Here is a 69,436-nt window from a genome sequence, read left to right as displayed (position 1 = left end):
GCCACACCTGGCTAATTCTTAAGTTTATGTTTGTTTGTTTTGAGACTGATTTTCGCTCTGTCGCCCAGGCTGGAGTGCAGTGGTGCGATCTCGACTCACTGCAGGCTCCGCCTCCCGGGTTCACGCCATTCTCCTGCCTCAGCCTCCCGAGTAGCTGAGACTACAGGCGCCCGCCACCACGCCCGGCTAATTTTTTGTATTTTTAGTAGAGACGGAGTTTCACCGTGTTAGCCAGGATGGTCTCGATCTCCTGACCTCATGATCCGCCCGCCTCAGCCTCCCAAAGTGCCAGGATTACAGGCGTGAGCCACCGCACCCGGCCTAAAAGTAGCTGCTTTGAACACTCTGACTAAAGCAGTGGGCAAGTGTGGTCAGCAAATTCCCAGATATAAAATCCAGGACCCATCCACAGCGTCACCCAGCTACCCTGGAGAAACAGCGTCACCCAGCTACTCAATCCAGCTACTCTGGAGAAACCACGTCACCCAGCTACTCTGGAGAAACAGCGTCACCCAGCTACTCAACTCAGCTACCCTGGAGAAACCACGTCACCCACCTACTCGGGAGAAACCGTGTCTCCTGGCTACTTGGGGAGCTGAGGAGGGAAGATCCCGTGAGCCTGACAGTCCAAGTCTACAGGAGCGAGACCCTGTCTCTAAAAAAAAAAAAAAAAAAATACAAATATAAATAAAGCAATAAAATAGACTGTGGTGATGGTGGCACAAGTCTCTGCATACAGAAAGCCACGGGTTGGAAGAGTTTAAGTGGATACCTTGTCGGCTGTGTAAATTATCTCTCAACACAGCTCTTTTCTGGAAAACCCGTGAATGTGACGCACTGTATTCACGGCTAAGGGGCCAAACTCACATGATCACTTCCAGAAATGCAGCAAAAGCATTTGAGCAAAGGCAGTGCCTTCTCATGATAAAAATTCAATCAACCCAGAAGTGGACAGAGAGTTCCCTCAAGCCGCTTAAGATCCAGAAGACAGCCCCGGCCGGTGGCCGCGGTGAAGGTCACTGTGGGTACCGTCGGGTAAAGCGTGAGACGCACTCCGTGTCAGAATACGGTCCAGGAAGGAAGGACTTCTCCCAGGCGTCAAAAGTCATGCATTGCCCCTGCCTGGGTTAGGAACCATCAGTCTTCTCATCCCAGAGAGTCCCAGTACTCAGAGAATAAATGAGACATTGGAACAGGCTGCAATCCCCCCATGGCAGACGGCACTGTTTGATTTCTCTTCCATCTACATGATGCATGTCACATAAAAAGGTAACTGTGTGGCCGGGCGCGGTGGCTCACACCTGTCATCCCAGCACTTTGGGAGGCTGATGGGGGCGGATCACTTGAGGTCGGGAGTTCGAGACCAGCCTGGCCAATGTGGTGAAACCGCGTCTCCACTAAAAATACAGACATTAGCCAGGCATGGTGGCGGGTGCCTGTAATCCCAGCACTTTGGGAGACCAAGGCAGGTAGATCACCTGAGGTCAGGAGTTCAAGACCAGCCTGGCCAATGTGGTGAAACCACGTCTCCACTAAAAATACAAAAATTAGCCGGGCGTGGTGGCGTGTGCCTGTAATCCCAGCTACTCGGGAGGCTGAGGCAGGAGAATGGCTTGAACCCGGGAGGCGGAGGTTGCAGTGAGCCGAGATGGCGCCATTGCACTCCAGCCTGAGCGACAGAGCAAGAGTATGTCTCAAAAAAAAAAAAGAAAAAAAAAAGTAACTTTGTGACCCTGAATAAATTAAAATGTCTAAAAAATATGAGCCAGGCGTGGTGGTACATGCAGCTGTGTTCCCAGCTACTGGGGAGGCTGAGGCAGGAGGATTGCTTGAACCCGGGAGGTGGAGTCTGCAGTGGGCTATGATCACACAGGTGCACTCCAAGCTGGGCAACAGAAGGAGACCCTGTCTCTAAAATAAAATACAATGAAATAAAATAAAAATAAATAATAAATTTAAATAAATAATATCTAAATAAATATATAATGAATAAATAAATAAATTTAAATTTAAATTTATTTATTTATTCTCTATTATATTTATTATATATTATTATTTATTAAATTAAATAAATTTAAATCTTTTAAAATTAAATTATAATTTCCCTCATGACATTTAAATTATATATAAATGAAAATGTCACGAGGGAAATTATAACTATATTTCATTTAAAATACGTAACAAAGCAAATGTTATCACAGAGTATTTACAACAAAGCACTTTTGGTGACTTTAAAAGCAGATTACACAAACAATATCACAGTGTTTTAGATCAAATGGGGACTACAAATGTCCGTTAAGGGTTTTGTGGGGTTTTTTTTTTTTTTCTGGTACGACATTAAAACAGATTTTGTCAAGAATTATTACCTCCTCGAACAAAAAGCATATTGTTGTCTCAGGAAAAAAAAAGAAAAAAAACACAATTACGCTATTCAGTTTGTGGCTACAAAGATGTACTGTCATATAAAGTAATAAAAACGGGGAGAACGACATAAAATAAGAGTTAGACAGATTAAATGACCTCATAGGAACCTGCGAAAAAGGAAGCAAGATCCTTTTACTGAGAGCGCTTTTAGGGACGCATAATCAATACTAAAGCTTATACATCCTGTCTCAGCACTTGATTTAAAAATTCTTCTATTTATTAAATAAGTTGACGTTGTTTTGAGATGTAATGAAATGGCCGCAGCAGGTGTGGAGGCTGTTTTTTGGGGGGGAGCACAGCTGACATTGTGCAGCCCTCTGCTGACTGTGCATGATCTCTACTGCAAATGCTGATTGTCAAGACACGGATGATTCCAGTTTATCTCAAAGACGACTTATTTAATAATTCCACCATCGTGTCCTTTCCTTGAAAGAAAGGACATACACAAGTGCAGAGGTGGCCGGGTGCAGTGGCTCATGCCTGTCATCCCAGCACTTTGGGAGGCCAAGGCGGGTGGATCACCTGAGGTCAGGAGTTCGAGACCAGCCTGGCCAACAAGGTGAAACCCTGTCTCTACTAAAAATACAGAAATTAGCCAGGCATGACGGTGCACGCCTGTAATCCCAGCTACTCGGGAGGCTGAGGCAGGAGAATCGCTTGAACTGGGAGGCGGAGGTTGCAGTGAGCCGAGGTCATGACACTGCACTCCAGCCTGGGCAACAGTGCAAGACTCCATCTCAAAAAAAAAAAAAAGAAAGAAAAGAAAAGAAAAAAAGAAAAAAGAAGTTCAGAGTTTGCAGACGTGAACCCTTCATTACCCAAACGTCCTTTCCGGAGAGAAATTGCGTGGCTATGATTTAGGACGATTTCTACTTTCAACCTTTAGGAAAATGACAAAGAGGAGGTTCAGTGTCCACGCTGGGGACCCCCCCCGAGCCTGTCCAGGTTGCACCGTAATTCCCCAGAGAACGCTCAGATTGCATTTTACAATGTGGTCCCAGGCGCTGACCTATTATTCCTTTGCAGGTGAGGGTAGAAGCATGAAGCTGTTCACTTTGCACACAGCACCTGCCGGCCCTGGGGTTTTACGCCGGCAATGACTGTGGTGCGGTTCCCACCTTCCTGGGTTCTGGAAGGACCTGCCGGCCTTTATGCTTTGCCGCCCCAGCACGCAGGTGGCAACTGTTGCAGAGAAGGGAAAATGGGAGTTCAGGAGGACTCATAAGGAGAGCAGCGATCCCACTGTGGGTCCCAGGGCGGGCTTTGAATTTCAGTCCCACCTTCTCCGAGGGGCTTCCTCACCTGGGAAGTGGGAAGGAGGGTGTCCCCCTAAACGAGGTATATTCTTCACTCCAGCATCAGGTTCCAAGTCAGGAGGCCAAGCTTCTGCACGGCCTGGGTGGGTGCTCACCTGTGCGGGCCCTCACCTGTGCGGGCCCTCTCCTGAGTGGGGGGAAAGCTGCTTCCCCCAGTTCTTCCCTGGGCAACGCCTTCCTGCCAGCTGCAAGGACACACACACACACACAGAATCACAATCTACCCACCTCCACTTCCCAAAGTGCTGAGACGACAGGCTGGAGCCCCCATGCCCAGCCTGATTCATTTATCGATGGAAAAAACACGTATTAGGAAGCTACCGTGAAGACGGTTCCATGGTGTAATGGTGAACATTCTGGACTCTGAATCGGGAAGGCTGCTGTGGGCCAGGTGCCCTTCCATTTCCTGGGGTCCCTGTAGTGAGACAAACAGAGCAAAGAAAAAGGTCCCTCTCCTCGGCAGCTTACGTTCTGATGGGGGGCTGCATGGTGCTATGATGGGTGGGTTAAACCCAGACAGCCAGCAGGCACACAATTTGCTGTCATAATGTCAACATTCTTCTCATAAAGCCTTTCTTCTGGCCGGGCGTGGGGGCTCACGCCTGTCATCCCAGCACTTTGGGAGGCCGAGGCGGGCAGATCACGAGGTCAAGAGATTGAGACCATCCTGGCTAACTCGGTGAAACCCTATCTCTACTAAAAATACAAAAAAATTAGCCGGGCGTGGTGGCAGGTGCCTGTAGTCCCAGCTACTCGGGAGGCTGAGGCAGGAGAATGGCGTGAACCCGGGAGGCGGAGCTTGCAGTGAGCCGAGATCGCGCCACTGCACTCCAGCCTGGGTGACAGAGGGAGACTCCGTCTCAAAAAAATAAATAAATAAATAAAATAAAATAACGAAACAAAATAAAGTGGGTCAGAAATTTGCCTTCTCATCCGCGGACGGGCACGACCTCTTCGTCACCACCAACACCCACCCTATCCCATCTACCATAGTGCTCTGAAACCACAGAGACCCGCGTCTGCCTGGACCCGGAAAAACAGTGCAGAAAATAGCGCGTTTCTGGCCAGGTGCGGTGGCTGACGCCTGTCGTCCAGGCATTTTGAGAGGCCGAGGCGGGCGGATCACTTCAGGTCAGGAGTTCGAGACCAGCCTGGCCAACGTTACAGGTGTGAGCCACCGCCCCCGGCCTGGGACCTTATTTGGAAATAGCATAGAGATGGTGAAACCCCATCTCTACAAAGAATACAAAAAATTAGCCGTGTGTGGTTGAAGGCGCCTGTAGTCCCAGCTACTCGGGAGGCTGAGTCTGGAGAACTGCTTGAACCCGGGAGGTGGAGCTTGCAGTGAGCAGAGATAACACCACTGCCCTCCAGCCTGGGTGACAGAGCGAGACTCCATCTCAAAAAAAAAGATAAGAAAAAAAAAGGGTTTTTGTCACGGAAACGCCTGACAGTGCCTTGAAGCTGGGGATTAAGAGTGAATTGCATACTTGGGATTCTGCAGCCAGAAAGTCATCGCAGAGCTAATGCACTGCCTGGACCAGGCTTCCTGAAAGCTGCTGGTCCCTCATCTCTGGGGCACGAACAAGACATCTGAAAATAACTCGGGTTCCGAGCTGCCAAAACGGCACCCGGACGTCAGCTGTTCTCCCCGCAGGCATTCCTTCCACACAGAGGCTCCTTCGGAGGACAAAGGGAGCAGATGGTGCCGGCCGAGCTGACGGCCTCTTCGATCCTGGAGGGTGTGGGGGGCAGGAGGAGAGGGCTGTGGTGTCTGGGGCAGCCTCCTCCGGCCACTTCTCAGCAAGACGTCCCTCTGTGCTGTTGAACAATGATGTCTGGACTTTTTTTTTCTGAGACAGAGTCTCACTCTGTCGCCCAGGCTGGCGATCTCAGCTCAGTGCAAGCTCAGCCTCCCGGGTTCACGCCATTCTCCCGTCTCAGCCTCCCTAGTAGCTGAGACTACAGGCGCCCGCCACCGCGCCTGGCTATTTTTTTTATTTTTTTATTTTTAGTAGAAATGGGGTTTCACCGTGGTCTCGATCTCCTGACCTCATGACCTGCCCGCCTCGGCCTGTCAAAGTGCTGGGATGACAAGCGTCAGCCGCTGCGCCCGGCCGACGTCCAGACTTTCTGCTCACACAGAGCACACGGGCAGAGACAGGTCCACGTCACCAGTGCATCCGCATTGATCCTTTCCTTGTCCTGGACACTGAGAATGAGATTAGGGTGTCTCAGGGACGGGCTCCTTCTGGAGGCTCTAGGGGAGAGTCTTCCTGCCTCTCCCAGCTCCTGGGGGCTCCAGGCGTCCCTGGGCTTATGGCTGCATCACTGCAGTCTCCGCCTCCATCTCCACGTGGCCTTCTCTGCATCTGCGTCTCCTCTTCTCTCTCTCAGAAGGACGCCTGTCATTGGATTCAGGACCCACCCTACTCCAGGACAATCTCATCTCAAGATCCTTTAGTTAATCATTTCTGCAAAGACCCTATTTGCAAATAAGATCCCAGGCCGTGGGCAGTAACTCACACCTGTCATCCCAGCACTTTGAGAGGCCGAGGCGGACAGATTGCTTGAGGTTAGGAGTTTGAGACCAGCCTGGCCAACATGGTGAAACTCCATCTCTACTAAAAATACAAAAATTAGGCTGGACACAGTGGCTCGCGCCTGTCATCCTAGCACTTTGAGAGGCCGAGGCAGGCGGATCACTTGAGGTCAGGAGTTCGAGACCACCCTGGGCAACATGGTGAAACCCCGTCTCTACTAAAAATACAAAAATTAGCCAGGTGTGGTGGTGGGCGCCTGTAATCCCAGCTACTCAGGAGGCTGAGGCAGGAGAATCATTTGAACCCGAGAGGCAGAGGTTGCAGTGAGCCAAGATCACACCATTGCACTCCAGCCTGGGTGACAGAGCAAGACTCCATTTCAAAAAAAAAAAAAAAAAAAGCAAACTGCTTCAGGACTGGGTCAAGACATTCAGAGGTTTTCGAGCATGTGTGTGCACACACACCCCCAGAGCTGAGGGATCCCCCACAGTGGCTGAAGTACTCACATTTCAGTAAAGGTCACTGTCCACACTCCTGAATAATTCAGCAACATTCACCCGTGCCATATTAACAGGATCCTGCCTCACGACTGATGCTACCAGTTTTGGGGAGATCTGGGGATCCCCAGTGCCATAACGCCAGCTTCAGGAGCCCCGTGACCCTCACCTCTGAGCCCAGCCCATGCCTATGCACCATTCTCCTGGGCATGTCCACAGCCGTGTTCAGGGCACGGTCTCTCCCCAGGCCGACGGCCACCTCCGTACCAATCTTTTCTTTTTTTTATTTGAGACAGAGTCTCGCTCTTGTGCCCCCGCCTGGAGTGCAATGGTGCGATCTCAGCTCACTGCAATCTCCCACTCCCAGGTTCAAGCGATTCTCCTGCCTCAGCCTCCCGAGTAGCTGGGACTACAGGTGCATGCCATCATACGGGGCTAATTTTTTTGGGGGGGCGGGGGGTAGAGATGGTGTCTCACTACGTTGCCCAGACTGGTTTCAAACTCCTGGGATCAAGCAATCCGCCCGCCTCAGCCTCCCGAGTAGCTGGGACTACAGCATGCACCACCACGGCCAGCTAATTTTGCTTTTTGGTAGAGATGGGGTCTTGGTATGTTACCCAGGCTCATCTCAAACTCCTAGGCTCCAGTGATGCTCTCACCTCAGCCTCCCAAAGTGCTGGGATTGCAGGCATGAGCCACCTGGCCCTGCTGTTTTTGTTTTTTTTTTTTTTTTCAGATGGCATCTCGCTCTGTCGTCCAGGCTGGAGTGCAGTGGTGCAACCTCTCAGCTCATTGCAACCTCCGCCTCCTGGGTTCAAGCGATTCTCCTGCCTCAGCCTCCTGAGTAGCTGGGATTACAGGTGCCCGCCACCATGCCCGGCTATTTTTACATTTTTAGTAGAGACGGGGTTTCACCATGTTGGTCAGGCTGGTCTTGAAGTCCTGACCTCGTGATCCGCCCACCTCGGCCTCCCAGAGTCCAGCCCTGATTTTTGAATACGCTCTCTCTACTTCCCAAGTTTTCTCCAATCAGCAACTATTCCTCTTACAAAAGAAAAAAAAAAAACAGTTTTTTGTACTACAGTGCTGTAAATCACTACCCCTGGCTATCAGAAATATGTCCTTCTGGCCGGGTGTGGTGGCCCACACCTGTAATCCCAGCAGTCTGGGAGGCCGAGGCAGGCGGATCCCAAGGTCAGGAGATCGAGACCATCCTGGCTAACACAGTGAAACTCCGTCTCTATTAAAAATATAAAACAATTAGCTGGGAGTGGTGGCGGGTGCCTGTAGTCCCAGCTACTCGGGAGGCTGAGGCAGAAGAATGGCGTGAACCCAGGAGGCGGAGCTTGCAGTGAGCTGAGATCGCGCCACTGCACTCCAGCCTGGGTGACAGAGCCAGACTCTGTCCCCAAAAAAAAAAAAAAAAAAAAAATCAGCCAGTGTGGTGGCTCACGCCTGTAGTCCCAGCTACTTGGGAGGCTGAGACGGGAGGATCACCTGAGCCTGTGGAGGTGGAGGCTGCAGTGAGCTGTGATTGCACCACTGCACTCCAGCCTGGGTGATGGAGCAAGACCTTGCCTTAAAAACAAAACAAAAAAAGGGCCTGGCATGGTGGCTCATGCCTGGAATCCCAGCACTTTGGGAGGCCGAAGTGGGTGGATCACATGAGGTCAAGCATTTAAGGTCAGCCTGACCAACATGGTGAAACCCTGTCTCTACTAAAAATACAAAAATTAGCCAGGCATGATGGCGCATGCCTGTAATCCCAGCACTTTGGCAGGCCACGGCAGGTGGATCACCTGAGGTCAGGAGTTCGAGACCAGCCTGGCCAACATGGTGAAACCCCATCTCTACTAAAAATACAAAAATTAGCCGGGCGTGGTGGCAGGTGACTGTAATCCCAGCTACTCAGGAGGCTGAGGCAGGAGAGTCGCTTGAACCTGGGAGGCAGAGCTTGCAGTGAGCCGAGATTGCTCTACCGTACTCTAGCACAGGCGAGAAAGCGAGACTCTGTCTCAAAAAATATATAAATAAAATAAAAGTGAACTGTTTCACAGCAGCTCGATTTTGTAACAGCCCAAAAGCTGAGACCACTCAAGGGTCCACCAGTGGATGGGTGGATGAGCACAATGTGGTCCACCCACATGGTGGAATAGTATGCAGCCATGAAAAGGAATGAGGTTCTGACACAGACTGCAATAAGGATGAGCCTTGAGGACATGACACTCAGTGAGAGAAGCCAGACACAAAATACCACATAGAGTAAGCAGAAACCACTCAAGGGTCCACCAGCGGATGGGTGGATGAGCACAATGTGGTCCACCCAGATGGTGGAATACTACGCAGCCATGAAAAGGAATGAGGCTCTGATACAGGCTGCAATGTGGATGAGCCTTGAGGATATCGCACTCTGAGAGAGAAGCCAGACACAAAAGGCCACAGAGAGTAAGCAGAAACCACCCAGGTGTCCACCAGTGGAAGGGTGGATGAGCACAATATGGTCCACCCACATGGTGGAATAGTACGCAGCCATGAAAAGGAATGAGGCTGTGACACAGGCTGCAGTGTGGATGAGTCTTGCGGACGTCACACTCAGTGAGAGAAGCCAGACACAAAAGGCCACAGAGAGTAAGATTCCATTTCTAGGAAAGGCCCAGAACGGGCAAATCCACAGAGGCAGAAAGTGGATGGGTGGTTGCCAGGGGCTGGGGAGGGGGACCAATGACTGTTAATGGGGACAGGGTTTCCCCTTGGGGTGAAGAAAATGTTCCAGAACTTTTGTTGTTGTTGTTGGTTTGTTTGTTTTTGAGACCGGGTGGGCTCTGTGGCCCAGCCTGGAGCGCAGTGGCACAATCTCAGCTCACTGCAACCTCCGCCTCCCAGGCTCAAGTGATTCTCCTGCCTCAGCCTCTCGAGTATCTGGGATTACAGGCACGGGCCACCAAACTCGGCTAACTTTCGTATTTTTAGTAGAGACAGGGTTTCGCCATGCTGGCGAGGCTGGTCTTGAACTGCTGACCTCAGGTGACCCACCTGCCTCGGCCTCCCAAAGTGCTGGGATGACAGGCGTGAGCCACCGCGCCCGGCCCAAGTGTTCCGGAACTAGACAGAGGTGGTGATGCGACACTGTAGATGTGTTAAATGCCCCTGTTCACTTTAAAACGGTTCCCTTTATGTTATGTGAAATGTATCTCAATCACAAAGTTAAAGACAGAGGCCCAGGACAGTGACTCATGCTGGTCATCTCAGCACTTTGGGAGGCCGAGACCAGTAGATCGCTTGAGCTCAGGAGTTCGAGACCAGCCTGGACAACATGTCGCAACCCCGCCTCTACAAAAAAAATTAGCCAGGTGTGGTGGCACGTGCCTGTGGTCCCAGCTAATTGGGAGGCTGAGGTGGGAGGATCGCTTGAGCCCGGTAGGCGGAGGTTGCAGTGAGCTGAGATTGCACCACTGCACTCCAACCTGGTGACACAGTGAGATCCTATCTCAAAAAAAAAAATATCGGCCGGGCGCGGTGGCTCATGCCTGTAATCCCAGCACTTTGGGAGGCTGAGGCGGGTGGATCACGAGGTCAGGAGATCGAGACCATCCTGGCTAACATGGTGAAACTCTGTCTCTACTAAAAATACAAAAAATTAGCCGGGGGTGGTGGCGGGCGCCTGTAGTCCCAGCCACTCGGGAGGCTGAGGCAGGAGAATGGCGTAAACCTGGGAGGCGGAGGTTGCAGTGAGCTGAGATGCTGCCACCGCCCTCCAGCCTGGGCAACAAGGGCAAAAATGTCTCAAAAAAAAAAAAGAGAGAGAGAGAGAGAAAAGTAAATGCCATCTGCATGCCCTTTGCAAACATTTCCTCCCGAAAGTCTCCTAGAATGATAAAAGCAACCACGCAGCCTGGCCACCTAGAATCTGGGTCCGCTTGTTCCAGGCTCAGAATCCTTTTGCTTTCAGCCACCAATTCCCACCCCAGGTTCTGAGTTCTGCCCGCGCCCTCGAAGTCAGAAGCCTCATCTTCCGGGCTGTCAACAACCCGTGCAGGGCCGCAGGATTTATCGGTAATGATGTGCTTCTAATTCTCCATTACCTCCAAAGATTTCATCTTCTGCTTTTCTAAATCCTTCTTAGGAGATACTTGTCAGGTTCATCTGGCCCAGCAGTTTCTGACAAGGGGACCTCGCTCGTCCCCGTAATCTCTGTGACTTCGTGTAAATAGCGACACGTGGCGGCCGTCTTTGGCCCTCGGCCCCGAATCCACTGCACAGTCTCACTTCCATTAATCCTTAATTTGTGATCACGCTTCCTTTTTTTTTCTGCTTTTAAATGGAGATGTGATTAGTAAGGTAATAGCAGAAAGCTGGGGCCCTCACGACACAATGTGCATTTCTGTGCTTTATAGAATATTGAATAGGGTTCATTATTTCTTCCAGTAGCAGAGTGCACTCCGACATCTGATTGCTTGAACCGTGATATTTCCATACGCCATCCATCACCCCGGCCACGGCGGCACGCTGCATATTCAGATTAAATTGGAACTTTTTCCCTATGAATAAGGGATTTCATTCTATCCTATAAGATACACTGTCTCCGGGGAGAGGAAATTGAGTTGAAGGTTGCTGAAAATCGTATTATCCAAATACAGAGTTCTTTTCCTTCTCATCAAAACCTGAAACATAGCCATGGGGAACCGAGAGGTCAGGAGAGAATTCAATTAGAGATGAAAATGGAAAAGGGAGCATTTTTCCACTTACGTTTTATTTCGCCAAGCAAGTGGTGGCGGGCACTGCTCAGGACAAAAGGGGCGGCCTCGAGGACTTATGAAGAGGCAGGAAAACCTCCACAACAAACGTTCCATCCTCTCCTTTGCCGTTTTTGGAGGAGGTATCCGTGAGAGTTCCCGGCCCCTTCCTGCCACAGCTACGGCTGTGGAGGGAGTTTCGCTCTGTCGCCCAGGCTGGAGTACAGAGGCGCGATCTCAGCTCACTGCAACCTCCGCCCCCACCGGGTTCAAGCCATTCTCCTGCCTCGGCTTCCTGAGTAGCTGGGATGACAGGTGCCTGCCACCACATCCAGATAATTTTTGGATTTTTAGTACAGGCGGCGTTTCACCATATTGACCAGGATGTCTCGAACTGCTGACCTTGTGATCCACCCGCCTCGGCCTCCCAAAGTGCTGGGATTATAGGCGTGAGCCACCGCGTCCAGCCCACAGTTACGGCCTTAACCATGCATGCTGCCTGGAGTCCCCACCTCTCCTCACCTGAAATATGCACTCGGAAATGTGTTTCCAAAACCTGCAGAATGCAGACCCACACTACTTTTCTATTTATTTATTTTGAGATGGAGTCCCGCTCTGTCACCCAGGCTGGAGTGCAATGGCGCGAGCTCTGCTCACTGCAATCTCCACCTCCCGGGTTCAAGCGATTCTCCTGCCTCAGCCTCCCGAGTTGCTGGGATTACAGGTGCGCGCCACCACGCCCGGCTAATATTTGTATTTTCAGTAGAGACGGGGGTTTCACCACGTTGGCCAGGCTGGTCTCGATCTCTTGACCTCGGGATCCACCCGCGTCGGCCTCACAAAGTGCTGGGATGACAGGCGTGAACCACCGCGCCCAGCTGGGGTTTTTTGTTTTGTTTTGATTTTAAAGTCATCATGCAGAATGCAAGCGGCAGATATAAACTTGATCCCTCCTTGACCTCTCACTGCACGCACCCAGCTGGGAGCTTTAGGTCGGCGCAGGACCAGGGAGACCCTACTTGCCAGGTGCTTCCTCTGAGGCATCTCCAGGTCTGGAGCTTTAGTGTTCGATCAACCACCCAGGTGCGAAGGCCGACTGAGATCCAGAGCATGTCATGCCGTGAGTGAGTTCGCTTTTCTGAGCAGCTACAGGGGGGGCAGAGGCTGCAGGTGTGTGAAACTCACAAAGTAGGGCCCTGTGGGCTGCAGACGCTGTGGCCACACAGGAGACCTGGGCTCAGGTGGGTGAAGGTAGGAACTGCTCTCCCTCTATGACCATCGTGGCTCCCTCCTTCTTCACCTCCCCGGGAAGTGCTGACCCAGCTGTTTGTTCCTGGACCTACATCCCACAGAGGAGCAGAGTCTTCCGGAATCTTCCTCTCTACTCTTCCCTCCCCATTCTCGCTTTTTATTTTTATTTATTTTTTTTTTGAGAGGGAGTCTCGCTCCGCTGCCCAGGCTGGAGTGCAATGGTGCGATCTTGGCTCACTGCAACGTCTGCCTCCCGGGTTCAAGCGATTCTCCTGCCTCAGTCTCCCGAGTAGCTGGGATTACAGGTGCCTGCCATCAATGCCCAGCTAATTTTTGTATTTTTGTAGAGACGGGGTTTCACCATGTTGGCCGGGCTGGTCTCGAACTCCTGACCTCAGGTGATCCACCCACCTCAGCTTCCCAAAGTGCTGGGATGACAGGTGTGAGCCACCATGTCTGGCTGCTTTTTAAAATTTAATGCTTTTAGGGACAGAGTCTTTCATTCCTGCCTAGGCTGGAGTGAGGTGGTCAGATCTTGGCTCACTGAAGCCTCAACCTCCCACCTCAGCCTCCCGAGTAGCTGGGACCACAGGCACACACCACGATGCCCAGCTAATTTTTAAAATATTCTCTAGAGATGGGGTCTCGCCATGTTGCCCAGGCTGGTCTTGAACTCCTGGGCTAAAACAATCCTCCTGCCTCGGCCTCCCAAAGTGCTGGGATGACAGGTGTGAGCCACCATGTCTGACTAATTTTTGTATTTTTAGTAGAGACGGGGTTTCACCATGTTGGCCAGGCTGGTCTTGAACTCCTGACCTCAGGTGATCCACCGCCTCGGCCTCCCAAAGTGCTGGGATGACAGGCATGAGCCACTGCACCCGGCCTGCCCTCACCTTTCTCTCCCCAGGACAATTCTGGTGGCCACCCACCACCCCTGCAAGACAGACAGACCCGAACGGGCAGGGCGACCATCCGGGTGTGGAGCAGCTTGGATAATTGCAGCTGGCCACATCCCAGCAAGCTCTGTACATCTCAGGCCCTGCCAGCCTTGGGGACCCAACAGCACCTCTTTGTTCTCCCACAGCAGAGCCTGCACCAAGTGAGCCCCCAGGCCCCAGTGCAGACTGAAGGCCATTCTGTTTCTGCCCTGAGTTGATTTCTGTCCTGCTGGCCCCAGGCCTCACCACCGCGCCCCAGTACCCTGGCAGAGAAAGCCCTCTTGTGCACGCATTCAAAGGAAGCCCTTTCCCCTCAAAACCACAGCGATGCCCCAAACAGTGACTCGCAGCTCATCGAAACACCCAGAATGAAAAGCACGTTTGTTCCTTGAAAAGACGTCTGTGTCCGATACACACTCGAACAGAGAACTGTATTAATATATTCACTTCCCTCCAGAAATCACAGCATCGCACACACACACAAACGTTTGCTTCCCAATTATGAAAAATAACTTCACAGAATTCCTGCGTGATGGCACTCTTGTGACCAAGTACGCTCGGATTTTTATATCCAATCATAAAACACAAACTGAAATTGAACTCATTATGTACACAACACAAAACTATCGTTTATGAGCTATTTAAACCGGGCGTGGTGGCTCACGCCTGTAATCCCAACACTTTGGGAGGCAGAGACAGAGGCAAAGGCAGGAAGATTGCTTGAGGTCAGGAGTGTCAGACCAGCTTGGGCAACACAGCAAGACCTCGTCTCTACAAACAATAAAATTAAAAATTAGCCAGGCATTTTTAATTTTATTTAATTTAATTTAACAGGTGGCGTGTGCCTGTTGTGCCAGCTGCTTGGAAGGCTGAGGTGGGAGGATCGCTTGAGCCAGGAGATCAAGGCTGCATTAAGCTAAGATCGCAGCCTGGCTGACGGAGCAAAACCCTGTCTCAAACGAACAAAAAGAGTTATTTAGGCCGGGCGTGGTAGCTCACGCCTCTAATCCCAGCACTTTGGGAGGCCGAGGCGGGTGGATCACTTGAGGTCAGCAGTTCGAGACCATCCTGGCTAACATGGTGAAACCCCATCTCTACCAAAAATACAAAAATTAGCCAGGCGTGGTGGCGGGCACCTGTAATCCCAGCTACTCCGGAGGCTGAGGCAGGAGGATCCCTTGAACCCGGGAGGCGGAGGTTGCAGTGAGCTAAGATCTTGCCATTGCACTCCAGCCTGGGCAACAGAGCAAGACTACAACTCAAAAAAAAAATAAAACTAAAAAAAGAGTTACTTTTTTTTCTTGTTTTTGAGACAGAGTCTGGCTCTGTCGCCCAGGCTGGAGTGCAGTGGTGTGATCTCGGCTCACTGCAACCTCCACCTCCCGGGTTCAAGCAATTCTCCCGCCTCAGCATCCCGAGTAGCTGGGAATACAGGCACACGCCACCATGCCCGGCTAATTTTTGTATTTTTAGTAGAGATGGGGGTTTCACTATGCTGGCCAGGCTGGTCTCAAACTCCTGACCTCGTGATCTGCCCGCCTCAGCCTCCCAAAGTTCTGGGACTACAGACGTGAGCCACCGCACCCAGCCAAGAATTACTTATTGAGTCTAGATCGATTTATGCAGCTCAGAAGTAGGAGAACCTGGCTCATAAAAGACCTTGAAACTACTGTCTTAACAGGGTGCAACATCAGGTGAAACCCTATTTTGATAAAAAATGAATAAAAAGCGGGGCAAGCTGTAAAGGAAACAGGTGCATGTGTGCCAGATGATAATGCAGTGTTTTTACGTATCCTATTAAAAGCAGAAACAAAAACAACCATTGGATAAAGTTATTTAACTAATGTCACCTCCCTGGACGTGGATGATCTTTGCAATTTTCAAAGCACTTCACGCTCATCCCAGAACACCAACGTTTAAAGGGGTCCAACTCCTCCAACCTGTCTTTACTGTTTGATAAGCAAAGCTAACGTAAACGGGGCCCTTTTGAGTCCCAGGTAGCCCCATTGTTACTGAAAAGTTTGATCTTTTCCTCGCGCGCTCCCGCAGGACGCACGCTCGCTCCCGAGCTCGGCGGGCGCGCACCCCGCATGCTCGCTCGTTCCCGGTGCCTCCCACTGCGCAGGCGCACTCCCGTCCCCCAGCCCCACCCGCTCACACACCTCCCAGCCGCTGGCTAGCGCCCCACGGGCAGGCACTGCGCATGCTCACCCGACCGGCCTCCCGAACTCCGCTGCTCCACCGGTACGCAGGGCGCATGCTCCATGCGGAGGTTCCCCCCCTCCCCTCGCTCTAGCAGGCACGCACTGCGCATGCTCCCGTCTCCGCAGCTCTAAGGCCGCCTAGCCGCCATGGGCCGCGCCTCTAAAAATCCGAAACGCAGAAAGAGCTCGGGCGGGAGGGCCGCTACAGCCTCTCCCCCGTCCTCACCGCCGCCGCTTGGCCCCACCAAAGCCTCCTGCAAAGGCTCCGAGGGCCGCGGGGCGCGCGTGGCCGGCGGCGGCGTCGCCTCGTGATGACATCGTCGGATGACGCGGCGCAGTGACGTGAACGCGGGCGCCCTTGTTTGGGAGCGCGGCCGGCGCGCCCGTTTTGAAGCTTCCCTGAGCAGCGCGGGCCGGACCGCGCCCCCTCCTCGGTCCCCGCGCCCCGCCGGTCCGCGCAGTTCCCGAGGCGCGCGGGCCCTGTTCCCTGCGCCGCGCCCCCTCAGCTGGCAGTGCTCGCATCCCCGAGGTCGATCCGGGCCGGACCGAAGCCCCCGGGGTGGGGCGGGGCGCGGGCGTCCGGGGGCGCCCCGGGCCCAGCCCCCGCCATGCCGCCCGGCAAGGTCCTGCAGCCGGTCCTGAAGATGAAGGTGGACGAGCTGTTCCTGTACTGGCTCAGCGAGGCCAGCACGCAGCGGATGCTGCAGGACTGCCTGCGCCAGATCAAGGCGCCCGGGCGGGACCAGCCGGCCGCGGGGGAGGGGGAGCTGCCCGGGGTCTGGCCTGCAGCCACGCTCGCCGCCCCCAGGCCCAGCGGCCTCGACCCCCCGGGAACCACCGGGCCGGGCCCTGCGCTGCCCCTGGGCGCCGCCTCCAGCCCCAGGAACGCGCCCCACGCTCGAGGCACCCGTAGATCCGCAGGGACGAGAGTAGTAAGTTACTCTTCCTTCTGCTAACACCTGCGCAGGTGGCTCTGGTCGCATAGCGGACGTGTGGCTGCGCGGTGGAGGCTGGTGGGAGAGCGTCAGACCCCAAAACGGTTTCATATTGAGTCTGTTCCCCGCCCCGACCCCCAGACACACACACACACACACACACACACGAAAGTCCCACGTACTGAACATTCTGTCATTGACAGTAGTTAACCTAAAAATCACACAATTTATAAACGTAGAAAGGCTTTCTTCCTATTTTATTTTTTATTTTATTTTATTGTGAGACGGAGTTTTGCTCTGTTGCCCAGGCTGGAGTGCAATGGCGCGATCTTGGCTCACTGCAACCTCTGCCTCCCAGGTTCAAGCGATTCTCCTGCCTCAGCCTCCCGAGGAGCTGGGACTTACAGGCATGTGCCACCACGCCCGGCTAATTTGATATTTTTAGTAGAGACTGGGTTTCCCCACGTTGGCCAGGCTGGTCTTAAACTCCTGAAATTAAGTGATCTGCCCGCCTCGGCCTCCCAAAGTGCTGGGATTACAGACGCAAGTCACTGCCCCTGGCCCCTTTTTTATTTAAATTTTTTGGAGACAGGGTCTTGCTCTGTCTCCTAGACTGGAGTGCAGTGGCGCAAACACAGCTGGACTTCCTGCATCAGCCTCCCCAGTAGCCGGGATTACAGGCGTGCACCATCAAACCAGGCTAATTTTTGTTTGTTTGTTCGTTTTGCAGAGATGAGGTCTTGCTGTGTTACCCAGAGTGCTCTGGAATTCCTGGGTCCAAGCAATCCTCCCATCTCGGACTCGCAAAATCCCACTGTATTTATTAGAAGAAACGCCATTTATTTCATAGAAGGTGATTATTCACTGCAGGTGAGAAGCGCAGCCTCTGGCTAATGTACCTGTAATCTCAGCTACCCGGGAGGCTGAGGCAGGAGAATCACTGGAACCCAGGAGGCAGAGGCTGCATTCCAGCCTGGGCACCAGAGCAAGACTCCGTCTCAAAAAAAAAAAAAAAAAAAAAAAAAAAAAACTAAAGCACTTGGAGGGAAAAAAAGATGAGACGAATTTATGCTGAGTGGGTTGGCCAAGCGTATATATTCAAGAAGTTATAGGAATAGCTATGGATATTCACCAAGCGTGTCCTGACCCATGGGTATTGAACAAACATGCATGTTACCTACTCCCAAGTTCACTTTGGAACGGAGACTTAACATTTAAATGCATTATGGTTAGGCCCCCTACGTCAAAAGGTGAGGCAACTTTGCAGCCTCTGTCAACCGGGCAGAACCAGTCCGTGGTGAGTAGTTATCAGGATAAAGTGATTGCAATCAGTCTTTTTTTTTTTGAGACAGATTCTCACTCTGTCACCCAGGCTGGAGAGCAGTGGTGCAATCTAAGCTCACTGCAATCTCCGCCTCCCGGGTTCAAGCGATTCTCCTGCTTCAGCCTCCCGAGTAGCTGGGATTACAGGCACCTGCTACCACGCCCGGCTAATTTTTGTGTATTTAGTAGAGGCAGGCTTTCACCATGTTGGCTAGACTGGTCTCAACCTCCTGACCTCAGGTGATCCACCCGCCTCAGCCTCTCAAAGTGCTGGGATGATAGGTGTGAGCCACCACACCTGGCCTGGAATCAGTCTTTTTCCAGTCAAAGCTGTAGTTACAGCTGGTGGAACAGAGGGGTCTGTTCATCAGGATCTGACAGGAAGCTGCAGATGTTTTAATATTGTTTATATTGGTCAGGCATGGTGGCTCACGCCTGTGATCCCAGCACTTTGGGAGTTGGAGGGAGGCAGATCACTTGAGTTCAGGAGTTCGAGACCAGCCTGGGCAACGTGGCGAAACCCCGTCTCTGCTAAAAATACACAAATTAGCCAGGCGTGGTGTGCACCTGCAGCCTCAGCTACTCAGGAGGCTGAGGCAGGAGAAATGCTTGAAGCTGGGACGCGGAGATTGTTGTGAGCTAAGATTGCACCACTACACTCCAGCCTGAGCAACAGAGGAAGACCCTGTCTCAAAAAAAAAAAAAAATTATATATATATATATATAGAGAGAGAGAGAGAGAGAGAGTCTTTTTGCCTGCGTGAGCTTGAGGCCAAGATAAGCAATAGAGAAAAAGAAAAACATCCTTTATTCTTGAAACTCAAAAATGAGTTTCTGCAGAGGTCTCTGCAAAGAGACCTTTGTCTTTAGTGAATAACCTAAAAGGACATTTAGCTGCTGGAGAAAAACGCTTTGGCAGTTGGAACTGTAGTTTATTCTTTAAGTGTAGGCAGTGTGTGACTTAACCCTCACCTCAGGTGGCCCTTGGTCTTGTTTGTCACAGAATCTGTTCCGTCAGTCTTACGATGTCAATTTTAACCTTTTTGCTGGTCAGTTGTGTTTAAACTGCCAAAGCAAGAGGGGTATAATGAGGTGTGTCCAAACTCCCATCTAGTTATGGCTGGGAACTTAGTTGTTTTTTGTTTTTTGTTGTTTTTTTGTTTTGTTTTGTTTGAGACCGACTTTCACTCTTGTTGCCCAGGCTGGAGTGCAGTGGTGCGATCTCGGCTCACTGCAACCTCCACTTCCCAGGTTCAAGCGATTCTCCTGCCTCAGCCTCCTGAGTAGTTGAGATTACAGGCACCCACCACCACGCCTTGGTAATTTTGTATTTTTTTAGTAGAGACGGGGTTTCTCCATGTTGCCAGGCTGGTCTCGAACTCCCGACCTCAGGTGATACGCCTGCCTCAGCCTCCCAAAAAAATAAGATTACAGGTGTGAGCCACCGTGCCAGCCTGAACTTAGTTTTTAAAGGTTTCTCTTTGGGCCGGGCCCAGTAGCTGACACCTGTAATCCCAGCACTTTGGGAGGCCGAAGCGGGCAGATCACTTGAGGTTACGAGTTCAAGACCAGCCTGGCCAACATGGTGAAACCCCATTTCTACTAAAAATACAAAAACTAGCTGGGCGTGGTGGCAGGTGCCTGTAATCCCAGCTACTCGGGAAGCTGAGGTACAAGAACTGCTTGAACCAGGGAGGCGGAGGTTGCAGTGAGCCGACATCTCGCCACTGCACTCCAGCCGGGGCGATAGAGTGAGACTCTGTCTCAAAAAAAAAAAATAAATAAGGTTTCTCTTGGCCAGCAATGGGGGGTCTGTTCAGTGGGTTGTGGGGCTTCGGATTTTACTTTTAATTTACAGTTATAGTCCTGAGTTGGTCTCACTGTTAGAGTTTGTTTCGAGTTCTCTAGGTTGGTTTCTGCTACCCACTTCTCAGCAATGTCTTCTGCTCGGCTTAGTTAATGAGCCTAACGGTTTTATTGTTGCTTTATCTGGTAGTAAATCTCCAGTAATTACAAATAGACAGCAGTGTATTTTTTTTTTTTTTTTTTTTTTTTTGAGACTGGAGTGCAGTGGCACGATCTCGGCTCACTACAAGCTCCGCCTCCCGGGTTCACGCCATTCTCCTGCCTCAGCCTCCCGAGTAGCTGGGACTACAGGTGCCTGCCACCACGCCCCGCTAATTTTTTTGTATTTTTAGTGGAGACGGGGTTTCACTGTGTTAACCAGGATGGTCTCAACCTTCTGACCTCGTGATCCGCCCACCTCGGCCTCCCAAAGTGCTGGGATTACAGGCGTGAGCCACCGTGCCCGCCGACAGCAGTGTATTTTTAAAAATGCTTTCTGTCGTTTTATACGATGCAGTTTAAAGCGATAAAACATTGCTTCCAGATGTTATAGAAACACGTATGGCTGCTGCGTCCGGTGTCTGAGAATACTACAGAAGCCTGAAATATTCAGAATGTTCCATTGGAACTTGTTTATATCATTTGAAATTTTTCAGCTGAACACCAGCCTTCTATCAGCCGCACTAATAAGCATGTCACGAGGTGATATTTATGTAGCACCACAGTTTTCCAGCCAAAATGGACCAGCCTCTCTACTTGCTGGGTGAGAGGTGGGTGGCAAGCTGAGGTGAGCTCCTTGTGTTCTAAATTACCAGTGGTTGTCCGACGTGTTCTGATGGATCTAGAACGTTTTCCAAAAGTATGTGTCGATGAAATTGTGAACTAGAGCTGGAGGCAGCTTGGAGACCGTCTGGCTCAGGCCCTCCAGATCCTGATCCAGGAGGGGACTCAGGGCCCCAGGACGCATTCCTTGAGCTCTGGCCCAGTGCACTTTACCGGTGAGCTGCAAAAGCTGAAGCACCTTAGGCAGTCTTGCCCAAATCCCTCATTTGCTGAGGAGGTTGTACGTGAGAGGGGGGCCAGGACTCAAGAAGTGTGCGCTAGTAACGATGGTTCCCCTCCATGGCTTCCTTTCTCAGTGGGATTGCTAATGACCTGCCATTTTGTCCTTAAACATGTTGAATGACAGAAAGCCAGACACTAAGGTAGATGCTTGAATTTTGTGACTTTGCATGAATTCTCCTAGGGCTGGGAATATTGACAGAAGGTCAGGCCTGTGCAAACAAGGCCATTTGGGTGCATGTGAGAGGATGATGTGGTCTGTAAATCAGGCAATAAGCTCTAACAAGTGGAAATTAAGTTCCAAAGGTGTTCAAAGCAGGGAGACGTCATTTCTCTCCTGGAGAAAGTTTTGAGGAGGAAGTGAGTGGTGGAACTTGGGAAATGCACTGAGTTTATTGGGTATGGGGGGCGGGACCAAGGGAGGCTATTCCGGGAGGGATGCCGGGCAGAGTGTGAAAATGAGACCTGGCTCAGTTGCTCATGCCTGTAATCCTAGCACTTTGGGAGGCTGAGGCGGACGGATCACCTGAGGTCAGGAGTTGAAGATCAACCTGGCCAACATGGTAAAACCCCGTCTCTGCTAAAAATACAAAAATTAGCTGGGTGTGGTGGTACGCGCCTGTAATCCCAGCTACTTGGGAGGCTGAGGCAGGAGAATCACTTGAACCCGGGAGGCGGAGATTGCACTGAGCCGAAATCGTGCCACTGCACTCCAGCCTGGGTGACAGAGTGAGAGACTGTCTCAAAAAAAAAAAAAAAAAAAAAAAAAAGATGAGATGTTCAGGTCACATTGAGCGACTGGAGTGGTCTGATGGGAGAAGCAGAAGGAAGGATGCGTGTGGACCGTGGCGTGGCGGCCGGGGTGTGCAGGGTGCAGGATTCTGCACTTAGGAGATGCCGAGAGTTTTCAAAAAGCAGTGACTGAGCTTGTTTGGGACTAAAAGTTTGCCTTAAACGTCTACGTGTTTGGAACCTATGGCTTACTTCAGCTGAATCTCAAGAAGTGAATAACTTAGAAGGATGTGTGTGTTCATTGGGACAAAAAAGATGAGCTTGGGCCGGGCGCGGTGGCTCACACCTGTCATCCCAGCACTTTGGGAGGCTGAGGCAGGCAGATCACAAGGTCAGGAGATCGAGACCATCCTGGCTAACACAGTGAAACCCCGTCTCTACTAAAGATACAAAAAATTAGCCGGGTGTGGTGGCGGGCGCCTGTAGTCCCAGCTACTCGGGACGCTGAGACAGGAGAATGGCGTGAACCTGGGAGGTGGACCTTGCAGTGAGCCGAGATTGCGCCACCACACTCCAGCCTGGGCAACAGAGCGAGACTCCATCTCAGAAAAAAAAAAAAAAAGATGAGCTTGTTCCTGTCCATCCCGTATACAGAATGTGCGAGGCCACGTTAACAGTGAAGGATGCAGTTCCACGCTACAAACTCTGGCCAGGGAGGGGCGATGCTGGGGTCAGAGGAAGAGATTTTCATAAATAAAACAGCTTTTTCTCACCCACACATATACAGGATTGAGTATGAGCTGTCAGGAGGGTTCACGCTAGGTCCACTGAACTCCCCAGCCAAGGGTGAAAGGAACGGCATGCCCATGTGAAAACGACGTGGTGCATCCAAAGCAGACATAACCAGCGCTGCCATGGCTGTTTTACGTTACCCTATGCCTTCATCGTTACTGAGCAGAGAGATTGCATTCTGTGTTTGAAAGGGGTGCTTGCAGTGGCTCCTTCCCGTCTGGGGAAGAGAAACTGGTACAAATTAGAAAATGTGAGCATTGGCAGGGTGCAGTGGCTCAATCCCAGCACTTTGGGAGGCCGAGGAGGGAGGATCACTTGAGGCCAGGAGTTTGAGCCCAGCCCGGGCAACATAGTGAGACTCCCCCATCTCTACAAAATAGTAAAATCAGCCAGGGGTAGCGCTTCATACCTGAAGTCCCAGCTGCTTGTGAGGCTGAGGGAGGAGGATCCCAGGAGTTCGAGGCTGCAGTGAGCTATGCTTGTGCTACTGCGCTCCCGCCGGGGCAACAAACTGAGACCCTGTCTCCAAAAAAAAGAAAGAAAGAAAATGCCAGTATCGATGGGCTGATGCTGCAAGCCAGGGTGCTTCTGCTAGGGGGTACCCTAAATGCATCTTTAAAGTAAGTTCTTATAAGGGGAAGTAAGAACCTCACGTGGATGAGCTGCTTTTTTTTTTTTTTTTTTTTTTGAGATGGAGTTTCGTTCTTGTCACCCAGGCTGCAGTGCCGTGGCGCGCGATCTCGGCTCACTATAACCTCCACCTCCTGCAGTTCAAGCGATTCTCCTGCCTCAGCCTCCCGAGTAGCTGGGATTACAGGTGCCCGCCACCACGCCCAGCTAATTTTGTATTTTTAGTAGACATGGGGTTTCACTATGTTGGTCAGGCTGGTTTTGAACTCCTGACCTCAGGTGATCCACCCGCCTCGGCCTCCCAGAGTGCTGGGATTACAGGTGAGGGCAACCACACCCGGCCAGTACTGCATGGTTTTGATCGCATTTCCCTGCGGCCTGGTGGCGCTGAGCGATTTTCACGTGCTTATTATCCATTCATGTGGTTTCCACTGTGAAACATCTGTTCAGATCGTGTGTTTGCTTTTTCAATTGGGTTATGTTTTCACTGAGTTGCGAGAGCTCTTTATGTACAACTGTAGGCAAGTCCTTGGTAAGACGATGTGTGCGCGTATTTCTCTCGATTCTGGCTTGCTTTTTGTTTTCTTCATGGTCTTTGAAAGAGCAAAAAGTGTTTAGTTTTTCAACTTTTTTCTTTTATGACTCATTTTTTTTGTCTTATTACAAAATGTTTGCATAGCTCAAGGTGTCAAAGATTTTCTCCTATTTATCTAGAGAAAGCTTTGTGGTTTTAGGATTGCGTTTCAGCCTGTGATCCAGTTCAGGTCACTTTTTCTGCGTGGTATGAGGTGAGGTATCTGGATGACCCCAGCATTATATATTGAAGAGTCTTTTCTCCCCCATGGAATTGTGTTGTTGAAAGTCAGTTGAGTACGTTCGTCTGGTTTATTAATATTTCCATCCCATTGCTGTATGTGCATCCCCTCACCTTCATGGCACTTTCCAGATTGGTGTAACTTTCTAGCAGATTTTGAAAGCAGATACTGTGAGTCCAAGCCTGTTCTTTAAAAATTGCTTTCCAGCAAGAAAAGCCTGTTGGCATTTTGATTGGGATTGCTTTGAATCTGTGGATCCATTTAGGGTAATTGATACCTTAACGGTATTTTCCAATCCACAAACAAAGGACTTTCCGTTCATTTAGGTTTTGTTCAGCAACGTTGTGTACTTCCCCGGGTACACGTCTTGCACCTCCTTGATTAAATTTCTATCCATTTCTTTAGTTATTCTCAATTTCTGGAAGCTACTCAGTAGTTCCGGTATCCACCTAACCTGTGACTTTTATCAGACCGGGTGCCAGCATTCTAGAACATTAGAACGGGGTATTTGGAGGTAAACACGTGTGTGCGTGTGCATCACACACACAGGTGCATACACACACATACACAGGTGCACACACACACAGGTGCATACACACAGGTGCATACACACACATACACAGGTGCACACACACACAGGTGCACACACACACAGGTGCATACACACAGGTGCACACACAGGTGCATACACACAAACATACATTGGTGCATACACACAGGTGCATACACAGTTGCATACACACGCATACAGACACGCACACATAGGTGCATACACACACACAGGTCCATACACAGGTGCATACACACATACATAGGTGCATATACACACAGGTGTGCTTATCTTAACGTGTCATTAGAAGCTCTTAGCAAACATGTTGTAAGACAGAAAAGCACCCAGAACCCTCAGGGCAGGAGCTCAGGGTTTCTGAAGGTTTCGTGCGGGAGCCGTGAGCTTTTGTATCAGGTGTATGCCTGTCTGCGTTCAGTTCTCACTGCCTTCGTAACAACAACCTATTCACGTTTTCGTAGTGGGCACCGATGAGAGTCTCGTTGTGAGGAGGAAGGAAGGTGTCCAGGACCCTTCTTGGAACCTCCGAGAATCTGCAACCATGGAAACTGTAAAGAGCCTCATCCCTCCCTCCCCTTCTGTTGACAGAGAGAACCGTGCCGTTTCCTGAGATGAGGTGGACGGGTTTTGAATCCGCTGGAGCCTGTCCTCTCAGGGCCTTTGAAATAGGGAGGAAGCCATGCTCTGCAGATGGCGCCTGCAGCGTGAGGACAGCATTCTGGGCCATCTTCATGTCTCATGGGTTTGCCTGTTACTAGCTATGCTTTTAGCTTTGGATGTTCAGAAAAACATTTTCTCACAAAGGATGGGTCGCCTTCGTAAGCCTTTCAAATCTAGGATTTCAGAAAAGCCATTATGTTTGCTCATCGAAGGCACATTTTTATCCTAAAATAAGCCGTCTGAACAAAAGTATGTTTAGTGAGAATGAAAAGTGAAGAGATTTTTATGAAAATTTTGCGTAAAGGTCTTCTGGGCATTTTAGGAGCTTTAGAGGTTGATGGTACAATTGTGCCCGGACGGGAGAAGAACAGTGGAGATTTGGGTGCCGTGAGGGGCTTCATCGGCCCAGACGGCAATGTCGTCTCATCAGAGTAGGAATTTGGGGGAAACAGGCTGAAAACAGGCCTCGCAGATTCCGTGCTACCCTGTGGTGCAAAAACAATGCTATGACGGCCCCGTCCCTGTACACAGTAGTGGATAGACAGCCCCATGGGGGCCCCGTCGAGTGTGGACGGCCCTGTCCCTCCCCCATCCCGTGTAGACAGCCCTGTGGCTGCACTGGGGGCGGGCGGTGCGGGTTCTGCATCGGGACAGGACGTAGGGGCTCCAGGGAGGCAGTGGGGCTGCATCCAGAGGTGGTTTGAGGGCTCCAGGTCAGAGTCTTTAAATCTCTGTGTATGTGTGCACTTCAGGATTTTGAGGCTGTGTTCCAAAAGTCTTTTTTTTTTCCCTTTTTTTTTTCTTTCTTTTTGAGACGAAGTCTCACTCTTGTTCCCCAGGGTGGAGTGCAATGGTGCGATCTCGGCTCACTGCAACCTCTGCCTCCCGAGTTGAAGCAATTCTCCTGCCTCAGCCTCCGAAGTAGCTGGGATTACAGGCGCCTGCCACGACGCCCAGCTAATTTTGTATTTTTAGTAGAGACAGGGTTTCACCATGTTGGCCAGGCTGGTCTCAAACTCCTGACCTCATGATCTGCCCACCTTGGCCTCCCAAAGTGCTGGGATTACATGTGGGTGACTGGACGGCACCTCTGCCCTGTGAGTTTGCGCGCCGCATCGTGGGTGACTGGGTGCACTTGTTTAAATCGTCTCCTGGTGGTTTGAGCACATTCCCTCTGGTGCTGTCTTTAAGCTTCCGTTTGGAGACTTAGAGGGGGTCAGAGGCTGACTTCTGAATCCTGAAGGACAGTGAGGAAGTGAGAACGATGGAGGGATCCGGGGATGGCTGGAGAAGAGAAGGGAGTGGAGGGGGCGAACCCCTAAGAAGAGCTGGAAGGGGCACTGGGGGCAGTGTGGAAGGTTGCAGGAGAAGAAAGGGTCAGTCTGAGATGGCTGCAGACTGCTGGTTCCAAGTCTAGGACACTCGGAAAAAGGAAAACGATGGAGACAGGAAACAGATCGGGGGTTACTGGGGTTAGGAGGGAGCGAGGGGTGCGTCGGTGCCACACAGACGTTTTTCAGGGCAGGGAATCTCCTCTGCGTGACCGCACAGTGGTAGATCCGTGTCATCTTGCGTTTTTCCAGACTCAACAGAGCGTGCGGCAGCGGGAGAGCCCAGTGCACGCTGTTGACTCGGGGTGATAGTGACCGGTCCAAGGAGGTTCATTGACTGTAACAGACACAGGCGGTCACGCAGGACCTTCCTGATCGGGGACCCGGGAGGCTTTCTGCTGACAGCGTCCAGCCTGGCAGGGATGTGACCAGTTTCTGTCCCTCAGCCCGAAGGTAACCCGTCTCTTTCCCGGTGGGATGAAGGTGCAGGCCCCCGGAATGTCAGCTCATCCTCATTTAAAGTTGCCCGTCCCCCTTTTCCGCCGCCCCTCTTTTCTTGTTCTAAATACGATTGCAAACAAGCAGTTATCACAGTGAGCAGTGGCAGAGAAGACGAGATCCTGGATGCCCACTGCAGCTTAGCTGTATTCTAGAAACTCCTGAAGTTTGGGGAGGGGCGGAGATGCCGGCGCGCTTTGATGCCCGGATGCCGGGATGCCGGGGCTGCGGTGCGTGTGTTTGTGGAGGCGCAGCTGCCCCTGGCGTGCCCTGGGCTCTGGAGGGGCGAGCCGGAGCCGGCACCGAGCCTGCAGCCAGCTCTGGTGTTGTCGTGCGGGGGGACCTCACTTCTCGCGGGGAGCGCCTTCGCCTGGGTCCCCGAAGCCGTCCCCAGGCTCTCCTCTTGGGGACCTGTTGATGCGCGCTCCGCCCAGGCTCTCCTCTCGGGGACCTGTTGATGCGCGCTCCAGGGCGAGCCACGTGACGGCCGCAGCGGTGCAGAAAGCGCCCTTGCCCGGCCGGACGGCCCAGCCCGGAGCGAACGGGGAGAGGAGAGAAGAGGACCGGAGGGAGCGGAGGGCAGTGCGGGGAGCGGAGGAGAGGAGAGCAGCGCCGGGAGCAGCCGGGTCTGCACAGTCGCGGGTCGGGAGGGGCGGCCGCCCCCACCCCCGGCGCCATGCGCCCTCCTCAGCCTGAGGAATGCGCGCGGCGCGGGCCCCGGCCCCAGAGCGCCTGGCGGGCGACGCGTGGAGCGCGCTGAGCCCGGGCCACGCCTGCAGCGCCCCACTGGCCCCGGCCCGGCCCTGCCCCGAGACCGCGGCGCCCGGCCTGGCCCGCGAGAGCCCTGCGCGCCGACGGCATGCGGCTCCGCGAGCGCTCGCTGCGCCAGGACCCCGACCTGCGCCAGGAGCTGGCCTCGCTGGCCCGCGGCTGCGACTTCGTGCTGCCCTCTCGGTTCAAGAAGCGGCTGAAGGCCTTCCAGCAGGTCAGCCCCGCGCGCCCCGCGGCTGCCCGACACCGGGCGAGGCCTCCCGGCCCGGCGAGTCCTACCCTCCCGGCCCCGCGCGGGCCTCCGCTCGCCGCTGCCGGCCGTGCACCCGTTGTCGCGTGGCGGGGCCCAAACGCCAGATTTTCGGGGCCAGTTGTGGGCGCAGGGGACCCGCTCGGGCCGCAGGCCGCCGAAAACCGGGTGCTGCTCTGTGAGAAGCGGTGCCAAGCTTGTTAGGAAAACCGGGCTTTGAAAAGAGCACCCGCTCCTTTCCCGGGAGTTTTGGCTGTGAGTGCGCGCCTTGCTGTGATCAACCAAGGGGGGTGAGAGCCGTCAGCGCCTGGGAGGGTTCGCTGCAGACAGATTTTTAATTTAAATAATACCTTGCATTGCTGGTAATAAACATCGGGAAACTCCTTCACCCTTCGTAAAGGCGTTGGGTGGGTGAAACTTTCCCGGCGTTATTGCAATACCCAGCATTCCTTCCCATTGGCTAACCTGTTTAAGAGTCGGTTGAGATATCACTCACATACCGGACTATTTATGCAGCGTGGTTTTATTCAGTAACTCACTGGCTTTGAAATTTATTTATTTTCATTTATATTTATTTATTTGAGACGGAGTCTCTCCGTTGCCCAGGCTGGAGTGCAGCGGCGCTATCTTGGCTCACTGCAACCTCCACCTCCTGGGTTCAAGTGATTCTCCTGCCTCAGCCTCCCGAATAGCTGGGATTACAGGCGTGCACCACCACGCCCAGCTAATTTTTGCATTTTTAGTAGAGACGGGGTTTCACCATGTTGACCAGGCTGGTCTTGAACTCCTGACCTCCGGCGATCGCCCACCTGGGCCTCCCAAAGTGCTGGGAGTACAGGCGTGAGCCTCCGCCCCAGCTGGCTTTGAAATTTAATCTATGTTCTCATAAGTGCTCAGGGAAGTAAAATTTGTGTCTGTACCCCGTGTATATTGTATGAGTTAGTTTTACGAGTACCACGTGATTTAAACGTGTAAGCGTGTTCCTGTGACAATCCCGGTATAATTTGAGAATTTAGGGCTTGGCTGCGGCCGAATCTCATCCAGGCAGGGTGTGCGTGGCTGGCGGGCGCCTCACACCCACGTGGCACATCAGACGTCCTTTTCAAACTCAATGCCAGGAGTCTGGAACTAATGGCCTAAACATCAAGCTGAACCAAGGCATCCTGCTTGAAGGGGGAGGAAGACCCACTTCTTTCTGTTGTTATTTTAATTGAAACAACTTCTCTCAGATCACAACTTTTGCACTCCTTCGGGGTTTTTGACCTCTGTCTTCCAGGTTTTGACATTTTGCCTGTAAGTGGGTAAAGGCGAGGCTGGTTTCTTCAAAATCCTCTTAACCTGCAGACCGTAAGAGTGAGATCAGCCTCGTGCGGGATTTGCTCTAGACGGTGGGAGGTGCTGGGAGGTGCGTGCTCGCTGGTTGCAGCCCATTAGGTGATTAGCTCGCACGTGGCTGGATGAGGAAGCCCTGCAGCGGGGCCCTGGCTCTTCCGTCGGAGGCTGTGGTGACGATGCACCTGTGTGTGCACCTCCGGGAGGCAGAGCCCATTCACCAAAGTCTGCATTGTTTTAACAGGACTGTTTATTTTTAAAAAGTCAGTTTCTGGGAAATCACGAATTCCGTTTACAGAAGTTTGCTTCATTTTACAGAAAATGGGTTTCCACGTTTTTAGGGAGGACAGATGTGTGAAATGCGTGTTGTCTGAGGGGTGGTGGAGGAATCACAGGGGTATTTTGGGGCATTTGTGGGGTGGCGTTGGGGGAGAAGGGGACTTTTTCTGGCTGCTTTCACTCCATGCATGAGCATGGGCTCTGTCTGTTGGGTCCACCCCACTTGGACACACCCTCAGGAGGGTTGTCAGGGAGCACCTGTGTGGGAGCCACTGGACGTGTCGGGGTGCCTCTCCTCTGCCCTCGGATGCTCCAGACCAGGCAGCACGGTCCTGTTTTCAGGGGTCCTCTGACGGGCACAGCCTTCCGCGACTGACGTTGGCCGCACCCACGAGCCCCTGGCGGGTGCTCCTGAGGTTGGTCTTCTGACTGTGCGACGTCCCACCTGGGCTTCTGTTCCCACTAACCCCCTGGCAGGTGCTGCCTGCCCAGGGGGTGAACCCAAGCTCCTCCTCCTCCCTGCCACTGCCCACTTCCCAGCCACCGGCATCCTTGACAAACCAAACTCGGGGTGGGGGGGGGGGGTTCAGCTGCGCCGGCCTTGGGAACAGAACAGCATGTGTTCACGCCGTGGGTCCTGGGAGGCTCCTGTGTGACAGTAGCGTGTTACACGTACTCTCGCCGTGGGTCCGGGGAGGCTCCCGTGTGACGATGGCATGTTACACGGCACGTGCTCTCACTGTAGGACCCAGCATGTACCTGGAGTGGGGCCGTGCAGCTGCTTGGCCGAGCTCTTCCTGCTGGAGCCACTGCCTGCGCCTCCTGCGCAGGGATCCTCAGGCCTTCTGTCCCCAGGCAACAGCAGGACAGCTCAGACCTTGTTCCCAGCCCAGGACAGCTGTGCCCACGTGGGAACGTCCACACAGAAGACCAAGGTCAGGAGCATCCGCCAGGGGCTTGTGGACGCAGGGAGGGTGCCGGATCCTCCCCTCGCTGTGTTGCCCAGCATCCATCGTCACCCCTTGGCTGGTGGACAGAATGATCCCCACATCCCTCAGCCCAGCCTTCCGAGCTCTGTGGAGACTCACACCTCGCTGCAGTCGTGGGTGCAGGCGCCAGCCGTGGGTCCAGGGCCCAGCCGACGTCTCTCAGCATCTGTCGTGGCCCCACTGCCCGGCTGCAGTCGTGTCTCTGGGTGAATGTTAGCCCACGTGAGCTCTGGCCACCTCAGACACCTGGACCTGCTGCGTTTCCGTGTTGACCCCTCCACACCAGTTCTCCCTCTTTGCTAGAGAGGGGATTTTTAAACCCACACGCGGGGCCTCTGATCTCCATGTTCGGCTCCTCTGTGTAAACACCGACCTTTTTGACTCCTGGGTTTAGCCGTCCAGCGTGCGGTTTGCAGGTGTAGCTGGCAGCCCTCTACCAGCCCTCGCGGAGGGTCCCTGGGAGTCGAGTGCTGGGCCGAGAAGAATGCTCAGAGCTTGCAGCACGCCCTGCCTTCCAGGGGTGGCTGTCATTTGGGTGGGCGAGGGGCTCAGCTGGAATCCATGAGTGTGGGTCTTGGCCGAACCCCCCCCTCCCTGATCCCATACCACAGCCTCCCATGCTTCCGCCTCCCGCTGCAGAGTAGAGGCTGTTGCAGAGTGAGGGCTCCTGGGGACACGGCTGTGCGTTGCAGCCTGTACTGAGTGTGCCTTCCGCCGGCCCCGTGCTGCTGCGGCACCTTCTCTGTGGCTTTGATCGTGGTGTCCGCTCCTGCTGCAGTTGGGGCGAGGGTCATTTCTGCTGGTCACCGCGCCCTGCCTGCTGTGCGCACCCTCTGCACATGTGGGGGTCTGCCCGAGGCTGGTGTCGCGAGATGATGTGTCACGGTGCACGTGGCCTGTGTTCTCGGGGTACTCACCTGCACCCATCAAGCGCACGCACTTCTAGGCAGCCTCAGTGTTAGGCTCAGTCTTTGCTTTTGGTCGTATACGGACATGTTTTGCAAAACTGGGTGTACTCTGGAAGGGCGACACACATATCTGTGACTTCTGGAATTGTGATGAGTCAGGGAGCTGCCTTCTCAGTGCCCTCAACAGAAATAGCTTGTCGGGAGGCAGGGTGTCGCCTTTATCACTGTGCTTTGGGTGATGGGCGCTTTACGAAGTACTTTTTAAAGTCCACGTACTGAGGAGGATTTAAAGTGGATGACCTGGCTGCCATAGGCCCCTCTGGTTTGTCTGAACTTTTTAATGAACAGGCGGCTGGCTTTAGAATTCTTCCACACACACGCAGCTGTTTTTGCTCCTTCTGTGTTTACTGTTGATGCCTGGCCTCACCGGCTACATTCGGGGCAGGGCAGCAGTCCCTGTGATTCCTTCAGAATCCCCTGAGACCTGCTGCTTGGCCGGAGAGGTGGCCAGTTCCCAAGTGAGCTGTGTGTGTTGAAAAGAATGTGTGCTCTGCAGCTGTGCTGAGGCTGAGTCTATTTCTGTCCGTGAGATTAAACTTGTAAATCTCCCGTGCCCGCATGGAGTGGTTGTGTTGTTTGTTGTTCTGTCGCTCGTCTATTAGTGCCCGGGGTGGGTGGGCCCAGCTTCCCCCCATCGGTGCCCAGGGTGGGTGGTCCTGGCCTTCCTCCTGTCGGTGCCCAGGTGGGTGGTCCCGGCCTTCCCCTCGTCAGTGCCCAGGGTGGGTGGTCCCGGCCTTCCCCTCGTCAGTGCCCAGGGTGCGTGGTCCCGGCCTTCCCCTCGTCAGTGCCCAGGGTGGGTGGTCCCGGCCTTCCCCGTGTCGGTGCCCAGGGTGGGTGGTCCCGGCCTTCCCCGTGTCGGTGCCCAGGGTGGGTGGTCCTGGCCTTCCCCGTGTCCGTGCCCGAGGTGGGTGTTCTCCACCTTTCCTGGCGGGCTGAGTTTGTGTCCAGTGGTGTTTACTTGATCAGTGCCGAGGCTGCGTTGTCAGGCATCGATAAAGTTAGCGTCATCCTGTCCTCCCGTGACTGACCTCTTCGGCGTTCCTTGGTGGCCTGTCTGTCTCCAGGTCTGTCCATCACCTTATGTCATTTCATCGATGTTAATACAGTGACACCAGCTTTCTTTATGGTCTGCCTGCTCTGTCTTTTTCCATCTCAAAAAAAAAAAAAAAAAGTGTAGTCTCTGGGTCTTTAAGTCACATATATCTCCTGTGTCTTTCTGTCCTCTGTGTCTCCCGTATATGTGAATGCTGTTTTCTTTCCGCAGTCAGACCTTTGGGAACTGGAACACTCGGTACATTGAGGTCGATGTTGCCGGCTCATTCGTGTGATGGACTGTGTCTCATCCTGCATCTCTGTCTCCAGTTCTTTCAGCTTGGTCACCTTTTCTGTCGTTTGGAGTACACACTTTCTGCTAGCTCACTGTTTATCCTACAAATGTCAATGGCTGGCCAGGCTCAGGGCCTTACACCTGTGATCCCAGTGCCTTGGGAGGCTGAGGCAGGAGAATCGCTGGAGGCCAGGAGTTCAAGACCAGCCGGGGCAACATAGCGAGACCCCCGTCTCTTAAAAAAAAAAAAAAAAAAAAGGAACATCAACTAAATTTTTCAAAGCCCAATGTTAATCAGTATCTTTTCCTCCAACTCACAAACCGTCTCACACTCATCCAGTCACCATGTCACTGACAGGCTGCTGTTGTATTGATTTTTTTTTTAATTGAACATACGTTATTATCACTGATTTATGTTTTTTAAATTGAACATACATTGTTATCACTGATTTATGTGGTCAGCTGCCAGGATTTTCCTACTCATTACCACTGACCTGCTTTTCATCCCTTCTTTCAATTCCAACCTTCCCTTTGGGAGCTTTTGGCTTCTCCCTGCTGCGTTTCCTCAGCTTTTGCCCCATAGAGTGTCCGTTAATGGGGTGCATGGTCTCTGTAAACTTGGGGCTAAAAATGTCCAAGTGTTCATCTCACTCTTTTTTTTTTTTTTTTTTTTTTGAGACAGAGTCTCACTCTGTCACCCAGGCTGGAATGCAGTGGTGCGATCTCAGCTCACTGCACCCTCCGCCTCCCGGGTTTAAGCAATTCTCCTGCCTCAGCCTCTCAAGTAGCTGGGATTACAGGCGCCCGCCACCATGCCTGGTTAATTTTTTTTATCGTTTTGTTTTGAGACAGTCTAACTGTGTCGCCCAGGCTGGAGCGCAGTGGTGCCATCTCAGTCCACTGCAACCTCTGTCTTCTGGGTTCACGCCATTCTCTTTCCTCAGCCTCTCGAGTAGCTGGGATTACAGGCGCCCGCCACCACACCCAGCTAATTTTTGTATTTTGGTAGAGACTGCGTTTCCCCATGTTGGCCAGGCTGGTCTTGAACTCCTGACCTCAAGCGATCCTCCCACCTCAGCCTCCCAAAATGCTGGGATGACAGGTGCGTGAGCCACCACACCTGGCCAGTCACCCCTCGTTTTGGTTGGTTGGTTGTATTTGGTCCAGTCTCATTGCTGTGTGTGAAGGAGTGGCTTTCTTTTCCTCTTTTGCTGGGGTTCATGGGGGTCCTCAGGCCTCGGCATCTCTCCAGGTCTTAGGGCTGCGGGGTAAACGCTCTGTTAATTTCTTTCTCCCACTTCGGCACATCTCCCTGAAATTGCACGTCTGCTCTGTAACCCCTCCCAGTGTGTGTTCTGTTCATGCATTTTAAACCTCTAGAATTCACTTGTTTTTTTGCTCGTAGTTTCAACCTTCTCTTTCATTTCTTAAAATGCACGAGGCGCACTTGTTTTCTATCCCGACAGTGTCAGAGTGGGAAGCCCCTGTGGGCCGTTTCTGCCGACTGTCATTCATGGTGCTTTGTTTCTGTGAGCATTTTGGTGATTTTTAACTGTGAACTGCTCATTTTTTCTTGGAAGTTTGGGAGGTTTCTTGAGTCCTGGGTTTCCTCAAGAACTTGTTGCTTCCAGGTGCTGCCCGCATGGGAATAACTTTGCATTATTGGCTGGAGGGGTTTTTTTTTTTGGAGACAGACCGTGCTATGTCGGCTCACTGCAGCCTCCGCCTCCTGGGTTGAAGCGAGTCTCCTGCCTCAGCCTCCTGAGTAGCTGGGATTACAGGCATGTGCCACCACACTCAGCTAATTTTTTCGATTTTTTTTTTTTAATAGTAGAGATTAACTTTTGCCATGTTGACCAGGCTGGTCTCGAACTCCTCAGCTCAGGCAGCCTGCCCCCCTCGCCTCCCAAAGCGCCAGGATTGCAGGCATGAGCCACTGCGCCTGGCCGGTTTGAGAGTTTTCGCATCATCCTGGTGACGTGAGTTTGGTTTGCAAACCTGCAGGAGAGTCGGCTGTAGCCGTCAGTTCTCAGGGGAGAACTCCCCCTTGTCCGGCTCCTGCGAGCAGCTCGGGATCTCCTGCCCCAGGACACAGAGGTCATGTTCTGAATCACAGGGAAGGGGTGTGCCCTTCGGGTAAAGCTGTGCTGAAGGAACACTCAGTTGGCACCTACTGCGGGGAGCCTGCTCTGCCCCAGGTCACGGAGGCGGCCTCTGTTCCTCCTAGATAGGGATCAGAGAAAAACAACTGAGTCTCACCTTAGCTGAGGGTCCTGTAGGGACAGCAGGGTGGGGACAGTTGGGGCGCTGTCTGTGGGACCCTTGTGACCTGGGGTGAGGGTCCTGTAGGGACAGCAGGGTGGGGACAGTTGGGGCGCCGTCTGTGGGACCCTTGTGACCTGGGGTGAGGGTCCTGTAGGGACAGCAGGGTGGGGACAGTTGGGGCGCTGTCTGTGGGACCCTTGTGACCCGGGGTGAGGGTCCTGTAGGGACAGCAGGGTGGGGACAGTTGGGGCGCTGTCTGTGGGACCCTTGTGACCCGGGGTGAGGGTCCTGTAGGGACAGCAGGGTGGACTGTTTTCTCTGTGAGGACACTGGAGCTCGGACCCAGTCCTGGATTCATCGAGGCAGTCAGGATTGTGGGTGCAAAGGCCCTGAGCTGTGGTCCATTGGTATGGGGACTTCCTCCCCGGACCCTCCTCCATGGCAGTTGGTCGAGGAGGACACAGCCCCGTCCCCTGAGTAGTTGATGGGGGAGGACGCAGCCTTGTTCTCTGGTTAGTTGATGGAGAAGGATGCAGCCCCGTCCCCTGGGTAGTTGATGGAGGAGAAGGACACAGCCCTGCTCCCTGGGTAGTTGATGGAGAAGGACACAGCCCATCCCCTGGGTAGTTGATGGAGGAGGACGCAGCCCGTCCCCTGGGTAGCTGATGGAGGAGAAGGACACAGCCCTGCTCCCTGGGTAGTTGATGGAGAAGGACACAGCCCTGCTCCCTGGGTAGTTGATGGGGGAGGACACAGCCCCGTCCCCTGGGTAGTTGATGGAGAAGGACACAGCCCCGTCCCCTGGGTAGTTGATGGAGAAGGACACAGCCCGTGCCCTGGGTAGTTGATGGAGGAGAAGGACACAGCCCTGCTCCCTGGGTAGTTGATGGAGAAGGACACAGCCCTGCTCCCTGGGTAGTTGATGGAGAAGGACACAGCCCTGCTCCCTGGGTAGTTGATGGGGGAGGACACAGCCCCGTCCCCTGGGTAGTTGATGGAGAAGGACACAGCCCCGTCCCCTGGGTAGTTGATGGAGAAGGACACAGCCCGTCCCCTGGGTAGTTGATGGAGAAGGACACAGCCCTGCTCCCTGGGTAGTTGATGGGGGAGGACACAGCCCCGTCCCCTGGGTAGTTGATGGGGGAGGACACAGCCCCGTCCCCTGGGTAGTTGATGGGGGAGGACACAGCCTCGTTCCCTGGTTAGTTGATGGAGAAGGACACAGCCCTGCTCCCTGGGTAGTTGATGGAGAAGGACACAGCCCGTGCCCTGGGTAGTTGATGGAGGAGAAGGACACAGCCCTGCTCCCTGGGTAGTTGATGGAGAAGGACACAGCCCTGCTCCCTGGGTAGTTGATGGGGGAGGACACAGCCCCGTCCCCTGGGTAGTTGATGGGGGAGGACACAGCCCCGTCCCCTGGGTAGTTGATGGGGGAGGACGCAGCCTCGTTCCCTGGTTAGTTGATGGAGAAGGATGCAGCCCCATCCCCTGGGTAGTTGATGGAGAAGGACACAGCCCTGCTCCCTGGGTAGTTGATGGAGAAGGACACAGCCCTGCTCCCTGGGTAGTTGATGGAGAAGGACACAGCCCCATCCCCTGAGTAGTTGATGGGGGAGGATGCAGCCTCGTTCCCTGGGTAGTTGATGCAGGAGGACACAGCCCCATCCCCTGGTAGTTGATGGAGGAGAAGGATACAGCATCGTCCCCTGGGTAGTTGGAGGAGGAGGAGGATGCAGCTGATGGAGGAGGACGCAGCCCCGTCCCTTCAGCAGTTGATGGTGGAGGAGGACACAGCACCGTCCCTTGGGCAGTTGATGGAGGAGGACGCAATACGGTTGCTGATGCCGTTAACCATTTCAGGCGGTGTTTTAGCATCACGGGATGAGATCAAATGTCCACCTCGCAGGTTGTGTAGAGATACAAGCAGGAGACTCTTGAGTGTTCTGGGGCCTGTGGATATACTGGGTGAGGGGAGTGCTAGTGCTGAGCGGGGCCAAGAGCCCGTGGGTGTGGGCTGTGCACTGGGTGAGGGGCTGAGGCGTGTCCGCAGCAGTACCTGGTGGTCGACCCCTTCGCCTGGCTGTGTGGCTGCCTGCCCTGCCTCTGCCTCTCAGAATGTGAGTCGCCTGGGCTGCAGGGACAGGGCTGCCTGTGGACGACGCCTGTGCCTCTCCACATCTGAGCTCTCAGGCGTCTGGGGTGCGCGGCTGCGCTTTTCCCTGGGGCCCTGCCAGGTGTGGTGGGGTCAGTGGTGTGGCCGCTGGGAATCGGGAGCGGGTCCCGGCTGGGCTCTCAGGCATCTGGGGCACGTACCTGCCCTTATCCCCAGGACCCTGCTCGGTGTGGTGGGGGCTCAGTGGCACACAGCAGCCACCTAGAGTGGGGTCCGTGGCAGCACTGTGTGGCTTCCTGGGTGGAGGTGGCCCTGCAGTGGAGTACGAGTGTGGTCCCCCACGGGGATTGCAGCTTGTCCTCTCCCGGCTGGGGTCAGATGGCCTCAGCACCGTCAGCCCTAGAGAGGCCCCTTGTGTTGTCTGGGTGGAGAAGGCGTTCGATGCTCCCAGGTTCTAACTGAGCGCTGTCTGTCGACTCTTCAGGTTCAGACGCGGAAAGAAGAGCCTCTGCCCCCGGCCACAAGCCAAAGCATTCCGACCTTCTACTTCCCCAGAGGACGCCCGCAGGACTCCGTCAACGTGGATGCCGTCATCAGCAAGATCGAGAGCACTTTCGCCCAGTTCCCCCACGAGAGGGCCACCATGGATGACATGGGTCTGGTGGCCAAGGTGCGTGTCACGCGTGTGACGTGGAGCAGCCGAGGTGGTACTGCGGGCATGTGAGGGTGAGGCCGAGCGGCCGAGGCAGGTGCATGTCCCACGAGCATGAATGAGGCGGAGCGGCCGAGGTCGGTGTGTGTCACACGAGCATGAATGAGGCGGAGCGGCCGAGGTCGGTGCGTGTCACACGAGCATGAATGAGGTGGAGCGGCCGAGGTCGGTGTGTGTCACACGAGCATGAATGAGGCGGAGCGGCCGAGGTCGGTGCGTGTCACACGAGCATGAATGAGGTGGAGCGGCCGAGGTCGGTGTGTGTCACACGAGCATGAATGAGGCCGAGCGGCCGAGGTCGCTGTGTGTCACACGAGCATGAATGAGGTGGAGCGGCCGAGGTCGGTGTGTGTCACACGAGCATGAATGAGGCGGAGCGGCCGAGGTCGGTGCGTGTCACACGAGGATGAATGAGGTGGAGCGGCCGAGGTCGGTGTGTGTCACACGAGCATGAATGAGGCGGAGCGGCCGAGGTCGGTGCGTGTCACACGAGGATGAATGAGGTGGAGCGGCCGAGGTCGGTGCATGTCACACGAGCATGAATGAGGTGGAGCGGCCGAGGTCGGTGTGTGTCACACGAGCATGAATGAGGCGGAGCGGCCGAGGTCGGTGCGTGTCACACGAGCATGAATGAGGTGGAGCGGCCGAGGTCGGTGTGTGTCACACGAGCATGAATGAGGCGGAGCGGCCGAGGTCGGTGCGTGTCACACGAGGATGAATGAGGTGGAGCGGCCGAGGTCGGTGCATGTCACACGAGCATGAATGAGGTGGAGCGGCCGAGGTCGGTGTGTGTCACACGAGCATGAATGAGGCGGAGCGGCCGAGGTCGGTGCGTGTCACACGAGGATGAATGAGGTGGAGCGGCCGAGGTCGGTGCATGTCACACGAGCATGAATGAGGTGGAGCGGCCGAGGTCGGTGCGTGTCACACGAGCATGAATGAGGCGGAGCGGCCGAGGTCGGTGCGTGTCACACGAGCATGAATGAGGCGGAGCGGCCGAGGTCGCTGTGTGTCACACGAGCATGAATGAGGCGGAGCGGCCGAGGTCGCTGTGTGTCACACGAGCATGAATGAGGTGGAGCGGCCGAGGTCGGTGCGTGTCACACGAGCATGAATGAAGTGGAGCGGCCGAGGTCGGTGTGTGTCACACGAGCGTGAATGAGGTGGAGCGGCCGAGGTCGCTGTGTGTCACACGAGCGTGAATGAGGCGGAGCGGCCGAGGTCGGTGTGTGTCACACGAGCGTGAATGAGGTGGAGCGGCCGAGGTCGCTGTGTGTCACACGAGCGTGAATGAGGCGGAGCGGCCGAGGTCGGTGTGTGTCACACGAGCGTGAATGAGGTGGAGCGGCCGAGGTCGCTGTGTGTCACACGAGCATGAATGAGGCGGAGCGGCCGAGGTCGGTGTGTGTCACACGAGCATGAATGAGGCGGAGCGGCCGAGGTCGGTGTGTGTCACACGAGCGTGAATGAGGTGGAGCGGCCGAGGTCGGTGCACGTCACACGAGCATGAATGAGGCAGAGCGGCCGAGGTCGGTGTGTGTCACACGAGCATGAATGAGGCCGAGCGGCCGAGGCGGGTGCACGTCACACGAGGATGAATGAGGCTGAGCAGCCGAGGTCGGTGCGTGTCACACATGTGCGGGAGTGGCCCAGGTTTCCTCTGAGGTTATAGTTGTGGTCTGAGGTTTGCTGTCTGGTTGCTGCCGTGTGAATTCTTAAGCATCTGAAACGCGAGTAGGAATTCCATTCTCATCCTGAGGCCGTGAAGAGCACAGGCCCGCCATGTGCCACCCTCCTCTCCTCTCCCCTCCTCTCCCCTCCAGGGCCAGTGGCACCGGCTCTTATGGCTCTCGGAGGCCGTTCGCACCCTCCTGGCTGTGTCCCTTTCTGCCCAAGGAGCCGCCATCCCAGGCTGGGCGGCCGTGGACCCCTGTCCCCCAGCAGTGGCCCCATGGGCCCATTTCTCGACTCACCCTGAGTGCTGCGGCGCTGCGTGCGTCATTCGCCACCTGCTTTCCTTCTCAGCTGCACGCTTTCCAGGCTGACCGCATGGACGCCCGGAGATCGAGCACGCTCGGTTTAGTGTCTGTGCGTTACCAAGGCAATGCCTACACCAGGGATGTGTGTCTGGACCCCTGGTGGGCGATTGTGTTTCCAGGGACCTGTGTCCTCGTCTCCAGCCTCCTACCCTCCAGGTGGAGTCACTGGGCAGCCGGTGCTCCCACTCCTCCAGGTCAGAGCCCCAGAGCCTTGGTGCACGGTACATGTGAGCCCCTCAGGGCATGACCCCTGCTCCCCAGCCCTCTCCAGCTCTGCAGCTGTGAAGGGGGTCCACAGGAGTGGGCAGGTTTCTGGTTTTTTTGCGTTTGCTTGTTTGTTTTGAGACAAAGTCTTGCTCTGTCACCCAGGCTGGAGTGCAGTGGCGCGATCTTGGCTCACTGCAACCTCCACCTTCCGGGTTCAAGTGATTCTCCTGCCGCAGCCTGCCAAGTAGCTGGGACTACAGGCATGCACCACCATGCCCGGCTAATTTTTATATTTTTAGTAGAGATGGGGTTTCACCACATTGGCCAGGCTGGTCTTGAACCCGTGACTTCAAGTGATCCACCCGCCTCGGCCTCCTAAAGTGCTGGGATTACAGGCGTGAGCCACTGCGCCTGGCCAGTTTTTGTTTTTTAACCTATTAATGCAGTCTATTGAATGAGTTGGTTTTTGGACGTTGAACCAACCTTGCATTCCTGGCATAAATTCCACATGGTTGCTGTGTCTTATCTTTTTTATATGTTGCTGGATTCCAATAATTTTTGCAACTGGATTCACAGAGAAGACACTGCTTGGTAGTTTTCTTGTGAGTCCTTTGTCTGATATTGGTTTTAGGGCAATACGGGTCTGAAAGAACACATTGGGAAGTGTCCCCCCCTTTTTCTATTAGGGATTGTCTTCTTAAAGTATTTTTAAAAGTTGTTTTGTAAATATGTAAAAACCTCCATGGTTACAAAGTGAGCACTAACAAACCAGACATTTAGATAAGTCCAGGTTCTGTCCCTGTCTGTGCTGTTTCTCCACCGAGGTAATAGTTTCCATAGCTTTGGTTTACCCTCTTATTGTTATTTTAGCTTTTAATATGAGCAACTACATACAAATATGTGTATGAGTATGAACATACATAGTTCTTGCATTTCTTAGAGAAAAATTAGTGTACTCTTTTACACTTGGGTATTTGTTTTTGCTAAGTCAGTCCGTATTTGTAGAGGTGTCCCTGTCTTGCACGGCAGTGTGGGGCCATGAAAGGACCAGATAAGTCAAGTGACAGCCATGGAAAACCATCTTCCAGGAAAAATTAGGATCCTTCTATAATCATTTTTGTTGAAATATTAGAAACTTGCTTACAGTTGGTTGCAAACATGTAGTGAAAGAACTAATGTTTACCTAGTATGCTGTAATTTAAAACACCAGAAACATTAAGAATTGTTTTATCTCTCAGTAAAAACTTGCCAAAAGTAGTTACAGCAGTGCCATCTCCTTGTCCTGTGTGGAGTGAGCCCCTGCTCCGTGACCCGGCACACTCACTCGACTTTACACGCCTTGCTCAGCTTCCGCGTTTTATCCTTGGTGCTCTTGAAGTTGTGGGGTATCTTTGAGAGTTCCTTCACTGGGAAGTCTCTTTGCTGGCATTCCGTCTGCTGGGACACCTTCATCCTTTTCAGTACAGCCTCCGTTGTATAGAGAACTCACCCTCGCCAAGTGCGCCCGGCTCCACCCACAGGGTCTCTGCGCGCCTCTGGCTGGGTCGGTCAGTCACCTCTTTTGCAGCTCACGTGCTGCGTCCCCTTCGGGTCCTACAAAGCCACTCGCTCAGCGCAGTGAGGTTCCTGCATGGGACCCACATACTCTCCTCGGTGCTTTCTGCCATGGCGCCCACCCTACCCCACCGCGGTGCTTCCCCGCCATGGTGCCCCCCCCCCACACTGTGCTTCCCTCTTCAGCGCCCCCCACTGTGCTTCCCTGCCTCGGCGCCCCCACTCCCCCCACTGTGCTTCCCCCACTCGGCGCCCCTACCCCCAACCCCCACAGTGTTTCCATGGTGCCTGGTTCTCACGTGCGTGCTTCATGTCGTTTTCCTTCCAGGACTCAGCTCTTGGTGTGACCTTGCTTCCATGCACAGCGGCGGTGGCCTTGGTGGCCGTCTAAAGTAGTAAGGCTTTAAGACTTGAAAGAACTTGGTCCGTTGGCTGCATGTCACGTTTGGCGGTAAAAACCAAGTTTTCTCATTGTCTTCGATGCCCCAGAGAAGCAGGGTGACCTGGGTGTGACCCAGTGGGGCAGGGGAGAGCTCTGAGACTGAAGTTGTCTTGCTTGCAGTGTCTGCACCGCTGGGAGTCCGAGGGACACCTCCACAGGCCCCACTGTCCGTGCACGCACCGACCCGGCCCTGCAGGCGAAGAGCATGGTGCTCGGGCACCCACGGTGACCGTGGGCAGAGGCCAGCAGGGTGTGCACTTTCGTGACTTAATGCACCTGCGCTGTGGCAGCAGAACCCTGTGAGCGTCCAGCACGTACGGGGGCCGCAGGCAAACTTCAGCTCCCCGAAAGGCTCCCGAGCCTGTCTCGGTGGCACCCAGCTCGCCGCCACGTGCAGGTGTCCTTCCACGTCTCCATCGTGTGCCTTTGGGACGGTTTTCTGTGAGCCGGGCCCCCGGCCCAGGGGACGAACGAGTAGGGGTGTCACTAGCATCATCAGGCTTCCCCACGTAAGGCCCGCGCCGTTTCGAATTCTCCCCGTCGCGTGAGTGAGTCACGGCCCACAGTGAGTTGTCAGGCGTGTGGACTTTGGCCGGCGGCTGCTTGAGAACTCACGTCTGCGGGGACTTTACTTGATGAGGGGGTTCCCCCGTGGATCTTAGCCATGGCTGTGCAGTGAGGTCCCTGTGTGCCTTCTCCTGTTTCGGTTGTTCCCGCCTGTGGTGTGAGTCACGGCTGGCGTCATACGTTATTTCCTCCCTCTCATCATCGTCACTCCTCTGTTTTCTCTGAAGCCCTTTGAGGAAGGATGATCAGCTCCTTCACCTCCACCAAACTCCACCCCTCAGCTGCCCCCACAGGAAAACACTTTTTTCTCTGTTAATTTCCTTCAAACGTTGTTGGCTAATTCAAGGTTTTCATTTATTGAGACTATTTTGATAATTTACGTTTTTTCTAAAACAATTTTTTGCATAACTTACAAATTTATTGCTCTAAAGCTTTTCTTTGTCTTGTACGATTTAAAAAATCTTTATCGTATCTGCATCATATAGACACTTTTTCTTGACAGAATCATCTGTTTCTGGTTCCTTTCTTGATCCGTCATACTACGGACTAACGTGTATCTCAGTAAGCAGCTGTCAGTGTCATCTTTTTTACATACACTTCCTTCTGTCATTTTTTTCTAGTTTGTTGAGTATTTTGTTTTGTCAGCTGTATTGTGATATAACTACACACACTAAGATTCACCAATTTTAAGTGTACAGTTTGATCCGTTTTGGTAAAGCACACACCTGGGTATCCACCCCCACAGGCAGGACCGGTCGTTTGTCGCCTGCCCCGGGTTTCCCCTGTGCTTCCTTTTGCAGCTCATCAGTCCCCCTCTTTTCTCCCTGGCCCAGGCCAGCCACAGATGTGCTTCCGGACACTGTAGTTTTGCCTCTTAGAATTTCACGTGAGGACTCGTGGAGTATTTTGTCTGTGGTTTCTGACTTCTTCCTGGCAGCATTTTTTTATTTTTAAGTTTATTTTGAATGGACAAGTAATATTTGTATATATAGGGTACAGCGAGATGTTTCTCTAGGTGTGTGTTGAGGATTGATTAAATCCTGTGGTGTGGATACTGTGGGGTTCGCCATGTGTCTGGCGGGGTGTGGTTACCGTGGGGCTCACTGTGTGTCTGGCCAGGGTGTGGATACTGTGGGGCTGGCTGTGCCCTGGCCAGGGTGTGGATACTGTGGAGCTTGCGTGTGGCTGGCCAGGGTGTGGATACTGTGGAGCTCGCGTGTGTCTGGCGGGGTGTGGTTACCGTGGGGCTCACTGTGTGTCTGGCCAGGGTGTGGATACTGTGGAGCTTGCGTGTGGCTGGCCAGGGTGTGGATACTGTGGAGCTCGCGTGTGGCTGGCCAGGGTGTGGATACTGTGGGGCTGGCTGTGCCCTGGCCAGGGTGTGGATACTGTGGAGCTTGCGTGTGGCTGGCCAGGGTGTGGATACTGTGGAGCTCGCGTGTGTCTGGCGGGGTGTGGTTACCGTGGGGCTCACTGTGTGTCTGGCCAGGGTGTGGATACTGTGGAGCTTGCGTGTGGCTGGCCAGGGTGTGGATACTGTGGAGCTCGCGTGTGGCTGGCCAGGGTGTGGATACTGTGGGGCTGGCTGTGCCCTGGCCAGGGTGTGGATACTGTGGGGCTGGCTGTGCCCTGGCCAGGGTGTGGATACTGTGGAGCTTGCGTGTGGCTGGCCAGGGTGTGGATACTGTGGAGCTCGCGTGTGTCTGGCGGGGTGTGGTTACCGTGGGGCTCACTGTGTGTCTGGCCAGGGTGTGGATACTGTGGGGCTGGCTGTGCCCTGGCCAAGGTGTGGATACTGTGGAGCTGGCTGTGCCCTGGCCAGTGTGTGGATACTGTGGGGCTGGCTGTGCCCTGGCCAGGGTGTGGATACTGTGGAGCTTGCGTGTGGCTGGCCAGGGTGTGGATACTGTGGAGCTCGCGTGTGTCTGGCGGGGTGTGGTTACCGTGGGGCTCACTGTGTGTCTGGCCAGGGTGTGGATACTGTGGGGCTGGCTGTGCCCTGGCCAGGGTGTGGATACTGTGGGGCTGGCTGTGCCCTGGCCAGGGTGTGGATACTGTGGGGCTGGCTGTGCCCTGGCCATATGGGCAGTTTGTTCTATCACTGAGTAGCTTCTGCTGCATGTGTGCTCCATGTCTCCCCTGTTCCGGGGTCGATAGACGTCTGGTTGTTTTGGGTTTTGCCTCTTGTGAGTGAAGCTGCTGTGTGTCTGTGGACTGATTTACGCAGACGTGCTTGTGTTTTCCTGAGGTGATCAGTACCGCAGAGCTGAGCTCTGCCTCATCTGGTGGCCACATGTTTAGTTTTGTAAGAAGATGTAAAACTGCTTCCAGGGCCCGGGCACGGTGGCTCACTCCACTAATCCCAGCACTTTGGGAGGCTGAGGCGGGTGAATCACCTGAGGTCAGGAGTTCGAGGCCAGCCTGGCCAACATGGTGAAACCCCATCTCTACTAAAAATACAAAAATTAGCCAGGTGTGGTGGCAGGCGCCTGTAATCCCAGCTACTCGGGAGGCTGAGACAGGAGAATCACTTGAACCCGGGAGGTGGAGGTTGCAGTGAGCCGAGATCACACCACTGCACTCCAGCCTGGGCAACTAAGCAAGACTCTGTCTCTAGGCAAAAAAACAAAAAAACCTGCTTCCGGGGTGGCCCTGAGTGACGCATTTCCAGGCAGCAGTGTTGGGGGACCCACTGCGGGCACGTGGCCTCACGCTTTGCCTTTAGCCGTTCTGCGTGTGTGCGTCTGCGTGTGTGCAGGCGTCCCGTCCTGGCTGTGCTCATTTCCCTCGTGTACGTGTTGTGACCACCTTACGTGTTTCTTTCTCATCAGTTTGTCTTTTTTTCATTTTGGGGCAGCTCTGTTGAGATATAACTGATGTGGGATACATGGCGCGTGTTGAAGGTGCAGTTCAATGAGCTTCGACGTCCCTACCCACCCATGAAACCATCCACACCACCAAGACGATAGGCGTCCCTGCATCCTTGCACTTGAGCCGGAACGTGCGCTGGACTTTGCTGCTTTCTGATGCGCCCCTGCCCTCATCCCACGCTACCTCAGGCCTCCTTTCTGTCAATATAGATTAGCCGGAATTTTCTAGAATTTTACGTAAACAGAATCAGACAGCAGGCACTTTTTTTATTATGGTAAAATTCACATAACAGAATTCACCATTGTAACCATTTGGAGCACAGAACTCGGAGACATTTGTTACATATACAGCGTGGCGTTCCGTGTGTGTGTGCAGAGGCCGGATCGCGTGGTGGCGTTCCGTGCGCGTGTGCGGAGGGCCGGATGGTATGGCGTTCCGTGTGCAGAGGGCCGGATCACGTGGCGTTCCGTGGGCGTGTGCAGTTCCACTTCCGGCTTTCTGAGGAACCTGCACGCTGTCTTCCCGAGTGGCTGCACCGTTGTTCGTTCCCACCATGTGAATTTTAGACTCGGCCCCTCCATTGCCAAGACAGCCTGCTGGGATCGCATCGGCATCCTGTTGACTCTAGATTAACTTGGAAGAATCTTGACCACATGGAGGCTTCCGTCTCCTGAACGCAGTCCTGCTCTCAGCGCAGTGCTGGAGAGCCGTGGAGAGCACGCCCCTTCCCGCCTCGGGCTCAATTCGTCCCTGACGCAGCGGCCCTGCCTGGCGTCCTTCATCACACTCAGGAGGCGCCTTCCCTTCTGGTTCCTTGTTTGCTGGGAGCTCTTGTTTTTATTTTGAGACGGGTTCTCACTCTGCCCCCCGGCTGCTGTGCAGTGGCATGATCTCAGCTCACTGCAGCCTCGACCACCTGGGCTCCAGTGATCCACCCACCTCAGCCCTCCCGAGTAGCCGTTGACTACTGGCACCCGCCATCACACCTGGCTGATTTTTTCTTTTTTTGTAGAGACAGAGTTCTGCTGTGTTAAACAGCCCAGGCTGGTCTGGAACTCCTGGGCCGGAAGGGTCCTCTGGCCCCAGCCTCTCAAAGTGCTGGGATGATGACAGGCATGAGCCACCACGCCAGGCCTGTTTTACTGTTTAAAATTATAAGTGTGCCTGGAAGTTTGCCCAGTATTCTGGACGTGTATTTCTGCATGTATTGAGGGGGGGCAGTGAGGTTTTCCTTTGGTCCTGTAAAAGGTGAATGGACCTGACTGACGTCTGAGTGTGAAGGCAGCCCCGGTCCCTGGGTGAGCCCCCGGTCCCTGGGTGAGCCCTCGGTCCCTGGGTGAGCCCTCGGTTCCTGGGTGAGCCCCCGGTCTTTGGGTGAGCCCCCGGTCTTTGGGTGAGCCCCCGGTCCCTGGGTGAGCCCTCGGTTCCTGGGTGAGCCCTCGGTTCCTGGGTGAGCCCTCGGTCCCTGGGTGAGCCCTCGGTTCCTGGGTGAGCCCCCGGTCTTTGGGTGAGCCCTCGGTCCCTGGGTGAGCCCTCGGTTCCTGGGTGAGCCCCCGGTCTTTGGGTGAGCCCCCGGTCTTTGGGTGAGCCCCGGTCTTTGGGTGAGCCCCAGTCTTTGGGTGAGCCCTGGTTCCTGGGTGAGCCCCGGTTCCTGGATGAGCCCCCGGTCTTTGGGTGAGCCCCGGTCTTTGGGTGAGCCCCGGTCTTTGGGTGAGCCCCGATCTTCGGGTGAGCCCCGGTTCCTGGGTGAGCCCCGGTTCCTGGGTGAGCCCCTGGTCTTTGGGTGAGCCCCGATCTTTGGGTGAGCCCCCGGTCCCTGGGTGAGCCCCGGTCTTTGGGTGAGCCCCGGTTCCTGGGTGAGCCCCCGGTCTTTGGGTGAGCCCCTGGTCTTTGGGTGAGCCCCGATCTTTGGGTGAGCCCCCGGTCCCTGGGTGAGCCCCGGTCTTTGGGTGAGCCCCGGTTCCTGGGTGAGCCCCCGGTCTTTGGGTGAGCCCCCGGCCTTTGGGTGAGCCCCCGGCCTTTGGGTGAGCCCCCGGTCTTTGGGTGAGCCCCCGGTCTTTGGGTGAGCCCCGATCTTTGGGTGAGCCCCCGGTCTTTGGGTGAGCCCCCGGTCTTTGGGTGAGCCCCAGTCTTTGGGTGAGCCCCCGGTCCCTGGGTGAGCCCCGGTCTTTCGGTGAGCCCCGGTCTTTGGGTGAGCCCCCAGCCCCCTGTCCCTGGGTGAGCCCCTGGTCTTTGGGTGAGCCCCGGTCCCTGGGTGAGCCCCGGTCCGTGGGTGAACCCCCAGTCCCTGGTCCACCACACGGTGTCACACTTCTATGTGTTGGGCCCACACTGCCAGGCCTTGCAGTGGTTGCGTCTGCGCTCGTGAAGGACAGGCCTGCAGTCTCCTTTTCTTGTGATAGCTTTGGTCTGGTTTAGCATCGGCGGGGGGATGCTGGCATCGGGGAGTAGCCTGGAAAATGTCCCTTAGAATTCACTTTTTGGAAAATGTCCCTTAGAATTCACTTTTTGGAAAATGTCCCTTAGAATTCACTTTTCTGGAGCCATTTGTTTAGAAAGGGTGTTATTTTTATTTGAATGTTTGGTGGAACTCATCAGTGAAGCCATTTGGGACAGACTTTTCTCTGTGGGAAGGTTTTTAACGACAGCGTGAATTGTTTCAATAGACACAGGCTGTCTGTATCTTTTTTTTCTTTTTTTTTTTGTGAGACAGAGTCTTGCTATGTCGCCCAGGCCGGAGTGCACTGGCGCCATCTCAGCTCACTGCAACCTCCACCTCCCGGGTTCAAGCAATTCTGCCTCAGCCTCCTGAGTAGCTGGGATTACAGGCATGCGCCACCACGCCCAGCTAATTTGTGTATTTTTAGGAGAGACGGGGTTTCACCATGTTGGCCATGCTGGTCTCAAACTCTTGACCTCAGGTGATCTGCCCGCCTGGGCGTCTCAAAGTGCTGGGATGACAGGCGTGAGCCACCGCGCCCGGCCACTGCCACCCACTTTTAAACCATCGGATCTCACAAGAACTCAGTATTACGAGAGCAGCAAGGGGGCCGTCCACCCTCATCACCCAGTCACCCCCCAGCAGAGCCCTGCTCCAACACTCAGGATCACCGTTCCCCATGAGACTTGGGTGGGGGCTTCGAGCCAGACGCCACCACTGGTTCATGACCCAGAAGACTCCTCCGGCTCCGCGATGTCATGTGCTCACGTAGCCCGGCAGCGTTTTCATATCTTCACGTTTCTGCAGATTGTCCTCGTGTCCTGTCACCTGCCGAGGATGTTGTGCTGAACTTGCCAGCCGTGCTTGTGTGTCCTCCTTTCTCCTCCCACACCCGTTGGTCGGTGTCGGCGTGCCCTGTGCGAGCGTAGATGCTCGGGACTCGTCCGCCTCGCGAGTCCCCCCGCAGCAGCACCATCACATGGGCCGTGGGGCCGGTGGTGTTTCCTGCTTAGGGAGCTACTTTGAGGTCAGCAGAGCCATCGTGGAATAGGAATCAGCAGTACACGGGCAGACGGTCCACACAGAGCAAGGTGTGTGAGCCCCATGTGCGTGTGCTGAGTGAGGGAAGCGAGGCCTAAAACTCTGCAGATGGCAGGGTCCCATTGCCATGTCCTGGAAAAGGTGAACCAGAGCCACAGGGAGGAGGCCTGGGGGCCGTCGCCGTAGCTGGGTGCGGAGGGGCGGAAGGGACTGTCAGGGCTGGCGGCCTCGCTCCCTGTCCCGGCTGTGCGGGCGGGCGTGCCGCTGCGTTCCCTGGCCCCATAAGGAGTCGGTCTTTCCGTGTGTCAATCATGAAAAGACTTTTAAAAGTCAAATCAGATTATCTGATGTTTTATTCCCTTTCCGATAAGGGTTTTGTAACATTGAGGTAAAACTGCTTATTTTTTTAAATGATGAGCTAATTCGTTTGGAGGTAATTTTCGGGTTTGGCGTGGTGGGCGGACTGTGTGCCCAGCACTCCCACGCTCAGTTCTCATCCCCCAGACGCCAGGGATGCAGCTGTCTCTGGTTGCAGTGTCATGCCTGTAGTCCCAGCACTTTGAGAGGCCAAGGCGGGAGGATTGCTTGAGGCCAAGGGTTCCAGACCAGCCTGGGCAACATAGTGAGACTTCACTGTAGAAATTTAAAAAATTACCCAGGCATGATAGCGCACACCTGTGGTCCCAGCTACTTGGGAGGCTGAGGTGGGAGGATTGCTTGAGCCCGTGAACTTGAGACTGCACTGAGCTGTGATCACACACTGCACTCCAGCCTGGGCAACAGCAAGACCGTGACTCAAAAACAAAAAAGGGATCACCCTGTAGCTAACCTATAGGACTGGGTACATCTGACTCTAGCCTGTAGGTCTGGGTACATCTGACTCCGGCCTGTAGGACTGGGTACATCTGACTCCGGCCTGTAGGACTGGATACATCTGACTCCGGCCTGTAGGACTGGATACATCTGACTCCGGCCTGTAGGACTGGATACATCTGACTCCGGCCTGTAGGTCTGGGTACATTTGACTCTAGCCTGTAGGACTGGATAGATTTGATGCTCCATCCCTGCCACCAGGTCATTACGGTGTGTCTTGCACAGAGTGAGGAGCACAGATGTGAAGGCTCACACATCCCCCCATGCCTGGGTGTTGAGTGCTTGAAATCTGCACGGCCCGTGAACCAGAACGGTCTGATGAGGTCAAAAGCGTGGGGCCTAGCACCAGCCCGAGGGCCCAGGGGTGCACCAGTGCTGCACCCAGCTCATTCCAGGGCACCCTTCCAGGTGGCCAGGGCTGAGCGCCATCAGGATCCTTGTCACGGGAGCTGGCACGTGCCTGTGCGTCCTGCAGGGCCTGGCCCCTCCCGCTCCACACGGCTGCCTTCGAGTCATCCACAGGGGCACCGGAGAGCGTCCTTTCCCACAGCTGCACTGCACTCCCCGCTGTGGCACACAGCCCCCTCCGCAGTTCCCCCACGCCCTCTGTGGTCACTCCCGCCCTGCACCTGTCAGGCCGACTCTGCCACCATTTGTTCCCTCAGTCCCTGCTCTGGCGTCCGGCTCCTCTCCCCTGGAGCACCGTGAATCAAGCAGCCGACGTCCCATCCGTGCAGGCTGTCACGGGCACGGGCCCTCTTCCCACTGGGGTGCTTCTGAGAGGACGGATGTCCTGGCTGGGCCACGAGGTTTTATGCTCAGCCGCCCTGTGAGCCGCTTTCCCGGCAGCTGCGCGGCGTCCCAGTTCCCCCAGCAACGCCGAGGACACCCAGCTGCCTGGCAGCCTTGCGGGACCTGGCATCTTCCATCCTTTTAGTCTCAGCTGCGCGTGTCATGTTCTTGTTCTCTCCGTGCCCCGTGAACCCTGCCCTCGCCAGCGCCACTACTGGGCGCTTCACCTTGTCTGCGGCCGTCGTGCGCCCCTCTCTGGAGGGGGCAGTGCACGTGCAGGCTGTGAAGTGTTCGGGCCTCTTTCTCACTGATGCTTAAAATTCTGCCTCCGAGTCCCTTGTCAGAATCTCGCCTTGCAGAGACACTTCTCCCTGTGTGTCTTGTCCTGGCATTGTATTCACCGTGCTGGTAGCTGACCCTGAGTCCTGTGCTGGGGCGGTGCAGCAGGCCGCTCTCTTCCTTCAGGAAGCGCACGTGTGTCCCGTGAAAGAAACCTTGGCCGCGGCACAGCCATGCAGCGTCCCTCGTTTCCTTCCAGGAGGGCCTCTGTTTGGCCTTTCACCCTTCGGGCTGGGATGCCCTGTATTCAGTTTGTGTGAAGTGGGTTTGCCTGTGGGTATTCCACGGGGCTCTGTCCCAACTCACTTCCTTCCCTTGCTCCCTTCGGCCACCGGTGCCTGACGGAGACTGATTCTTCATTACTCTGACTTTACAGGAAGGGTTGAAACCGGGCGGTGGGACTTACATCCACCAACTTGGTCCCCCTGTGAGTTCTTTTGTGTTCCCTGGTAAGTTTTCACATGAGCCTGTCCATGTATACTACAAACCCCAAAACGTCAAGCCCTCGGTGCATGTGGGTGGGGATCGCGTGGACTCTGTGGGTGGGGATCGCGTGGACTCTGGGCGGGGATCGCGTGGACTCTGGGCGGGGATCGCGTGGACTCTGGGCGGGGATCGCGTGGACTCTGGGGATTGCTGGACTCTGTGGGTGGGGATCGCGTGGACTCTGTGGGTGGGGATCGCGTGGACTCGGGATCGTGTGGACTCTGGGTGGGGATCGTGTGGACTCTGGGTGGGGATCGCGTGGACTCTATGGGTGGGGATCGCGTGGACTCGGGATCGCGTGGGCTCTGGGTGGGGATCGCGTGGGCTCTGGGTGGGGATCGTGTGGACCCTGGGTGGGGATCCCGTGGACTCTGTGGGTGGGGATCGCGTGGACTCGGGGTCAACAGAGTCGTCTGGAAGAAACTGCAGCCTGTGAACTCAGCAGTGAGGTCCGCCTCACCAGGTTTAGGTCTTTGATTTCACCCAGCTGTGCCCTGCAGTTTGCTTTGTAGACAGTGTGTGTGATTTTTGTTCCATTGTTTCGTAGGTTGATTTTTAATGCTCTTGATAGATGGCATTATTGGAGATTTTATTTTCTAGTTGTTTGTTGCCGGTATGTTGAAATAATTTATTTTTGCATATTGTCCTTGGACCCAGCAAGTTTGCTGAAGATACTTATTAATTCCCGTATTTCGTAAGCGTTTGGATTGTCTACACAGTGTGTTGCTTGTGAATTATGACAGTTCTGCTTCTTCCTCCCCCTCGCGGCATCTTTCAGCCTTTCTCTTGCCTGCTGCCCTGGCTCGGCCGCCCAGGCGGCCTTGGTGTGACACTGTCCTCTTGTTTCCAGCACAGGGAGGAAGTGTTCGTGTGTCATCGCTGTCTGAGAAGCTGGGGTGTTTCGTAGAGGCCCTTTGTCTTAGAGCATTCAGGCTGCTGTCACGTAACTCCCCAGCCCGGGCAGCTCGTCACCAGCAGACATTTACTGTTCACAGGTCTGCAGGCTGGAGGATCACGGTGTGGCAAAGCGGTGCCTGGTTCATCGACAGCGCCTTCCCGCTGTGTCCTCACAGGGTGGAAGGGGTGAGGGAGCTCTCTGGGGTCCCTTAGAAGGGGACTCACCATATTCGTGAGGCCCCACCTCCCAACACCATCGCCTTGGGGGAGAGGATTTCAACAGGTGGATCTTGGGGACCCAGGCATTCAGGCCATAGCACCCTTTATTAGAATAAGAGCGTCCCTCCTCCTGATTCTGGTTTCCTGGTCTATTAGTATTATTAGATACTCCTGGTCATTATTACCGAGTTGCACTTGCTACTGTGTGCTCTGTGTGGGATTTCTGCCTCTGCTCTCCAGTGATAACTGGCCTGTGACTTCCTGTGTCCTTGACCGTGTACAGCCTGTGCCAGCCTCGGAACAGGCACTGGGAAACGCCCCTCGTTTTTATTCTCCAGGGGAACGCATGTGTGATTTCTTCCTTAAATGTTTGGTCGACTCATGGAGCAGCCTTTGGGGACTGGAATTTTCTTGGTGAGACAGTTTTAAATTATGGATTCAATTTCTTGCAGAAACAGCCCTTTCAGATTTTCTGTTGTTTATTTTTTGACTTGTTCTTCACGGAGTCTGTTTCAACAGTCTCTGACTAGACATAAAGTGATTCATGGGTATCCACTATCTGATGTTTGCAGGATCTGTAGTTACAGCTGACATGGCTAATCTGTGTTTTCTTTCTTTTTTTTTTTTTTTTGAGACAGTCTCGCTCTGTCACCCAGGCTGGAGTGCAGTGGTGTGATCTTGGCTCACTGCAACCTCTGCCTCCCAGGCTCAAACGATTGATTCTCCTTCCTCAGCCCCCCGAGTAGGTGGCATTACAGGCGCCCGCCACCACACCCTGCTAATTTTGTATTTTTAGTAGAGACGGGGTTTTGCGATGTTGGCCAGGCTGGTCTCAAACTCCTGACTTCCAGGTGATCCACCCCCCCTTGGCCTCCTAAAGTGTTGGGATGACAGCCTTGAACCACCGCGCCCAGCCAGGGTGAATTAATTTTTAAGAAATCTTTCAAATCATCAAATTTTGATTTTGTTGATTTTCTGTTACTATTTACTTTTCGTTCCATCTCTGCCATGTATTTGTTCCTTTGAGGTAGAAGAGTGTAGATGATCGATCTTAAACTTTCCTTCCACACGCGTGTATTTAAGGTGTGAACTTGCCATAGCTCGCTGCTGTAGGTGTGTCCCGTACATTCCATGAGATGTTTCTGTCGCTGTCCGATTCACCACATTGCCTGGCTGCCCGGGCCATTTATTCCCGCACTTACTGCTTCTCAGTATGTGCCACTTGATTTCCAGACGCTGGGGATGCAGCCGCCTCTGGTTACAGTGCCCATGCGTGCTTTCTGTTCAGGGGAGACTGCGTGCCCGGCACTCCCACGCTCAGCTCTCATGACTGAGTTCCAAGGCTGGAGCGAAGGCCACGTTGAGTTCGCAGACACCCAGACAGGCCTCGCTGAGTGTGCTGTGTGTCTCTGCAGCAGGGGGTCTCTGGGCAGCGTCGGTCAGGCGCGAGGTGCACAGCAGGAGCACGGGCGTCCAGGCCCCGCTGACTGCCCACTCCTGCCCTCTGTGCCCCAGGCCTGCGGCTGCCCCCTCTACTGGAAGGCGCCGCTCTTCTATGGCGCCGGCGGGGAGCGCACGGGCTCCGTGTCCGTCCACAAGTTCGTCGCCATGTGGAGAAAGTGAGTCCTGGGCTGGGCAGGGTGCTGTGTTGGGAGGGCGGAGGCGTCCCCGGGTCCCCGTGGCTCCAGGATGGGTGCCCCCTGCGGCTGCCGCAGTGAGAGGAGAAACCCGCGTATGGGCACAGGCCTGGCCGTCGTGCGTGGCCACCTGCCACGTACCACGTGGAATACCATGCACGTGTTCCACCCTGCGTCTGCGGGGTCGAAAGCCACCCCCCTGTGAGGGTGGCGCCCAGTCATCCTGTCCTTCCAGAATCCTCCAGAACTGCCACGACGACGCGGCCAAGTTCGTCCATCTGCTCATGAGCCCCGGCTGCAACTACCTGGTGCAGGAGGACTTTGTCCCCTTCTTACAGGTGAGAGCCTGCGTCCACACTGCACGCCTCATCCCTCACGGGAGGGCCGGAGTCTACACCGCACACCTTATTCCTCACGGGAGGGCCGGCGTCTACACCGCACACCGTATTCCTCACGGGAGGGCCGGCGTCTACACCGCACACCTTATCACTCATGGGAGGGCCGGTGTCTACACCGCACACGTTATTACTCACGGGAAGGCCGGCGTCTACACCGCACACCTTATCACTCATGGGAGGGCTGGCGTCTACACCGCACACCTTATTCCTCACGGGAGGGCTGGTGTCTACACCACACGCCTCATCCCTCGCGGGAGGGCCGGTGTCTACAGCGTCCACACCGCACACCTCACGGGAGGGCCGGCGTCTACACCGCACACCTCATCCCTCACAATGGGGGGGAGGGGGACTGGAGTCTACACTGCACACCTCACGGGAGGGCCGGCGTCTACACCACACCCCTTATATCCCTCACAATGGGGGGGAGAGGGACTGGCGTCTACACTGCACACCTCACGGGAGGGCCGGCGTCTACACGGTGCGCCTCGTGTCCTCCCACCTGCAGGACGTGGTGAACACGCACCCGGGGCTGTCGTTCCTGAAGGAGGCGTCCGAGTTCCACTCGCGCTACATCACCACGGTGGGTCCCCAGCGGAGGGGCCGTCGGTTGCAGCGCAGGGCGGGGGTGTTTCTGCAGCGGCCGCCGCGGGGGCTTCTGCAGAGCGGGGCAGGCGGGGCCCGGGGGTCCTGAGCTTCCAGAGGGGGCGGCGGCGCCGTGGGAGGGTCTCCACCCGCCCGGGAGCCCGGTGTTGGGGGGACTCTGGTTTTCCGGGGTGGCCGCGCCGCTTTCCCACCTGTCCTGGGCCCGCGTAGCTCCGGGACGTTCTCGGCCAGACCCTCCCCGCTTTCCGCGGCCTGGGGCGGCCCCTCCCGCAGGGCCCTTCCCGCTGCTCCCGCCCGTCCCCTGGCGGCCTTCGTGCGGCTGGGACCAAGGCCGCGCCCCTCTCCCGGCTCCCGGCTCCGTGCGGGGCGAGGCTCCTGGGGGTCTGTGCGCCCACCGCACTGACGGCGCCCCCGCAGGTCATCCAGCGGATCTTCTACGCCGTGAACCGGTCCTGGTCCGGCAGGATCACCTGCGCCGAGCTGCGGAGGAGTTCCTTCCTGCAGGTGCGCAGCGGCCCCGTCCGGCTCTGCCGTCCCCCTCCCTCCCCTACCCTCCCTCTCCCCCTCCCTCTCCCCCCTCCCTCTCCCCCTCCCTCTCTCCCCTCCCTCTCCCCCTCCGTCTCTCTCCCCCTCCCTCTCTCCCCTCCCTCTCCCCCTCCCTCTCTCCCCCTCCCTCTCCCCCTCCCTCTCTCCCCGTCCCTCTCTCTCCCCCTCCCTCTCTCTCCCCCTCCCTCTCTCCCCGTCCCTCTCTCTCCCCCTCCCTCTCTCTCCCCCTCCCTCTCTCTCCCCCTCCCTCTCTCTCCCCCTCCCTCTCTCTCCCCCTCCCTCTCTCCCCCTCCCTCTCCCCCTCCCTCTCCCCCTCCCTCTCTCCCCCTCCCTCTCTCCCCCTCCCTCTCTCTCCCCCTCCCTCTCTCTCCCCCTCCCTCTCTCTCCCCCTCCCTCCGCTACCCTCCCTCTCTCCCCTCCCTCTCTCCCCTCCCTCTCTCCCCTCCCTCTCTCCCCTCCCTCTCTCCCCTCCCTCTCTCCCCTCCCTCTCTCCCCTCCCTCTCTCTCCCCCTCCCTCTCTCTCCCCCTCCCTCTCTCTCCCCCTCCCTCTCTGTCCCCCTCCCTCTCTCCCCCTCCCTCTCTCCCCCTCACTCTCTCTCCCCCTCCCTCCCCTACCCTCCCTCTCCCCTCCCTCTCTCCCCTCCCTCTCTCCCCTCCCTCTCCCCCTCCCTCTCTCCCCCTCACTCTCTCCCCCTCACTCTCTCTCCCCCTCCCTCCCCTACCCTCCCTCTCCCCTCCCTCTCTCCCCTCCCTCTCTCCCCTCCCTCTCCCCCTCCCTCTCTCCCCCTCCCTCTCTCTCCCCCTCCCTCTCTCCCCCCCTCCCTCTCTCCCCCCCTCCCTCTCTCCCCCTCCCTCTCTCCCCCTCCCTCTCTCTCCCCCTCCCTCTCTCCTCCCCTCCCCCTCCCCCCTACCCCTACCCCTCCCCCCTCCCCCCTCCCCCCTCCCCCTCCCCCCTCCCCCTCCCCCCTCCCCTCGCTCCCACCCCCACCTCCACCACACCCCCAGCCCACCCCAGGCCTGTGAGCACTGGGACTGCACCGCCTGCGCTTGGGGTTCTGTGGTTGAGTAAGGAGACGGGCGGGAGGGGAGGCCTTACTGGGCACCACCCGGAGGGGGAGCTGAGCCCTGATTCCCCCAGAGCTGCCCCCCACGCCCGCCTAGGGAGCCGCCCCGTGCTGGAGCTCCCCCCACCGCAGAGTTGCCCCCACTCGGAGTGCCCCCGGCCCCAGCACCCCTGTCCCCACCATCCACGGAGCGGCCCCGCCCTGCCCGCAGCCACGCAGACTTGGGGCGTCCCCCCAGGGGCCCCGTGCTCAGGCCGCCCGGGTCCTTTGGCAGAATGTGGCGCTGCTGGAAGAGGAGGCGGACATCAACCAACTGACCGAATTCTTCTCCTACGAGCACTTCTACGTCATCTACTGCAAGTTCTGGGAGCTGGACACGGACCACGACCTGCTCATCGACGCGGACGACCTGGCGCGGCACAATGACCACGGTACGCAGGGACAGAGGGGTGGGCGCGGCGCCGGGACACCGAGCACACCCTTCTCTCAGGGCCTCCCGGGTCTGCAGCTGCCTCTCCTTCCCCACTCCCCGCTCTGCGCTCTGTGCCTGCAGCTGCCTCTCCAGCTGCCTCTCCTTCCCCACTGCCCGCTCTGCGCTCTGTGCCTGCAGCTGCCTCTCCAGCTGCCTCTCCTTCCCCACTCCCCGCTCTGCGCTCTGTGCCTGCAGCTGCCTCTCCAGCTGCCTCTCCTTCCCCACTGCCCGCTCTGCGCTCTGTGCCTGCAGCTGCCTGTCCAGCTGCCTCTCCTTCCCCACTGCCCGCTCTGCGCTCTGTGCCTGCAGCTGCCTCTCCAGCTGCCTCTCCTTCCCCACTGCCCGCTCTTGTGTCCCCGTGTGCGCCTCTGCCTGAGGCCTCTGCCTGCGGGCGTCTTCAGGGTCAGCGTGGGCCGCTGGTCCTCAGGCTGGGACAGCCGCACCCGGGCCCGAGGGCCAGCAACGCCGTGGGGCTTCATTGTTAACACTCGAGCAAGGGCCGCAGAGCAGACGCCTTCCCTCAGGAGCTCCGGGTTCCAGGTTCCAGCCCCCAAGGCCTGCAGCAGTTTCCATCCCAGACTAGGTGGAGCCCCGGGCTTAGACGTGGTCAAATACCTGCGCGGAGCCGGTGCCTCCCAGGTGTCCTCACGGCAGCCACCACCTCCCGGCTCCTCTGAGAGTCGTGGACACTTCCAGGAACTCAAACCGGCCTGTGGCCTGAGGGGCTTGAGTTTTCTAAAGGGTTCAAGTGTTTTTCCCCCAAAAAAACCATGTGACCAAGACTATTTCCAAATTACGGTGGCATCTGTTGCGTGTGGTCAGCTCACATTCCTGGTTCCCCGAACGTGCGCTCCAGCCATCTTCGTCTCCCGGGGCTGGTCCTGGGTCGCGTGGCCGCAGTAGATCCCTGCGTCGGACGCGCACCTGAGCAGACGTAGCATTCCCTGGATTTATCCTGCACTAGTTCAGGGAGCCACCTACGCCCTGGGCCCCTAACTAGCCCGGAGAAGAGCACAGCTCCACAGTGCCGGCCCGTGTGGCCCGAGCCAGCGCTTGCACAGCTGGGAATCTGCCCAGAACCAGGCACTCACTGTCCCTGTGAACCCCCGGCCCGGCCCCATCTTTCCGTGCTCCTGTGGAAGCCACTCTCAGTCCCAGGGCAGGACGGTGTCTGCGGCCGGGCTGGGCTGTTTCTCACGCACTGCGGCCTGAAGCCGGGGCACCTTGGCTTGTGCGTCCCAGGGACACCGGTGACCGCAGGGATGGCCGCCCAGGCTGCGGGACCTTGTCGTGGCCACCTGAGCTGACGGCGACGGTGCCTTCACTCTTGCTTCTTGTTAGTGAAGTTTTGGTTGAAAGGTGTTTGTTTTCGTGATTGCACTCGAGGTCTCTCTCTCCCTCTGGAAGCTGAACCTTTGAGGCCTGAATGTTCTGCTCTTTACAACTCGGTCTTGGAACCATGCTGAGCTTTGCACTCTGTGGATTTCACGCTGGACTGGGCTCTGCTCGACGGGAAAGGGTGGTGGGCACCCAGGAGGGGCCTGTGCAGGGGCATCGGAGCCCCGGGGCCCTCCCAGACCCAGGCCTCCTCCCAGCACTTCAGTCCCCACCGCATCCAGCCTCCGCTCGGGGGGTGGTGACGTCAGGGCCCAGGCGCAGTGCGGGCTGCCCATCAACCCCATTCCTTTCCAGCCATTTCCACCAAGATGATCGACAGGATCTTCTCAGGAGCGGTCACACGGTACGTACGGCTCAGGTGCCTAGCGGCAGCCATCGCCCCACAAGGACCCGGTCCCTCTCCTCATCGTTGCCTGACATGAGCTTGTCGTGTCCTGACAGCGAGTGGCCGTCACCCCAGGCCCTGGGGGGGGAGCATGTGTCTCTGTCACGTGAAACCCTAGTGGGGTGGCGGGGGGGGGTGGCACAAGACTCTGTCACGTGAGGTCTGAAGAAGAGGGTGGCCCAGGCCCCAGGTGAGGGGTTCTTGTCAGGCACTGGGCCTGAGGGAGCAGTGACGAAGTGCACGCCTGACCCTGCCTGGATCTGGGGAAGCCCTCCGGCCACGTGGCCTCCACCTCCTCCCTGGAGGGGCAGGAAGAGGGCCGGGCCCCGGGGGACCCCTCTCACGGAGGCGCGCGGGCAGGGGCCTGTGAAGCTCTCCCTGACATGCCTCTTCGTCTCTCCATCCTGGCCTTGGATCTAGAGGCAGAAAAGTGCAGAAGGAAGGGAAGATCAGCTACGCCGACTTTGTCTGGTTTTTGATCTCTGAGGAAGACAAAAAAACGCCGACCAGGTGGGTTCCTGCCACGGCACGTTCGTCCCGGTGGAGGAGCCGGGAGCCGCCCACGTGACGTGTGTCCCCAGGCGGATGCGTGTGCGCCTGGTGGGGGCTGCAGGGGACAGGGGGATGCGTGCACGCCTGGTGGGGGCTGCAGGGCACGGGGATGTGTGCACGCTTGGTTGGGGGGCTGCTCCAGGGGCTGCAGGTCACGGGCTAGAAGGGCCCAGGGCAGGGGCTGACAGAGCTCGCCATGCCGCAGCATCGAGTACTGGTTCCGCTGCATGGACCTGGACGGGGACGGCGCCCTGTCCATGTTCGAGCTCGAGTACTTCTACGAGGAGCAGTGCCGAAGGCTGGACAGCATGGCCATCGAGGCCCTGCCCTTCCAGGACTGCCTCTGCCAGATGCTGGACCTGGTCAAGCCGAGGACTGAAGGTGACGCCCCTTCGAAGGGGGAGGGGATGGACGGGAGAGGGGACGGCCCAGGGCGAGGGGACGGACGGGAGAGGGGACGGCCCAGGGCGAGGGGACGGACGGGAGAGGGGACGGCCCAGGGCGAGGGGACGGACGGGAGAGGGGACGGCCCAGGGCGAGGGGACGGACGGGAGAGGGGACGGCCCAGGGCGAGGGGACGGACGGGAGAGGGGACGGCCTAGGATGAGGGGACGGACGGGAGAGGGAACGGCCCAGGGCGAGGGGACGGACGGGAGAGGGGACGGCCCAGGGCGAGGGGACGGACGGGAGAGGGGACAGCCTAGGATGAGGGGACGGACGGGAGAGGGGACAGCCTAGGATGAGGGGATGGCCCAGGGCGAGGGGACGGACGGGAGAGGGGACGGCCCAGGGCGAGGGGACGGACGGGAGAGGGGACAGCCTAGGATGAGGGGACGGACGGGAGAGGGAACGGCCCAGGGCGAGGGGACGGACGGGAGAGGGAACGGCCCAGGGCGAGGGGACGGACGGGAGAGGGGACAGCCTAGGATGAGGGGACCGACGGGAGAGGGGACAGCCTAGGATGAGGGGACGGACGGGAGAGGGGACAGCCTAGGATGAGGGGACGGACGGGAGAGGGGACAGCCTAGGATGAGGGGATGGCCCAGGGCGAGGGGACGGACGGGAGAGGGGACGGCCCAGGGCGAGGGGACGGACGGGAGAGGGGACGGCCTAGGGTGAGGGGACGTCCCAGGCTGAAGGGACATCCCCCGGTGGAAGGACGTCCCCCTGTGAGGCACTGTCCCTGCTGCGAGGGGACACTGGGGGAGGGACACTCCTACTCTGAGTTTGTGACGAGCGCCAGCACCACAGGTGCGCAGTCTCATGGTGCAAGAACGTCCTATTCGGGGCGTCGACACCCCGAGGGTGACCTGGAGAACCCAGGGCCGGGGCTCACTGGGGACGTCGGATCCGGGCTGAGGGACCAGTTGCCACATTTGTGCTGATGCCGCACAAGGCGGTCCTCCCCTCACCGCTGTTCCCCCCACACCATCGCCCCAGCTCTTCCCGCCCGCCCTGGTGCCCTCTAAGGCAAAGGAGAGACCTCACCATCCACACCGCCTGGCTTCCTTCTGCATCTCAGAATCCAGCTCTGGGGCTTTCACTTTGGAAATGGCTCTGAAGCCCGGGCAGCGCCCTGCAGTCCTGCCCTTCCCTGGCCGTGGGGCTCCTCCCGCTGCTCAGTGTCCCCGGGACACCCTCCGGCCTCTGCCTGCACGGGGAGCTCCGTTCTCTGTAATTTCAGATCCAGAGCTGCCTCCACGACGTGGCCTCCCACACCTCAGTCCCCACGCAGAACCAGGACACGCGTGTCCGCCTTTCACGTCAAACACGTGGCGTGAGAGCCCAGAGCTTCGTGCCGTGTCCTTAAGCACGTGTGACCGGACGCGCACGCCCCACACGCAGGCCCCAAAGGTGAGGCCTGGCTCACACGCCTTGGACGCGCTCCCCTCCCCACAGGGAAGATCACGCTGCAGGACCTGAAGCGCTGCAAGCTGGCCAACGTCTTCTTCGACACCTTCTTCAACATCGAGAAGTACCTCGACCACGAGCAGAAAGAGCAGATCTCCGTGCTCAGGGTGAGTGCGGCGGGCACGCGGGCTGGGCTGTGCCACGCCGTGTACGTAACGTGTGTGCTTCCTCCAGGACAGTGACAGCAGCGGCCCCGAGCTCTCCGACTGGGAGAAGTACGCGGCTGAGGAGTACGACATCCTGGTGGCCGAGGAGATCACGGGAGAGCCCTGGGAGGACGGGTGAGCGTGCAGACGGGGGGATGCGGGGCCAGTCAGGTGGGGCGCGCGGACTCGGGGGGCAGGGTGAGACCCGACATGGGGCCGGTGCGGTAAGGACAGCCAGTGACGGCGGGGGGGTGGGGGGGGGGGGGCTCAGTGCCGTCTCCCTGCGGCACCACCTGTTCCCTGCAGCTCAGTGGCGGGACCCGGGAGTCCCCCACCCGTTGCCCCCCGCCCATTGCCCCCCTGCGTGGGGTTTTGTGATCCTGGGCACGAGGCTTCGCACATCAGGCCAAGCACGGGGAGGCTGAGTGGACGCATTTCGCCGACAACCTCTGTCCTTAGCCCACGGCTGCCACCTACTGGGCAGGCTGCAGGGCCCGTGGCCATTCCGGGACCCACTTCGGCGTTCCAGCCTCGGAGGCCCCGAGAGGCACTGGGCTGGTTGCTTTCTCGCTGAGCGTCAGGATTCTTCGTGTCTTCAGGGTACAACCCCTTTATGTGCGATGTGTTTGCCTTTTTCCCAGTTTGTGACGTATGTTTTCACCCTCTTCACATGGCGTCTCAGAGATGTTCTGAATCTGGAGGAAGAGACACTGGTTATTTTTACGGCTGTGTTTTTGCTGTGTCGTGTCTAAGAATTCATTCCTGAATCCAAAGCCACAAAGATTCTCCTCTGCGATGTCTTGCATTTTGGTCTGGAGTCCGCTTGAGTAACCTTTCCTGTGGGGTGTGAAGCTCGGATTGAGGCTCACCTTGTTGTATGTGGGTGTCCAACCGTCCCAGCACCAGCTTTGCAAAAGGCATCGTGATTGTGCCGTGTGCGGGCTGCGTTCCTGAGCCTTCCTCCGTTCCGCTGCTGCACGCGTCTGTCCGTTCCCACTGCACAGATGACTGCAGCGAGAAGCCTCCGACGTGGGTGCCGTGTGGAACCGCTGGGGCCATTCTGGTATTTGGCTGCCTGTGTGAATCTTAGACTCAGCCCGTCCTTGCTCTGCCAACCTGTGGGAACGTGTGTTGGACGGTGACGTGGTGGTGAGCGCTGGCCCCGTGACCACGTAGACTGGCCCTCACCAGCCTCCCGTGGTGCACACTGCAGCGACGTGGTCACTTTTCCCATCCTGTGCTGAGCTTCTCCACGCTTTTTCTGTTGCAGACTGTGTTGGCTATTCTGGTTTCTTTGCCTTTGTATGAAAACACATAAGAATAAGCTCCTTCTGGCTGGGCGCGGTGGCTCACACCTGTCATCCCAGCACTTTGGGAGGCCGAGGCGGGCGGATCACAAGGTCAGGAGATCGAGAACAGCCTGGCTAACATGGTGAAACCCCGTCTCTGCGCAAAATACAAAAAATTAGCCGGGCGTGGTGGCGGGCGCCTGTAGTCACGGTACTCGGGAGGCTGAGGCGGGAGAATGGTGTGAACCCGGGAGGCGGAGCTTGTAGTGAGTCGAGATCGCGCCACTGCACTCCAGCCTGGGCGACAGAGCGAGACTCCGTCTCAAAAAATAAACAAAAAAAAAAGTCAAGGATGGTGGCTCACGCCTGTAATCCCAGCTACTCAGGAGGTGGAGGTTGCAGTGAGCCGAGATCACACCATTGCACTGCAGCCTGGGCAACAAGAGCGAAAGTCCGTCTGAAAAAAAAAAAATTCTGAATTTTTGAGTGAGATCTCAATGAGTGAATGGATGCATGTGGGCCCAGCTGCCGTCTTCATAGCCGTGGGAGGCCCAGTCCACAGGCGCCGTCCGTGTCTCCCGGCAGGATTTTTGTAGCTTTCTGTGTAGACTTGATGCGAATGCTGTGAGACTTCTGTTTGAGTGTTTCCAGGTTTTGCTGTTGTCAACGGTACTTTTAAGGTTCCCAGTTCCAGTTGTTCGTTGGTAGCATATAGGATTTTTTTTTTTTTTTGAGATGGAGTCTCACTCTGTCGCCCAGGCTGCAGTGCAGTGGCGCAATCTCGGCTCACTACAAGCTCCGCCTCCCGGGTTCACGCCATTCTCCTGCCTCAGCCTCTCCGAGTAGCTGGGACTACAGGCGCTGCCACCACGCCCGGCTAATTTTTTTTGTATTTTTAGTAGAGACGGGGTTTCACCGTGGTCTCGATCTCCTGACCTCGTGATCCGCCCGCCTCAGCCTCCCAAAGTGCTGGGATTACAAGCATGAGCCACCACGTGCCCGGCTACATATAGGATTGATTGACCTTGAGTTTTGCACCTTTATGAAACACACTTACTAGATCTAAAAGCTGTCAGTTCTTTGGGGTTTTCTGCGTGGACAGCCCATGTCTGTCAGTGGGTCTGTTTCTGTTTCCTGCTTTTCACCCCTCTGGGTACGTTGCTTCCTTTCTCTTGCCCGCTGCACGGCCTGGAACCCGCAGGGTGATGTGGATGTCAGCGCAGACCACGCCCAGCCTTGAGTGAGCCTTGCTGGTTTCCGTGTCGCCCTCGTTCCCAGTCCTGGGGACGTCTCCCCTCACGCAGCAGTAATCACGCTCATTGGCGAGGATGTCCTGGCCTGTTCTGGTCTGCGGAGACTTTTCTCGCGATGGGGGCCGAGTTTCTCAGAGGGTTTCACCCCGTGGTTCCTCTGTCTGTCCATACGGCGAGTTACACCGAGTCATCAGCCAGCCTTCTGTTCCTGGGATAGAGCTTACTGAGTCATACGTTATCCTTACATATTACTGGATTCTTTTTGCACAGATTATCTGTAGTATTTTTTTATTTTTTTTTTTTGAGACAGGGTCTTGCTCTGTCACCCACGCTAGAGGGCGGTGGTGTGATCTCAGCTCACTGCAGCCTCCACCTCCTGGGCTCAAGCGATCCTCCAGCCTCAGCCTCCTGGGAAGCTGGGACTACAGGACTGTGCCTCCACGCCCAGCTAATTGTTTGTTTTTTTAGAGACAGAGTCTTGCTGTGTTGCCTGGGGCTGGTCTCAAACTCCTGGGCTCATGTGATCCTCCCACCTCGGCCTCCCAGAGTGCTGGGATTACAGGCACGCACCAGCACACCCGGCTAATTTTTGTATTTTTTTTGTAGAGATGGGGTTTTGGCAAGTTGCCCAGGCTGGTCTTGAACACCTGAGCGCAAGGGTTCTCCCCGCCTCGGTCCCCCAACGTGCTGGAGTTACAGGCGTGAGCCCCCGCCCAGCCTTGAGTGAGCTTTGCTGGTTTGTGTGTTTCAGAAACTCGCCCAGTCACATCAGTGAGTTACTGTTGATAATATTTCCTGCTTGTGACGTTAGTGTCTGCAGAATCCACAGCGATAGCTTCTCTGGCATTCCTGAGACTGACTTGTCTGTGATCAGTGAGGCAAAGGGACGATGAGGGTCAATCATCGTCTCAGGGAACCACAAGAACCACTGGTTTTTCTCTCGTGTCTTTGTGCTGCTGTTTTGTTGTCTTTATCTTCGGGCAGCAAGTTGGGCCATTGACGCCGCAGCCCGGCCTTCTCATTTCGGTGCAGCTGAGAATACTTTCTGGTTACCGTTTGGTTCCCGACCCACGGGTTCCATGGAGCTGCATTTTAACCCCTGCTCCCCCATCAGCCGCCCCGTCCGATTCCCGCCAAGCAGCACAGGGCCCCCCGCGGCCCACCCTGGGCCGTCTGTCCCGTGTGTCCGTCCTCCTCGTGCGCGGTTGTCTGCACCGTGGCTCTGACCTGGCAGCCAACCTCTGCGTCCCCGCCCCCCACAACTTCCCAGTCTGCCTTCTCCTGCCGGACACCCTGGGGCAGCTGTGGCCCCCAGACATAGCCTGGATGAGTGTGCGCCTGTCCCCACCACCGTCTGTCACCTCCGCTCCCCACCTGACCAGTGGCCAGCGCCACACCGGGGTCGACTGCCTTCCCCGTGTCTACGCCTGCTCCGGCAGTGGGAGCTCAGCGACAGGCTGGGGGGGGGGGGGGGCGTCTGGGAAAGCAGAGGCGTCCCCACGGGATGTGGGAGAGTCTGTGTGGCCGCGCTGGTTTTCCTGGGGCAGCGCCCGACGTCACGGCCGAGACCTTCACGGAAGGCGCGCGTCTGGTCCTCGTGCTGCCGTGTGTTCTGGTCAGAATGGAAGTGGTGGCCGCCACGAGGTGCTTCTGTGTGTTGGGAGAATTTGTCTAAGCCGTGGTCCCTGTTTGTTCCTCAGTCCCGTGTGGACACCACCATCCAGTTGTGTAAACACAGGCCCCTGGCAGCTCAGAGGCTGCCCCCCTGAGTCACCGTCGTGTCGCTTTGGGGAAAAGGCGCGCCTGCCCGCCCGGTTGCTCTGTGTGTACCTCATGCCTGGGCTCCGTCCCGTCCCGGGTGGGTTTTTACCGCAGGCGCCTGCCCCGGGCGCGTGCGTGGAGCCGGGTTTCTCAGCCAGGAGTGCGTTGCCGGCTCAGCGGCTGGAGCTCAAGGTCGGCTCAGGGGACTTCCCCGTGCTGGAGGCTGGGGGGCCGAGCAGCCTGCAGTTCCCGGAGTTCAGGGCCCAGGGCCTCGCTCTGCGCCACGAGCCACGTCTTCACCATCCCCTCGTTGCAGGTTCGAGGCCGAGCTCAGCCCTGTGGAGCAGAAGCTGAGTGCGCTGCGGTCCCCGCTGGCCCAGAGGCCCTTCTTCGAGGCGCCCTCGCCCCTGGGCGCCGTGGACCTGTACGAGTACGCGTGCGGGGACGAGGACGTGGAGCCGCTGTGACGCCACCCGCGAGAACGCCGCCGCGGGGCCGCTCCCCACGTGCCACGGCCACCACCGGGACACCGCGGCTTGTGTAAAAACTGTTGTCTTTTGTGGAAAATGAGTGCGTTTGTATGGAATGATAAATTTTTATTTATTCACAGAAGCGTGTGGATGGCCGCTGTGGGTTCGTGGCCCGACCTGCCTGGAGTTCTGTTCCCCGGGGACACGTAGGGCTGCTCGTGAACGGGACGGGTTCCCACACTGACACCCTCCGGCAGTTGCCGTTCCCGAGTTGACCCGGCCTCAGTCCCGGGACCGGCGTCTCCGGAAAGGGTCTGTGTGGGCACAACGGTGACCGGCGGCTCCCGGGCGCCTCGCCAGTCCTGAACAGCAGCCTCCGCCACAGCCTGGATGAGTTTTGTGTAAATGTACAAAAGCGTTTCTGGCAATCACGCTTGTATTTTTGAATGAACGTTGGAGGATTTTCAGCCATGGCGTGGGCTCCGTTCAGGATTTACAAGCGTCAGCACTGGGTGGGGACCGCGGCCACGCCAGATGCATCGGGATATGCAGCCTGGGCCTCTCTGCGGGGAGCCCCATCCTCGGGCCGTTCCCTCCCAGAGCTACGGACCCAGGCTGCATTCCACAAACGCCCCCCAGGAGGAAGGAGCCAGAGTCGGACGTCCACAGCCGGGAGCCACGTGCAGCGACACCTAAACGAGGGGGTTCGGAGGCCCCGCCGGGAGGAGCCCTGTGTGCAGGGGAGACCACGCGCCCCCAGGTCCCCCGACGCAGATGAGCCCAGGCCCAGCTCTGCTCCCTCTGCAGGCAGGGGAGGGTCACAGGTGGTGACCATGGGAATGACCCCCTGTCCTCACACAAGACAAAATGCTCCCCCAGGAAAGGGAGGTGGCAGTGTCCACAGGGCAGGGCACAGGCGGGCAGGGCGGCCCTCTGCACTTGGGGAGGGGAGGGCAGAGCCGCGATCACCCCCAGAGCAGCACACACGCCCCGTTCATCCACTGGCAGCCGTGGCTGTGAAGGAGGTGGACACACAGGGTGGTCCCGTGACCCAAGGAGAGACGGTGGGGGCTCGGGGCAGTGGGTAGACGTGGCAGCACCCCCCAGGGAAATGGCTGCCCCCAAGGTGTCCTCTGTCACCTGGTGCTCCCCTGAATTCCTGGACACCCCCACCTGGGTCTGCGAAGGGTCAGGGTCCCCAACGGGACAGGTGCAGGGCTGGAGGGTCTGACTGGCTGCTGCAGGGAAATGACAGCAGGAGCCACGGCCTGCAGGGCCCACCCCGCCCCGAACTCCGGGGAGCCCGTCTGGGGAGCGTGTCCGCCCCACAGCACCTCAGGACACCCCCCCACACACACCTGTGAGCTGGAGCCCTCCCAATTAGGATTCAAGGCTGAGACATCAGACGCCTCCCTGGGGCAGTGAAAGACAGCGTCCCCCACCCACGGCCCTGGTGAGGCCCCTGCACGGCCCGAGTGTCGTCCGGCGTCCTCGCACCCACCGCATTCCCCAAGCACCCCGTGCTTCCCCAGCCGTGGCCCCAGATGCCCTGGGCTGTGCCAGGGCCGGGCGTGCCTTTGCTGGAGAGGTCGGGGGGGGGGGGGGATCCTCGTGGACGGTGGCGCTGCAGGGAGACCCAGAGCCCAGCGGTCGTGCCCTCCACGTGTTCTGGGGATCCATTCCGCAAAAGCTCACGGGTGCAGAGGGCCAGGGACCCCACAAAACAAGCACCCGCGTCACCCTGACCATGGCCGGCGTCCGGCGTCCCGCTAGGACAGAAGCCAGGATGTTCCAGGGCTCAGCGGAGGCGTCTCTGGCATCCCCACGTCACCCTCTGTGAATGACAATCCTGCGTCCCCCGCATTTCGTGGCTGTCACCCCTTGGAGATCCCAAGCAGGGACCCGAGTGTTCACGGGGGCAGCCCCGGGTTCACCCAGGAGCAGCAGCGTGAGCTCTGTTCCGGCAGGACCGTGAAAGGTGACGGCCACTCCCCAGCAACGGTGCCAGCCACAGCCCTGAGGTCCCCGGGTGCCTCCTCGTGGGACAGGACACAGCTCCTCGAGGTGGAGCAGGGGTGACGGGCACCACAGGCTCCCAGCACTGGCACCCAGAGCCCTGCCCAGAACAAGGGGGGGAGCGAGCCTGCGGAGGGACGGGGCCTGGACAGCCACGAGACGGGGGAGATGGAGGAAACGGAGACGGGCAAGACGGGGCAGATGGAGAAGGGGGAAGATGGAGGGGATGGAGAATGGGGAGTTTGGTGGGAAACCCGGCCACGCCCAGCAGTTCCTAGAGGAGACACGGTTCCCCGGGGGGAGCGGGAGGCCTTTATGACTCATAGAGCCGGGTAAGAAGCAGAGGCCGGAGGTCATCCCCAGCACGGTGCCCACGGGCCGCCCTGCCCAGGCCGCGGGGTCGGACCCCACAGGGCACAGAAGCCCCGTCTGCTGCAGCCCCGAGACGCACATCCCGTGGCTGACAGAGACGCGGCCCCTGGGCCGGCCCAGACCCCACGTGGCACAGAGGACCCCACTGAGTCTGAAGCCTGCAGACAAAGCCACTCACGTGGCAAGACGTGGCTGCGTGGCTACAGCAGGGGCCTCGAACCACGTTCCCCAGGACCCACGGGCAGACCCCGGGAGGGCAGAGATGCTCCCCCCCCCCGTCCCGCCACCCTCTG

The 69,436-nt window shown here is 56.5% G+C and overlaps 1 protein-coding gene and 1 long non-coding RNA gene across 3 annotated transcripts; one reads left to right on the top strand and one right to left on the bottom strand.

Moving 5' to 3' along the window:
* Positions 1-585: 585 nt before the first annotated feature.
* Positions 586-4,532, bottom strand: LOC134736044 (uncharacterized). The gene is made up of 4 exons (XR_010119744.1): positions 4,062-4,532; positions 3,727-3,925; positions 3,434-3,606; positions 586-1,911 (listed from the first exon to the last, which is right to left on the bottom strand). It is a non-coding gene; the product is annotated as an uncharacterized lncRNA (long non-coding RNA).
* An 11,982-nt stretch (positions 4,533-16,514) lies between these two features.
* On the top strand, positions 16,515-67,222 carry LOC129475538 (serine/threonine-protein phosphatase 2A regulatory subunit B'' subunit beta). 2 transcript variants are annotated; one of them, XM_055267647.2, is made up of 13 exons: positions 16,515-16,838; positions 37,876-38,061; positions 54,386-54,489; positions 54,743-54,845; positions 55,411-55,485; positions 55,926-56,012; positions 57,393-57,549; positions 59,283-59,331; positions 59,794-59,883; positions 60,131-60,306; positions 61,825-61,943; positions 62,011-62,117; positions 66,602-67,222. In XM_055267647.2, exons 1-13 carry the CDS (start codon positions 16,515-16,517, stop codon positions 66,750-66,752), a joined length of 1,728 nt encoding a protein of 575 aa, XP_055123622.1. In that variant the 3' UTR covers positions 66,753-67,222. The 2 variants fall into 2 exon arrangements, with proteins under 2 accessions (XP_055123622.1, XP_055123623.1); XM_055267648.2 differs by lacking the exon at positions 16,515-16,838 and adding an exon at positions 27,581-28,082.
* The last annotated feature ends 2,214 nt before the right edge of the window (positions 67,223-69,436 follow it).

This window comes from Symphalangus syndactylus, chromosome X (assembly GCF_028878055.3).
Source record: "Symphalangus syndactylus isolate Jambi chromosome X, NHGRI_mSymSyn1-v2.1_pri, whole genome shotgun sequence".
Taxonomy (NCBI): Eukaryota; Metazoa; Chordata; class Mammalia; order Primates; family Hylobatidae; genus Symphalangus; species Symphalangus syndactylus.
The sequence above is the reverse complement of the archived record's forward strand: the minus strand, read 5'-3'. Positions and strand labels throughout refer to the sequence as shown.

Coding starts and splice junctions, on each gene's coding strand:
- LOC129475538 (XM_055267647.2), top strand. CDS start 16,515: ATGCCGCCCGGCAAGGTCCTGCAGCCGGTCCTGAAGATGAAGGTGGAC. Junction 56,013..57,392: donor GGAGGAGTTCCTTCCTGCAG/GTGCGCAGCGGC, acceptor GTCCTTTGGCAG/AATGTGGCGCTGCTGGAAGA. Junction 62,118..66,601: donor GGAGAGCCCTGGGAGGACGG/GTGAGCGTGCAG, acceptor CCCTCGTTGCAG/GTTCGAGGCCGAGCTCAGCC.